Source organism: Emys orbicularis, chromosome 1 (assembly GCF_028017835.1).
Source record: "Emys orbicularis isolate rEmyOrb1 chromosome 1, rEmyOrb1.hap1, whole genome shotgun sequence".
NCBI lineage: Eukaryota > Metazoa > Chordata > Testudines > Emydidae > Emys > Emys orbicularis.
Genome location: NC_088683.1, coordinates 217,200,364 through 217,272,452, shown reverse-complemented (window position 1 = coordinate 217,272,452; position 72,089 = coordinate 217,200,364). Strand labels below are relative to the sequence as shown.

Genomic DNA, 72,089 nt, shown 5'->3' with positions numbered 1-72,089 from the left:
TCCCTTTGTGAATCTAGCCCTCTGTCTCTTCCTCCAGTTCACCAATAGCCAGCACAGAGAGCTCTTTGTCTCTAGAGCCCTAGCCACAGACTTAGAGGACCAACATCCAAAAGGAATGTCAGAAACCAAAGAGTGTTGTGTGAAAAGAAATAGACTAGTAGCAATGGAACATTTCAACTCCCCAGACAGAAACTAGAACACACTACAGTAAATGCAAGAATAAAATCAATGAATCAATAACACACAATATAGAAAATAGAACTAGAAAGGGAGAGATTATATTATTTGCTTTTGGATAATACATGGGGATACAATTCGAGCTGTAGAAGCAGGTATCCATAATTAGGCCAACTTTGTAATTAAGACCACAGTGAGCCTTGCTACTGTAAATACGATACGGATAACTTTTAACACAGCGAGTTTTGAAAGACTTGCTGGGTAAATCAAATAAAATAAATCAATGCAGGCAAAGGGGCCCAGAGGGGAAATCTATATACAACTTATTTTTTATACAGGAGAATTGGGGCACCTCAGTGGAAAGAGAAACATGTCAATTAAGCAATCATCACGATTATCAATGGCTCAGAGGACTAAATGGTGCTGGTACAGCGTATATCCTCTTTTGTTTTATACATTGCTTCAAAAATAAGCTCTGCACAAAGTATCTTAGAAACTATATTAATTTACGATTGATTTGTTTAGTTTTAGAGGCCATAACAGAGCTGAGAAGAAGAATTAAGCACTCAGCAAACAAGGGGGGCCACACAGCAAGAGACATATCCTCTCAAATACCAATTTGCACCTGTGAACTATTTCAACAAGGCTTGTAGACAACACCAGGTGTGCCATTTAAATTAATTTTTCACAAGCTGGTGTGCCAGTTAATCACTGTTTAGGGTCACTGAAATGCATTGCATTAAATATATCCCCTGGTGTGCCATTTATAAGGATCCCAATTAAGTGGATTCTATTGTATAGCAACCTTCAGACAAGACATCACAAATCATTCTGAGACTCCCATACAAGCATTTGTTTGTTGTGTCTGCTAATAAATTCAGTGGGATTTTTAAAATTCAGTGTGAATTTCATGAATTTATTTAGATTTAAATAACAAAAAGATTGCCTGTACAAGATATTTAGGCGCCCTGTCATAATTTAATGGTGCAGCAAGGCCATAACCCCAGCAGCATTAAGAAACGAACGCATAACTGGAACAAATAACTCAATTCAGTGGGCCATCTATAAACAAAAAAACACCCTCATTTTCACTCCCCATCATTCTGGGAACGTATCCTCAACCCCCACGAAAAAAACAATTTAAGTAGATGGGTTTTGCAGCATGGCTGGAAGGTCTCCAAATTCAAGCTATGGGTGAATAAAGCCTGCAAAATATAATAAAATGTCAGGAAAGGAGACTATGGAAGGCTCTCTTTAAAAAATTAGTAAGACAAAAAGGAAGCTGGGCAAGAACCCAGTTTACTGTGAGTGTGTTATACATTGACTGACTGCTGTCTTTCAAGACTGTCTCATCTGTCTTATGGCTGAAAGGAAAAAAGGCAAACAAGTACTTCGCTTGCAAACAACTGATGCACGCTGACTGTTTAGAAACACTGCATCATGTAGCATCTGACTCCTACGGGTGAAAACAAACACCTTAAGAATGAATGTTTCTGAAATGTAATTCCTGCCGCCATGAGAGAAGGGAAGATAACTGGCCATTGAAAAAGAGAAACACAACCCTGAAGGAAAACTCTTTCTAGGGCTCGATCCTGTTCCTTATGAAAACAATGAGAGAGATGTCATTGCTTCAGTGGAAGCAGGAGCAGGCCACTCCTCCAATGGGAGTTGAGTGCACTACATACCTCCCAGGAAACACTCAATACATTGCAGGATTGAGCCCCAAATATAAGATGCAGACTGGTAAAAAGACACAACATATAAACATTGGTTATTACATTGGGGAAGGAGGGTAATGGGGACATATGAAAGGGTACACAAAGGTGCCAAGTAAAGCTGTTCACAGGGCCAATTTACAGCAGCTAGCAAAAATCATACTATATCTATACCTGTTATCTTCCTCTTTAAAAAAAAAAAGTTATATGCAATTTTGTTTATGGTTTTTTTTCAGATTGTCCAGACAACCCAAGTCCATTTAGCTGAATGTATATTGTTGTTTCACTGTTCTGTAAGGAACTGATCCTTTTTAAAAAGTCCAAAATTCACAATAGAAAACATTGCTAAATGGCCTTAATAAGCCGGTAAACAACCGCAAAGAGCTAAAAGTAAAACCTTCTAGTAAGTCAGCAATTCAAACCTTACATGATACAGAAAAAGTCTATATGATTAGTGACCAAATATGTTTGTATTCAGTAGATTAAAGGAGATTTCCCTTTCCACAATACAATTTTGCCTGAATTTCCTCCTATGAATTGTCAAGCATAACCAATACTCTCTGGCTATTAAATCAACAGCTTCCTATCCACACATCTATGCTTCCATAAATCTACCTTACACCAACACCAAGATTTTAAAAAGTAACTGGTCATTTTGGGTGCCTTCATTTTTGGATACCCAACTTGAGAAAGCTTGATGGGTTCAGCACATTCTGAAAATCAGGGCCCCTTACAGTGTTTCAAGCTGGACACCCAAAATTTGAGAAGCCCAGAAACATTAGTCACTTTTGAAAATCATGGTCTGAGACTTTTCAAGAATGGGTGCCTAAATGTAGGCTTCTAAATCCATATTTAGACACTTGGTAAGCGACCCAAATACCAAAAGTGCTGCACACACAGTAACTCCTGTTGACTTCAAGACCAAAGAACTCGGTTTTCACATAGGTCTAGCATGGTCAGTGGAAGAGCAAACATCACCATCTTGGCCAGCTAATGTACCATAATGCTGGCCTGGAAGGATAACTTCTATAGTTGACAGAGAAGCTCATTTTCTCATGGATTTGACTTCTCTGCTGAGGCTGCCAGCTGGGGCGCTATTAGTACCAGCTATGGGAGTGACTTATTACCGTTAACACCTGTCGACTGGAAACCAGACTGCAGACTCCTAATTCCTTTCACATAGGACACTGAACAACTATCTGAAGGTAACGATTCCTTATCATTTCTGACTTCAGTCAGATATGAATGGTTGACCTACAGATGAAAGGCTCCATATTAAATTAACAAACCTCTGAAATATCCAATTGCCTTACACCTGCATTTCCTTTCACTAAGTAATAATCCTTCACTGTGAGCATTTGCATTTACATTGGGACTTATTTATGATAACCAATGTGTCACAGAAGATTAAGGTTTTTCTGTCAGAAGATATTCAGGGGGATGGTAGCAGAGATTTTTTTTCTTGATAGAAATTCTAAAATGTATTAGGAAAAAAAGAAACCCGAAGTTTAAAGAGAGAAAAGCAAAGAGTTAAAATAAGTCGAAAATGATTGCTGCTGTAATTGCACATGCCTTCCTAGTGGAGCAGCAGGAAGCTAGACCACTGCTATTTGCTAGGCAACAATTATATAAACAGAAGTAAAGCCCACAGAATTCTTGGCAAGTATCATTAAAATAGATTAAATATGAACATAATCCATATTATAAATCATGTAGGGGGGAAGGGAATTTATAAAGTATTCTTAACATTTTATGAAGTGCTGTAGGCATCAGACTGCAGAGTCTTAGCCACCTAGAGGAATAGGGGGACAGATTTTTCTCTCAGCTCAGTCTCCTTCAAGCACACTTGCTGAAGAACAAGAGACTAATTAACCCTATAACACTGATATATTTTTTTAAAATATAGTAAATTACAAGCAAGATGGGAAGGCTGCGGTTCACCGCTCCAGGCCAATGGGGGCTGCAGGAAGCGGCGCAGGCCGAGGGATGTGCTGATGGCCCTTCCTGCAGCCCCCATTGTCCTGGAGCGGTGACCCGCGGCCAGTGGGAGCCGCGATCGGCCAAACCTGCGGACGCGGCAGGTAAACAAACTGGCCTGGCTTTCCCTGAACAAGCGGCGACCCAAGTCTGAGAACCACTGATCTAGACGACATTTCCCTACTTTGCTTATGAGAATGCACTAGAGAACTGTGTCAAAAGCCTTACTAAAATCAAGATATATCACACCTATTGCTTCCCTGCATCATATCAAAGAAGGAAATTAAGTTGGTTTGGTATGATTTGTTCTTAACAAATCCATGCTTACTAATCCTTATTATTAAGGCTATGAGTCTGTAATGGAGGTCACAGACTCCATGACTTTCCAGGACCTCTGTGACTTCTGCAGTGGCAGGTACAGCTGGCCTGGGGACCACCTGAGCAGCTCGTGCAGCTCCCAGGCCAGCTGCACCGGCCACTGCTGGAGCAGGCTCAGGCCACCATACCCATCCCCTCCAGCAGCAGCAGGAGTTCAGGTGTGAGAGGGGCCTCAAGGCGAGGCAGGGGGTTGGGATGCGGGAGGTGGGAGGGCTCTGGGTGGCGCTTACCTCAGGGGGGCTCCCTGGAAGCGGCCGGCATGTCTGGCTCCTAGGCAGAGGTGCGGCTAGGCGGCTGCGCGTGCTGCCTCCGCCTGTAGGTACCACCCCGCAGTTCCCACTGGCCACGGTTCCTGGCCATTGGGCACCACGGAGTGGGCACTGGGGGCACGGGCAGCGCATGGAGCCCCCCTGGCCAAGCTTCCGCCTAGGGCCGCAGGAACATGCCAGCTTCTTCCAGGAGCCACGCAGAGCCAGGTAGGGAGCCTGCTAGCCCCACCAGCCTCCCTCTCCCCACCTCCAGCACCAGCGGGGGTCACAGGCCACAGGCTGCTGCCCCTCCACCCCCTGCAGCAACAGCAGCAGGGGTCCCAGGCTGCACACCGCTGCATCCCCTCCCCCCGAACCAGTGGGGGTCCTGGGCCCCCCCATCTCCCCTCCAGAGCACCCAAGTTTTAGTCAGGGGTATATACTGCAAGTTATGGACAGGTCACGGGCCGTGAATTTTTGTTTACTGCCCGTGACTGTCCATGACTTTTACTAAAAATACCCCTGACTAAAACATAGCCTTACTTATTATCCTCCAGGTGCTTACAAAATTGATTGTTTAAGAATTTGCACCAGTATCTTTCAGCTACTGAAGTTAGGCTGACTGGTCTATAATTCCTTGGGTTTTACTTGTTCCCCTTTTTAAAGATAGGTACTCTGTTTGCCTTTCTCCAGTCTTCTGGGACCTCTCCCATCCTCCAGGAGTTCTCAAAGATAATTGCTAATGGCGCTGAGATTGCTTCAGGCCCTGCTGACTTCAATATATTTAATTTATCTAAATATTATTTAACATTTTCTTCCCCTATTTTGGCTTATATTCCTTCCCCCTGGTTGTTAACATTAATTGTGTTGAGTATCTTGTCATCATTAACCTTTTAGTGAAGACAGAAGCAAAATAGGCAGTAAGCACTTCAGGTTTTTTGATGACATCAGTTATTAGCGCTCTTTCCCTGCTAAGTAGAGGGCCTGCACTTTCCTTTGTCTTTCTCTTACTCCTAATGCATTTGGAGAACCTCTTCTTATTGCCTCTTTTGTCCCTTGCCAGGTGTCACTCATTTTGTGCCTTAGCCTTTCTGATTTTGTCCCTACCTACTTGGGCATTTCTTTTTTACTCCTCCTTATCAATTTGATCATGTTTCCACTTTTTGTGGAGTCCTTTTTCATGTTCAGGTCATTAAAGAGCTCCTGATGGAGCCATATTGGCCTCTTACTATTCGTCCTACCTTTCCTTGGCATCGGAATAGTTTACAGTTGTGTCTTTAATATTGTTTCCTGTTATATTATCTCTTGTTATATGCTAGACACTTTTAATAAGGCAATGCAAATAGGAATTCTCTCGAAAGACGCTTACAGGAGATAACATTGTAAACTATTAGGTTCAGGATTGTATTCCTTGCAGCAAACATATATTCTTTGTTAATTAAAAGCAAAGATTCATGCAAGGAATGTAAATCCTTATACATGAATTCAATAAAACAATTAGAAAAATAACTCAGAGTAAGAAGACTCAATTGCAGTTTAGTCACAGAGTTCTAAATTAAATTATTTGTAATCCCTTTATTTTAGAATGCTTCAAGACCTGTCTGGGTATAATAAAATCCTTTGAATTCAAGATATCAGATCCCCAGCTAGGGTAAACTGTTGTAGCATCATTGACTTCAACTGATACTGATTTATATTAGCTGAAGATCTGGCCTGTAGACATACATGTAGATTCCAACTCAGTTTTAAGAAAGTTTGATTCCCTAAAACCAAATCAGGACAAAGCACAATCCATGTCATTCCAATTTCCAGCTTGTTACGAGCTTCCTCAGTTCCCTTAACAGCTGCTATAGTGTCAATCTGCCTGTGTTTAGAAATCTCCAATTCTAAAATCCTTACACAGCCCCAGCCCTGGATTAGCATGATTATTAAAAATTGTTTACATAGCGCTGTAAATTAAAGACAGCCCTTTATAAACAAACACAAATCACGTTCCTTATTCTTTTATTCCTTATGAATGCTAAAAAGGGATATTCAACTGGATGATTCTCACTGGCTATTCAACAGTCTCCTTCATTTCTCTTTCAATGGCCTCTTACAGTTTTACTGAGTTTCTGCTGGATTTCTTGTGATACAAACTTTCAAACAGACCAAGAGTTGAAGAACAAGAATAATTTTCGTAAAAAGGCCAATTCTGCTCTCTGTACGATGCTAGGGCTGATTATGGTGAGCAAGAAAAACCCTACTTGTGGATAGTAATTTCTAAACCTAATCCACATCATGGATGGAAAAATACCAGAACTAGCCTGACGATCTGTTGATGGGAAGAGTTTGAGTGAAATTATAAACTGGGGGAGACACTCACACCACCAGAATATGGAGCATTTTGACATGGCTTCATGTGTACTGGACTCCTTGGTTAAAAGCCTTTTGTCCTAATAAAAGCCACAAAGCAGTCCAAAATGAAAGTGAGGCTATGGTGACAATCTAGGAGACATGCCTGTGTATGTGGGATCCTGTCTTCATGCACCATACCCTACTGTTACCGGGATTTAGGGCCCTTATATTCCTACTGTGAAATGCAAATTGTTTTTTGGTGAGGTTTAGTTGTAGCTGTTTAAGGATAGCTGCTCCTCCCCTGTCTGTGCAGCACACAACTGAGTCTCAGCCCATTACTACTAAGTGACACCTATTCTGCTCCTCATACACACCCTCATTACACTTTGCTTTTATGACGGCAATGGTAGCAGCAAAGATATAACCATATGGAGCCCAATCTTACTTCCACTGGAGCTGATGCCAAAAGCCTTCATTTACTTCAAAGGTTGCAGGACTGGATCCAGTACAAAAAAACAGGTAGCACATGGAGTTTACTTTTTATACCTACTGAGTAAACTTGGGCAATTGCTCTGAGTAAAGCCTGGTTCCTTCTTCAGAGTCTTCAGAGCCAACACAGTGCATAGAGAAAATTAGCTTCTTTCCTCCTTGTGCATCTTCAACAGATTTATTTTCTAAATTCAACTCAGCTATATTGCTGGAGATCTATTCCGTCTATTTATGTGATTATATGGTCCCCATAATTGTAGTATCTGAGCACCTAGCAAACAATGTTTTTAGCCTCACAAAGCCCACATCTTCCCCCTTGAAATAGAAAGGTATAGTCTTATCATCTCTGTTGAACGTATGGAGGAAGCTGAGACACAGAAAGGTTAAGCAACTTACTCACGGACACACAGGAAGTTTCTGGGAGAGGCAGGATTTTCATGCATGTCCCCTAACTTCGAGTCCAGTGCCTTAATCACAAGACCATCTTCTTCTGTCTTTTGAAAGCAGTGGGTGAAATGTTCAAAGCACCTAAGGGAGTTGCAATGGCTGTTGGGAGTTTAACTCTATTAGGCTCTTTTCAAAATCCCACCCAATGGGGGTTCACAAGTGGGTCTAATTTAGCCTTCAGAATCTTCAGAGCCTCTCTTAACTCTCATATCCCAGGGTGAGTGTGCCGGTCTGGCAGTTAGGAAAAAAGTATCATTTTTACTTGTAAACCAGGGGTCAGCAACCTTCGGCACACAGCCCATCAGGGAGCTGCAGCTCCCATTGGCCGGGAATGGTGAACCGCGGCCCCTGGGAGCTGCAAGGGGCCATGCCTCTGGTCGGTCAACGTAAACAAAATGTCTCGTGGCCCGCCAGCAGATTACCCTGATGGGCTGCGTGCTTAAGGTTGCTGACCCCTGTTGTAAACTAAACAAATTTCATCTGAAATCACTAAGACACAGCAAGCATGGAACCTCACAAGGCCACATTTACAGAGTCACCTTTCAGAGCACAGCCACACTTTAAGCATTGCTTTCAAGTCACAAGACCAACCAAGGAGTCATGGGTGCTACCGACTGAATTTCAATGTTACAAAACAACAACAAGGTTTCTTAAATCTGTATTTCAATGGGATGAGTTGGCCAGCAGAGAGGCACATCTCCAAACAAATGTATAAAGCTATATCCCTGCTGCTGTAAAATATATGAGGAAAACTCTTTATGATGTAATAAAAACCAACAACCCCTAGCTGTTGACTGGTAATGATAAATGTTTTGAATGCTTTACTTAGAATAAATTATCTCGACCACCTGATTCCCACAATAAATTAAAAATTGGATCCATTTGAAATATATGCTTGTGGGGGAAGATCGAAATCAGCAAAGTGTGACCACATCTTTAAAAAATGTGTAGGTTGTTCTCATCTTAAAATTATATGGGCTTGCAAAGATTAGATGATGTGCTAGAGTGGTTAGGAGGGGATTGGGAATCCTATCTGCTGTACTTCTTCAACAGGCTCAATTCTCAAGCTGACCTGTTAATAAAGGAAGCCCCTGGACCATGGAGAGAGTTGCTGAGGCATAGCGAGGTATATTGGCCAAGTTCAGCATTAATGCCAATTGTGAATCATCTATTATTCATGACTAGTAGGAAAGGAAAAGGATATTTCTACTGTTAAGTAAATAGGGGATTGTTCATTTGTTGATTGACTTTGTATGACTAAGGGACATTTACTTCTTCCCTTTCAATAATCAGCCAAAGATATAAATTGCTCTTCTAAGCTTACTGATATGAAGCAGCAAACATTTTTCTTAGTAAATATCAAGGAGGCACACTTGAGGAAAAGAAAATTTTTATGTAAGAAAAGGAATTCTTACTGATAAGTTAAGTAAGAGAAAGATCAAGATTCAGAAGAGGAGAGGAAATTGGACCAAACTGAACAAACTTTAGGGCTGTGTTCTCATTTGTGCAGTACCTGTAGCATCCGTAAGCTATGTGTATGGGGTATGTGTGATGCCAAGTCAAATAATCTGTGTGCGAGCCTGTAATTAGTCCCACTTGCATTTCTAAAGGCATTTGGCTTGTCCTGCTTGTGACTGGAGGGAAATGAAATATTATAAACCAAAGCAATTTACAACAGGATATTTCAGTTGTTCACTTTACCCAGGAAACAGAACTCCCCTAAAGAGTATGATCTCTGGGCTACCCAATACTAATAAAGCTACAAGAATCTGGTCACGTACAAAAAGGAATTTGCACCAGAGTTTTATGAAGATTTATATTCAGCTGTAAGCATGCAAGATAGCAGGGAAGCTGTGGGATAAAGATTTGTAATGGAGTGCACAAAACAGGAAATGCTACAAAACCCTGCTTAATATACATAAGATAATAATTAGTATGCATTGAATCCTTGGGAAGAAAGCAGATGCACAAGCATTTTTACTGTAGATAAATGAAGTGTGGCTGCTGCTGAATGTAAACCCTAAAGGGCAACTTTTTCTTCTAACTCTTATTCATGCATGATGATTTTGCAGCAGTTTTGGATGAGAATTAAGTAGATATATTATGGAAATTAATGTGTCACCTAGTCCACTTAATCTCATTTTCAGGATGGGATGAAGTAAATTATCTTTGTTTTCTGAGAGGCAGGGAGAAGATGCAGACCTAATGATTTTTGGCCTTTGACTGTATGAGAAAGTTGTAGAAAAAAATCACACAGAAAATCAGTTACACAACTGGTGATCAAAATAATAATAAATAATAGCCATTCCCCAGCTTCCTCTGCTGCAGGCTAGGAATTTCTTGATCACTGTACTTCTGTGATAAACTGGGAAGAGTAGACATCTAGCATTTTGAGAGAAAGTAGTCTGAAGCACTGTAGTGCCACAAAAATCTACAAAGGAAACACTTCCTTATCTTCATGAAAATGCCCAGAGAAAGAATTTTAGTGCCTAGTTTCCACTACTAAAAGCCAGCTGGAGTTCTGAAGCAAGTTTGGGCAGCTCAAGATCCTGCAGCCAACTTTGATCCATCCCCACCTACTCCCAACTTTAGTAACTGAATTGATGGCCAAACAGTGCCTGGACTGTGGTCCCTCACCATTGAACTGTACAGTTTTCGAACGTGTAGCGATGCCCGGGATAGTCCGAAACATGGTCTTTGCGATTTGGCATGCGCCAAGATTTGGAGTGCCAACAACCCATTGTTTTCTGTGGTGCTCCACAATTCAAAAGATAAGTACTGTGCAGTGCCGTAACAAAGATACAACCTGTGAAACGGTAAAACGGCCAAGAAAGGGGTAAGAGCTACTTGCCTGTCACGTGACCCAGCCAGAGATTGAAAGGAAAGGTGTGTCCGCCTTTAAGGGCTGCAAAAAGGCAACAGAAAGGCCTCCGTAGTTTGGGTTTATCAGGGGAATTGCTTTGGGGTTTTTTTTAATCATGAGTTTTTGTGATTGAACAATAAATTGTGCCCTGGGGCAAGGCCCTGAAAATGGACTTGGGCTTGGCACTGGTTCTTTCCTGGGCTGTGAGACAGCCCACCATCTTCCACAGCCAAAGTTCAACTTTTCATCAAGATAACTGATTGCTGGCTGCAGTGCCTGGGTAAGAAGATACTAGTGAGCAGAGGCACAGCAGCATAGAAGCAGGGGAATGGAGTTGGTAAAATGTAACCCAGTGTCAAGTCTTGCGTTTATAGGACTGTATAAATGTGTATTAATATACATCATGGCAGGAGACATGCCCCACTGACAAGTGCCCCATCCCAGCTCTCAAAACTGTCCTTTGCCTCCCTTGCAAAGCCAACCTGGCCACCTTTCCACTTGCCCAGACAGCATGGAGATAAGAGCAGCATAGGAATCTGAATAGAGAATTGTTCCCTCATTCCCTTCTAAAAAGCCGCCTCGGTTCTTTCTACACTCTCCCGCAACCCCCGTTTCTAAAACCCTCTCATTCAGCCAGTGAACAGCACCCTTACCACAACTCCCTAAAGTTGCCGAAACCTTCCCTCTGCCCAGTGACGATCATCCTTAGCCCACTCCGTGCCTCATGTCATTCCCAGAATCACAGATCTCAGGAAGTGAGTCTAGAAACACAGCGGAACTTAACTGGTATTCAAAAGAAGTACAAGTAGCCACATACCCGTTGAACAGTACTGAGGTGCTTCTGAACACACCCGTACTCTAAAAATAATGCATTTCTTAAACCTCATCAGTCAATTTCCAAAACAAAGAGATGCAGCAGAATGGGGCTGACTGGCACTAAAACCAAATCCAACCCCTCAGCAGGGACACCTCATTTCTCAGCCAAAAGTCAATAGCTCAGTGCTGCAGTGAGGACTCATACTTCTAATAGCTGCTTGTGTGGGGGGTTTTTAAGTATACCCAGGTACATTTACTAGGACATTATAATGTTTTATCATAAATAATTAATCCCAAACTACAGCTCTCAAAAAAGAGAGAACAAAGAACATATTGTTATGTATTAGTCTTGCAATTTAGGGCCAGACTGTACCGGGAAGACACTAGCCTTTGTATGGGCTGTTGCACTTCCCAGTGGCACAGAGTATAGAATGGTGTATAGTATTCTCCTCTCTTAGCCCATCCAGGTAGGCTTGTTGATAAAAAGATGGAGGTTGGGGTAGGGCCATGGTCCTTGATTCCCTACTCTTCCCCAATGTCTATGGGATGCCTAGTGCCCCTTTGGGTGCTTGGACAAAGCAGTCCCTGTGCTACCCCAAGTGCAGGGACTGGGACTGGCACTTCTGAACAATGTGAAATGGGGTTGGAGAGTACAGACTCCAGGCCTCCCCCTCCACACAGCAGGACAAGGCACAATCTAGCCTTTTGTGCATGTGTTCTGAGTTTGGGCAGAATTCTGCTCTCAAATTGCTTCCATACAACCCGTTGAATCAAGACACTGTGTAGACATATCTGGGAACAGAATTTGCCCTATAGTGACTATTCAGTGGGTCTCCCAAACATTAGTGATGTTCTGTTGTATACATTTTCCCTTCAAAAGTCCTATGTTATGTTACAAAAGGGAACAAGAAAGTATACGGTTTTGATACTAAGGAAAAAACCAATGTTCTCCACTAAGGCTCCACACTCCCTTCAGTGGGAACAACTTCTGCAGTGAAGGGGAAACACTGTGACCTACGTCTTCCAAGGCTGGGGGAAGAAGTAGGAAATATGTTTTCTGTCCATGAAAGAAACCAGGGTTCTGTTATTTTTTCCAATGTGCATTACTTTACATGTATCCACATTAAATTTCATTTGCCATTTTGTTGCCCAATCACTTAGTTTTGTGACATCTTTTTGAAGTTCTTCATAGTCTGCTTTGGTCTTAACTATCTTGAGCAGTTTAGTATCATCTGCAAACTTTGCCACAACACTGTTTACCCCTTTCTCCAGATCATTTATGAATAAATTGAATAGGACTGGTCCTAGGACTAACCCTTGGGGAACACCACTAGTTACTGTGTCACAGATCCACAGCAGAGGCTAACAGAGGGAGTTTGCCTGGGGAGAGCGCACTGAGGCTTTCATCTGCTGGTTTCTCTGAGTAGTTTCTGCAACAGCTGAGGAAGCTCTTAAGAGGAAGGTGATATGGAAGGTGAGCAATCAACTGTTGTAACCTGCACAGGTTGTGCCATGTTTGTCTTTCTTCCACAGGACAGAAGCGACTTTGTCTGTACAAAGTGCAAGCTGGTCTCCATATTGGAAGATAAGGTTCGAGGTCTGGAGAAACGAGTATCGACTCTGCATTGCATAAGGGAAAATGAAGATTTCCTGGACAGACGTCAGGAGATGCTTCTACAGCCACAATGTTCTGAAGATTCAGACCAGGCGCAGCAGGGACAGGATGGTGAAGAAGTTTGGCAGCATGTGACCTCCAGAAGGAGAAAGAGGAGCGTCCATGTACCAGCAATGGAGATACAGGTGAGCAATCGTTTCCATGTTCTCTCTACAGGTACTAATGCGGACAGTGGAGTAGATGACCCATCTGAGGGAAGGGAGCAGAAGGAGACTCCACCGATTGCAAGGCAAAAGATGCACTGTCCTAGGGATGGGGGTTCCACAATCACCACTCCCAAGAGGAGGAGGAGGGTGGTGGTGGTCGGGGACTCCCTCCTCATGGGGACTGAGTCATCTATCTGCCGCCCCGACCGGGAAAACCGAGAGGTCTGCTGCTTGCCAGGAGCTAGGATACACGATGTGACGGAGAGACTGCCGAGACTCATCAAGCCGTCAGATCGCTACCCCTTCCTGCTTCTCCACGTGGGAACCAATGATACTGCCAAGAATGACCTTGAGCGGATCACTGCAGACTACGTGGCTCTGGGAAGAAGGATAAAGGAGTTTGAGGCGCAAGTGGTGTTCTCGTCCATCCTCCCTGTGCAAGGAAAAGGCCTGGGTAGAGACCATCGAATCGTGGAAGTCAACGAATGGCTACGCAGGTGGTGTCGGAGAGAAGGCTTTGGATTCTTCGACCATGGGATGGTGTTCCAAGAAGGAGGAGTGCTAGGCAGAGACGTGCTCCACCTAACGAAGAGAGGGAAGAGCATCTTCGCCAGCAGGCTGGCTAACCTAGTGAGGAGGGCTTTAAACTAGGTTCACCGGGGGAAGGAGACCAAAGCCCTGAGGTAAGTGGGGAAATGGGATCCTGGGAGGAAGCACAAGCAGGAGAGCGCAAGAGGGGAGGACTCCTGTCGCATACTAAGAAAGAGGGACGATCGATGAGTTATCTTAAGTGCCTATACACAAATGCAAGAAGCCTGGGAAACAAGCAGGGAGAACTGGAAGTCCTGGCACAATCAGGGAACTATGATGCGATTGGAATAACAGAGACTTGGTGGGATAACTCACATGACTGGAGTACTGTCATGGATGGATATAAACTGTTCAGGAAGGACAGGCAGGGCAGAAAAGGTGGGGGAGTTGCGTTGTATGTAAGAGAGGAGTATGACTGCTCAGAGCTCCGGTATGAAACTGCAGAAAAACCTGAGAGTCTCTGGATAAAGTTGAGAAGTGTGAGCAACAAGGGTGATGTCGTGGTCGGAGTCTGCTATAGACCACCAGACCAGGGGGATGAGGTGGACGAGGCTTTCTTCTGGCAACTAGCAGAAGTTGCTAGATCGCAGGCCCTGGTTCTCATAGGAGACTTCAATCACCCTGATATCTGCTGGGAGAGCAATACAGCGGTGCACAGACAATCCAGGAAGTTTTTGGAAAGTGTAGGGGACAATTTCCTGGTGCAAGTGCTGGAGGAACCAACTAGGGGCAGAGCTTTTCTTGACCTGCTGCTCACAAACCGGGAAGAATTAGTAGGGGAAGCAAAAGTGGATGGGAACCTGGGAGGCAGTGACCATGAGATGGTCGAGTTCAGGATCCTGACACAAGGAAGAAAGGAGAGCAGCAGAATACGGACCCTGGACTTCAGAAAAGCAGACTTTGACTCCCTCAGGGAACAAATGGGCAGGATCCCCTGGGAGAATAACATGAAGGGCAAAGGGGTCCAGGAGAGCTGGCTGTATTTTAAAGAATCCTTATTGCGGTTGCAGGAACAAACCATCCCGATGTGTAGAAAGAATAGTAAATATGGCAGGCGACCAGCTTGGCTAAACAGTGAAATCCTTGCTGATCTTAAACGCAAAAAAGAAGCTTACAAGAAGTGGAAGATTGGACAAATGACCAGGGAGGAGTATAAAAATATTGCTCAGGCATGCAGGAGTGAAATCAGGAAGGCCAAATCACACTTGGAGTTGCAGCTAGCAAGAGATGTTAAGAGTAACAAGAAGGGTTTCTACAGGTATGTTAGCAACAAGAAGAAAGTCAAGGAAAGTGTGGGCCCCTTACTGAATGAGGGAGGCAACCTAGTGACCGAGGATATGGAAAAAGCTAATGTACTCAATGATTTTTTTGCCTCTGTCTTCACGAACAAGGTCAGCTCCCAGACTGCTGCACTGGGCAGCACAGTATGGGGAGAAGGTGACCAGCCCTCTGTGGAGAAAGAAGTGGTTCGGGACTATTTAGAAAAACTGGACGTGCACAAGTCCATGGGGCCGGATGCGCTGCATCCGAGGGTGCTAAAGGAGTTGGCGGATGAGATTGCAGAGCCATTAGCCATTATTTTTGAAAACTCATGGCAATCGGGGGAGGTCCCGGATGACTGGAAAAAGGCTAATGTAGTGCCCATCTTTAAAAAAGGGAAGAAGGAGGATCCGGGGAACTACAGGCCAGTCAGCCTCACCTCAGTCCCTGGAAAAATCATGGAGCAGGTCCTCAAGGAATCAATTATGAAACACTTAGAGGAGAGGAAAGTGATCAGGAACAGTCAGCATGGATTCACCAAGGGGAAGTCGTGTCTGACTAATCTAATTGCCTTCTATGATGAGATAACTGGGTCTGTGGATGAGGGGAAAGCAGTAAATTCCTTGACTTTAGCAAAGCTTTTGATACGGTCTCCCACAGTATTCTTGCCGCCAAGTTAAAGAAGTATGGGCTGGATGAATGGACTGTAAGGTGGATAGAAAGCTGTCTAGATCGTCGGGCTCAATGGGTAGTGATCAATGGCTCCATGTCTAGTTGGCAGCCGGTTTCAAGCGGAGTGCCCCAAGGGTCGGTCCTGGGGCCGGTTTTGTTTAATATCTTTATTAATGATCTGGAGGATGGCGTGGACTGCACTCTCAGCAAGTTTGCAGATGACACTAAACTGGGAGGCATGGTAGATACACTAGAGGGTAGGGCTCAGATACAGAGGGACCTAGACAAATTAGAGGATTGGGCCAAAAAAAACCTGATGAGGCTCAACAAGGACAAGTGCAGAGTCCTGCACTTAGGACGGAAGAATCCCATGCACTGCTACAGACTAGGGACCGAATGGCTAGGTAGCAGTTCTGCAGAAAAGGACCTAGGGGTCACAGTGGACGAGAAGCTGGATATGAGTCAACAGTGTGCTCTTGTTGCCAAGAAGGCTAACGGCATTTTGGGCTGTATAAGTAGGGGCATTGCCAGCAGATCGAGGAACGTGATTGTTCCCCTTTATTCGACATTGGTGAGGCCTCATCTGGAGTACTGTGTCCAGTTTTGGGCCCCACACGACAAGAAGGATGTGGAAAAATTGGAAAGAGTCCAGTGGAGGGCAACAAAAATGATTAGGGGTCTGGAGCAGATGACTTATGAGGAGAGGCTGAGGGAACTGGGATTGTTTAGTCTCCAGAAGAGAAGAATGAGGGGGGATTTGATAGCTGCTTTCAACTACCTGAGGGGGTGTTCCAAAGAGGATGGAGCTCGGCTGTTCTCAGTGGTGGCAGATGACAGAACAAGGAGCAATGGTCTCAAGTTGCAGTGGGGGAGGTCTAGGTTGGATATTAGGAAACATTATTTCACTAGGAGGGTGGTGAAGCACTGGAATGCGTTACCTAGGGAGGTGGTGGAGTCTCCTTCCTTGGAGGTTTTTAAGGCCCGGCTTGACAAAGCCCTGGCTGGGATGATTTAGTTGGGAATTGGTCCTGCTTTGAGCAGGGGGTTGGACTAGATGACCTCCTGAGGTCCCTTCCAACCCTGATATTCTATGATTCTATGATTCTATGATCCCTCCTTGGGAGCTGCCACCTGATATGTCAAGATTACTTCTACCCCTGCTTTCCCTGCCAGCTCGGGACCGCAGCACCCTGTCTTGCTGAGCCACACACTCCCGTCTGCTCCAACACAGACCCAGGGTCTGAATTACTTGCCCCAAAACTTGCCCCAAAGCTGCAGGTTTACCTGAAAGCAGCTAACAGAAGTGTTCCTGTTTTTAACACTCAGATGCCCAACTCCCAATGGGGTCTAAACCCAAATAAATCTGTTTTACCCTGTATAAAGCTTATTTGTTTGCCCTCTATAACACTGATAGAGAAATATGCACAGCTGTTTGCTCCCCCAGGTATTAATACATACTCTGGGTCAATTCATAAGTAAAAAGTGATTTCATTAAATACAGAAAGTAGGATTTAAGTGGTTTCAAGTAGTAACAGACAGAACAAAGTAAGTCACCAAGAAAAATAAAATAAAATACGCAAATCTATGTCTAATCAAACTGGATACAGAGTAAAGCAACTCTGAGGGTGAGATTATAAGTTTTTTCCTCAGACTGGACACCTTCCAGGCCTGGGCACAATTCTTTCCCCTGGTACAGCTCTTGTTCCAGCTCAGGTGGTAGCTAGGGGATTCTTCATGATGGCTTCTCTCCTCCCTTGTTCTCTTTCACCCCTATATATATCTTTTGCATAAGGCGGGAATCCTTTGTCCCTCTCTGGGTTCCCACCCCCTCCTTCTCAGTGGAAAGACATCAGGTTAAAGATGGATTCCAGTTCAGGTGACATGATCAAATGTCACTGCAAGACTTCATTGCCCACTTGCCAGCACACACGTATACAGGAAGACTTACAGGTAAAACACAGCCATCTGCAGACAATTGTCCTGGTTAATGGGAGTTATCAAGATTCCAAACCACCATTAATGGCCCACACTTTGCATAATTACAATAGGCCCTCAGAGTTATATTTCATATTTCTAGTTTCAGATACAAGAGTGGTACATTTATGCAAATAAGATGATCACACTTAGTAGATTATAAGCTTTGTAATGATACCTTACAAGAGACCTTTTGCATGAAGCATGTTCCAGTTATATTATATTCACTCATTAGCATATTTTTATAAAACCATATAGATCACAACGTCACAGTTACCCCTCTCCATTCTGAAAATTTATCATTTATTCCTACCCTCTGTTCCCTGTCTTTTAACCAGTTCTCCATCCATGAAAGGATCTTCTCTCTTATCCCATGACAACTTAATTTACGTAAGAGCTTGTAGGGCAGCATGTGACTCTCAGGCCACATCTATACTATACTTACACTTATATTGGTGTAACTATGTCACTCAGGAGTGTGAAAACTCCACATCCCTGAGTGACACCATTATACTGACCTAAACCCCACTGTGGATAGTGCTATATCGATGGGAGAGCTTCTCCCCTCATCATAGCTACTGCCTCTCACAGAGGTGGATGAACTACACCAACGGAAGAAGCTCTCTTCATTAAAGTGCTACAGTGGTGCAGCTGCAGCATTTTAAGTGTAGACCTGCCCTTCGTTAATATATTTCTCTCAGGGATGGTGCAGTAAGTTGAAGGTCATGGGGAAGGGAAAGGATATCCTTCTTTTTTGCTGTAGATTGTGTAACCATTTTATACTGATCATTATGAGTTTACTCAGTGCAATATGTTGGCTACATGGGAATGCAAGCCTCATTCTTATTATATGTTACATATTTGGCCTGATTCAAAGTCCATTCAAGACCATGGAAGTATTTCCATTGACATTACTGGGCTTTGGGTCAGGCCCATACTTTACAATGAAAGTTACATTTTACTTACAAATCAATATAATGTAAAACAAAATATTCACTATTCAAACCCATTCTGCTCCATAGGTCTAAGGTGCACATGAGAGGCCCCTAACTGAAGCCTCACTGTAGTGGGGTGGTGACCCGTTCCAGCCCGGAAGGGCTTAAAACAGCCCTGGAGAGGGCTGGGGCAGGGGGAAAAGCTGGGCTGATTGGGAAGCAGCCGCAGCTGGGGCCACACCCCAAACAGACCCAGATGGCCCTATAAAGGCCAGGGAAGCCAGGAGCAGACATAATCTCTCTCTAGCCTTTGGAGAGGGAGGGACCAGGTTGCCTGGGGAGCTGAGGAGGGTACCTAGGGTGGAGCAGTGCTGGGGAAGGGCCAGGGAGCTGGGGAGCTCCAGCCTAACAGAGCCCCAGGCTGCAGGCCGAAGGAAGGGCCCACTAGAGGGTACTAGGGCTGCAGAGGGGCAGCTCTGCTATAGGTAGAGGCAGCAGGTCCAAACCTAACCTTGCCTGTGATGAGTGGTATTTACACTGCAGTCTGCCCCAGTGAACGGGGGCTAGGTGATGGCTGGCAGTGGCCATAAACTGAGGCAAGGTGGGGATAGTGTGTAGGGGTTCCCTGGGGAGGGGAGACCCAGAGACTGAGGGGTGTACTGGCAGGGGGCAGCACCCTGGTGTGCAAGGGGCACTGGGTCTGAGGGAGGGACATGGGGGCCAGGAAAAGTGGGACACTGGCCTGCAGAGGGTGCTCTGATTGCTGGAGAGCTAATTCCCAGAAGGTACCAGCAGGAGGCGCCACAGGGGTGCGTCTTCGCATGGTTACACTCACATTGAACGAATGAGACTTTCTGTAATTTGTATATGTTCATCAATGGTCATTACTGATTAATTGATTTCCTAGGGTATGAAATATCCTGCCATCTGCCTTTATTATATGCCCTTATTTTAGTTTCTCAGAATACAGCCAAATATCCTCCAGCTCAGAAGCTAGACAGAAAACACCCTGCTTTTCGATGACTGCCCAATGGAATAGTACTAATTGCAACCTGGATTAAAGAAGAGTAGATGGAGTAAAAAGAAGGTGCACTGCTTTATAAGCCACAGATAGACAAAATGTATAGGTGTTGGTCCCAGGATATGAAAGAGACAAGGTAAATGAAGTAATACCTTTTATTGGACCAACTTCTGTTGGTGGAAGATACAAGCTTTCGGAAGAATTTGGTTCAATAAAAGATATTACTTCACCTATCTTGTCTCTATAGGAACAGATACTGACTTCAGTTACACTGGATAATCTAGGGTTACTAGTCAGTAGAGCTCCTCTGATTTGTCTCTATGCAGCTAACATCAGAAACTCGCCTGTAATAGATACACACTTCCATATACTACTCATAGAAGGAGAAGTTTGGAATTAGGCAGTTAGGCAAGAAAAGATACCTATTGTGATGTTGCACACCATAATGCTTTATGGAAATATGCTTATGAATATATATAGAACATAACTGGAATATGTTTTATGCTACATATACCATGTAACATCTCTGTAAAGTTATGATCTATTGAATATATTTATCCTATTTGTATGCATGTATCATTTTTATATACAAAGTTATGAATATTGGCTGTGTACTTGTTTGATTTTAAGTAGCCTTAGTAAGGCATTTGGTCAGCTTCTTAAGAAAGGAATTTGCAAGTTAAGTGCCCAGTCAAGAAACACTTAATGGACAATGGAACCTTGGAAGACTCCAATCCACATAAGGAGTCTACCTGGGAATGTTTAAGGTAGCATGTGAGCAATGGCTGTCACCTGTGAAAGTTCTGAGTCATGCATGGACATGTGACTTACCCATGTGACTCCAAAACTCCATCTTGTGGCTGGGATTTTACACAGGGGGAGGGAGGGGTCTCCACCCACATGAGAGAGTCTATTTAAGCCCCTGGGAGACCCCTTCATTTTGTCTTCAGCTAGCTCAAGAGATAGCCTCTCCACCCCCAAAGGATACCTGAAAGAAACTGGAACAAAGAACAGTAACCACAGGGATGTGAGTGATTGCTGGACCCAGACTAGAAGAAGGCTAGTCTGTAAAAGAAGCTTACTGGAACATCTCTGCGGGTGAGATTTCATCTGTAATCACTTTCTTACTGTATTAGGTTTATACTTGTGTTTTTTTATTTTGCTTGGTAATTCAATTTGTTCTGTCTGTTATTACTTGGAACCACTTAAATACTACTTTTTGTATTTAATAAAATCACTTTTTACTTATTAATTAACCCAGAGTATGTATTAATAGCGGGGGCAAAATGCCATATTGCATTGCAAACTCCTGACTAAGTTGCTGTCTTTATCACTCCAATGGGTCTCTTAGTTTACTGTTTTCCTGAGATATACTGGCTTGCATGTTTCCAAGATGAATCTCATTTTCTATCCATGTTTCTATTCTGTCTGTAGGTCCCTTCTTATCATTTATATTGCCCTGTTGGACATTGAAACTCCTCCTAATGCAGTAGAATATAAATTAATAGAACATATCTACTTTTTCTACTGTAGTTTATTGATGAAGATGTTTAATAAACCCGCAATCCTGCAAACGCTTCCTACTGAGCCCAGTGCTCTCCACAGTTAGTAGCCCAATCGGATTATAATAGAGCATTTGATGGATTGTCTCATGAAATCTTACTCTCAAAATTAATTAATTTTCTGTTTGGATAGGAACATTGCCACGTAGATTGAAAATAGGCTTACTGGCTGTAAACAAGCAGTAATGCGAAACAGTAGATTAAATGAGTCTGGGGAAGAGATGTCTAGTGGCATGCCACAGGGGTCTGGGCTAGGTCCAGTTGAAAGGTCTGAGCATGAGTAGTCCCACTGAAGGCAATTCAGAAAGAATTAGCTCTACTCCTTTCAATATGTGTTTGCAAAATCAGGATCCTAGTGGATAAGAGAAAAGCAATAAATGTAACAGCTACTCTAAATTTGTAAATCTGCCAGGAAAAGCATCCAATTTTTTCTGGCGAGATCTGCTTTTAATCAACTCTGTTTATTTCTCATATTACCGTCTAGAAGTTTATTTTTTTTATTTTAGAAGATAATTTTCCTCATATTATTTATTAGAAATATGAATTAGACTCAGGGACCAGTCGATGAGTTTACTAATGTGAGTATCTTAAGAAATGGCACATTTCAAATGAATAGTAGAGAATTTTCTTGGAAAACAAATTTTGAACTCAAACATTAGTATTCATACCAAAAACATGATCCCACGGGTTATGCTCCTCTAATAAAGGAACAGAAACAGCAATGCCATGTGACTATGTCTCCAGTCAAAAATGAACCAGCTCTATTTGAATTCCGAATATCCAATATTCACAGTGGATTGCCCACACACAGTCTATAGGCCAAGAATTATTTGTACAAATTATTTGGTGAATAATTTTGAAGGATGAGCTAGTATCCATGCTCTAGTCCTATAGAAGAGTCAGTACAGACCATATGAGGGACAGATGCATGGCACAGCAGTAACTGAATCAGCTCTTACATGTACTTCACCAACTTTTTTCCTGCTCTCTTTACTAGGATATAGCATTTTCCCTTTAATAAATTCATCACTAAGGGATGTCTCTGCCCAAACTGTGTGCTCTGTATACCCGTTGGCTTTCCCTGAACCCTTAGTTTAAAAAATCCTCTACAAACTTTTTAATTTTACATGCCAGCAATCTGGTTCTATTTTGGTTTAGGTGTTACCCATACTCTCTGTATACGCTCTTTCTTTCCCCAAAAGTTCCCCAGTTCCTAATAATCCTAAAACCCTCCTCCCTACACCATTGTCTCATCCATGCATGGAGACCGTACAGTTCTGCCTGTCTTTCTGACCCTGCGTGTGGAACTGGAAGCATTTCATAGAATGCTACCATGGAAGTCTTGGACTTTAATCTCTTATCTAGCAGCCTAAAATTGGCCTCAAGGATGTCTTTCCTACCTTTCCCTATGTCATTGATACCTACATGCACCCATGACCACTGGCTCCTCCCCAGGACTGCATACAAGTGTATCTAGGTGTCTCATGAGATCTGCATACCTGGCAGGCAATTTATCATGCAATTCTCCCAGTCATCACAAACCCAACTATCTATATTTCTAATAATCAAATCCCCCATTACTATAACCTTGCTGTTCCTAGTAACTTGGGTACCCTCCTGAGGAGGGGTATCTTACGTGCAAGAGGATTCCAGGACATCATCTAGAAGAAGGATCCCAACTATGAGATTGTTTTCCCTCTACTCCAGATTGATGTTCTCCTCACCTGAGGCTTTCAGTCTCCTCAACAGCACAGTAAGATCCTCCTGGACTAGAACTTAGGACGTTCGAAACTGCTGACACCACTACCTCACCACTGGAGGCTTAGGCAAGGTTCCTGCAGGAGGACGCTGTGAAGCTAGGCCCAGCAGGAAGTACCACTCAGCTGGACCTGAGCGGCAGCTCCTCTTAGTCCACTGATTGGCTGGCACTGGTACTTAATCCAGGAAGCCATGACAGGGAGTTGGCTGACCAACAGTACGGACTGCTTGCCTGTCTTCCTTCAGACCCTGTGTGGGAGAGAGCCCAGACTCTGGCTTCTGACTCAGCCTGACTCCCGCCCTGACTGCCCACAGCTCAGTCGAGACACAGATGCTGTCACACTGGGACTGGGATCACTCTACTGTGCCCCTGAAAGTCTCCTCTATGTACCTTTCGGTCTTCCTTAACTCCTCCCGTTCAGCCACTCTGGCCTCAAGAGCATGTACCCTGTTTCTGAGAGCCTTTAGTTGCTTGCACCATATGCACATATATGCCACCTGCCAACAAGGCAAGTACTCATACATGCTGTGGTCAGAGCAATAAACTGGATAGCCCCCACTCAGCTGCTGGACTTCTGCCTGCTTTATTTTTACTGTTGCAGGTTGTTGTTTTTTTAACTCTTGCAAGCAGTTATTAGCCTAAGTTTAGGTGATGTTGGTTAGGGGTATTTGCCTCTCACACTCTCTCTTTTAAAGTCCCTTGTAAAACTCCCCAGTTTGCCACACACCAGCCCCCAAACAGACCACACTATAATCTTCAAGCAAGCACACAACAAATAAACTAACAGACAAACTCACCCCATTCTCAAGGATGGCATAGTCTCTCTCCTTCGCTTGCAGAACCCCTCACAAAACTCCCGTCTGCTATGATGGTTTTAGCTATTCTTTTGCCTCCTAAAACTGAAACCAACTAAATTTCCCAGAGTCTCATTTGGAAAGATTTTCAACACTAGTGTGTGGGCTTTCTTTAGTCTTTCTCTGTCTTCATTTTAACTGGCAAATAGCAGTGAATTTACTACCATGTTTGCCAAAGTTAAGGTCACTGCAGCCTTAGTTTTTCAAAAAAATACCATTTTTCTGTTTGTTCTGTTGGCCTGAAAAGACCACACATTACCCTTCTCAGCTGAACAGTTTAGCTTTTGTACCTTCTACTATTAATCTGCTAGGCTGATAGCAAAAATGTGTGAACCTCTACTATGCCAGATGATTGACAGGTAATTAGCAGCTCCTAGAGAACCAAGGCTTTGAATTCTATAGATATGTTTGGGTCTGGACATAATGGCTGCTACTCTGACCTTTTTTTTTTTTTTTTTTGGTATACTTTCATTGCTTTACTAAGAGCAGTGTCTCTACAAGAAGCAACATGCCTGTCCTAGATGATGTCAGCTTCTGGAGTGCCACTGAAGCGAGTCAGTGTAATGCAGAGCTTTGTTTAGGTGGACTTTGCCCTAAACAAATAATTAATCACAGGAAGGATGTCTGAAAAATGCCTTGTATGGTTCTATCCTTGCTGTCTTCTGTCAATGGCTTTCATGACCAGATTTGCTCATTTTACCAATAAAGTTATTCTTGTTTATATTTAACTTCTGTTCCTGCAAACACAATCTGTGATTTGCCAGTCAAGCTGAGTTTTAATGTCTCCCTGGGCAGATTCTGCCCTCACTCACACCTGTGCAATCTGTATTGGCTTCAGTGGGAGAACTGTTTCTGAGGCTCACCAAAACTGATACAGCCACCTTACATTTTCCAACTCAAAGTGAGGCCAGGACCACTCATTAAGACAGCTGCCTGGGAGTGGTGCAGAAGCAAACAGAACACCCAGTATCACTGACCGAGGCAGAACAATTTTGAGAGAGCCCTTAGTAAAACATTGGCAGCACATCTCTAGTTATGGACGCTCTTGGCAATTATGAAATAATGTTAGCATTTGTTCCAGTTCACATATCTTGATTTGAACAGGAAGCAGGAGAGATGAGTTCCTTACTATCTTTTTTTGTATATATACTGCAGACTGTTGCAGGGCTGGTTAACAGAATAGCAAACATCTGTTTACACGGTGATGCCTTTGTAAACACATATTTGCAATAGAAAAAAATAGCTTAACGTGTATAGAATATTCCAGAAGACCATTCAACTTTTTTTTTTTTTTTTGCACAATTTTTGCATGTCAATGTTAGATTGTTCTTAGGATTGTGTCGTGTGTGCATTTCAGTGACCCCATTACAATCTTCCTCATGCAAGTTGTCCTAAGAAGCACTTGATAAGCAGCAGCCCTCTATGGCTATCAGACTAGGCAAACAGAGTGTGCAGTGATCCCATGAAGTTTGTGCGGTTTCATTAGGCTGGACACATCTTAGAAACCTACTGAACATGCTCCAAGTGTTTTTGTCATCATTTATAGAGTACTTTTAGCTCTCCCCATGAGTACCGAGTCTCACGCCAAGTTCCAAACTTCAGGTTCTTGTGTAACTATTCAAGAAAAAGCAGGATTCAGGACTTTTTTACCATACAATGTGAAAAGTTTTTTAATCCCCACTCGCCTGTAAATCAAAAGCAATGGAATGTGTTTTATATTCAAACTTTACTCAAACACACAAAATCACACTGTTGGACAGAGATCAGCATAGAAAATCTTATAGCCGAAGGTGAATGCCTCAGTAACAATTTTGAAAACTTCGCTATAGCAATTACTAACAGAATCCTATAATAGCAGCACTAGTCTTCAGGAACTTCTGGTGTGGCGTGCCTGTGCCAAAGGCACACAGCACAGTATAAAATAACAGGGGAAAGAGAGGGAGGGTTCATAAGACAATGGAGGGAAATAAAAACAAAAACCCCCACAACCCTTTTCTCCCCAAAAGTGCCACACATTCTTTATGCCTGTGCAGAACAGACAGGACCTCAGATTTTAAAGAGTAAACTGCACGGAACTCAAACTTCCTTGCAAGGATGAAGGAATGAGCTATGTTGGGATTTGGAGCATGCTATAAAAACCTATATAGAATAGAACAGAACCTGTGGTTTCAGAGAGCATAGGGTATTTAAAAACCTGAGGCGTAAATCACTATGCTGTCCCCCTTTGCTTGCTTTAAAAACTGCCAGAAAATAAAAAGGTGTACGTGTGTGTTAGAATTATAAGACGTTTGGTGCAGAATATATTTCTGCTGCACTTAAATCAGGTAAAGGCTGTCTGCAAGCAAGTGGAGTGCAATCTGTGCACACACACACACACACACACACACACACCCTTGAAAGGTCTTTCCCCTTTCTTGCAAGTTGTTTTAATTCACTGTGCATGATCCACTTCTCAGAAAACACTTTATGCTTCTACTTTAAACACCAAAATGGCTATTCAATGTGGGATTAAAAAAAAAAAAAAGAAAATTTACTGAATTCAACAGCCACAAAGCTATTGAAACGTTTCATACTTGAAATAAGTTTTTCCATGCAGGACTTCTCGTTCTGTTATATATAACTAGATTTAAGGCCTTTAGGAAGCCCTACTGGCTTCTCCTCAAGCAATCTTTATTGAAACAATAATTTAAGCTGCTTCCAGCTAGGCTTCAGAAATTACACGTGACAAAGGTTTCCTTTAGAAATATGTCAACTTAGTTTTACAAAAATAACAGGAGTACTTGTGGCACCTTAGAGACTAACAAATTTATTAGAGCATAAGCTTTCGTGGGCTACAACCCACTTCTTCGGAAGTTAAATTTCGGAAGTACTCCTGTTAAATTTGTTAGTCTCTAAGGTGCCACAAGTACTCCTGTTATTTTTGCAGATACAGACTAACACGGCTGCTACTCTGAAACCTGCCATTAGTTTTACAAGTGCTTTGTTAGACCTTTTAATAGCCCGCACACTTACACTTTTTTTTAAACAGAAATCCTGTAAGAAATATTCCTAATTTTAGGGCAAGCAGCATATAAATAGAAAGAAAAAGAAAAAAAGGTGAGAGGTGCATATTTCTCTGTTGCTAATCCTTTTACTTATTATCAGATGTTTCTGTAATTAGGTAAACCCTCAACTATGAATTGCACAGAGCTAAAACTTCTCACTGAACCCCATTATACTAAGATAAAGTCAGCATTCCATTTTCTCATTCCGGCTTTCTCATTCTGTTGATTCCCAAGCAGCTCATGCTGGTTTCTCTCTTTCCTGTTGATGAGGAAAATAAATAAGAAGCCGAAGAAAAAAACAAAACCAAAAACAACCAGTACAGCAGCATTAATTTTGAAACAAAGATGGTGTAAAGGAAAAACCCTGAAAAGAGTCTTTTAAATAAGCATTGAGAATAATAGAAATGTAGGGCTGGAACGGGTTTCAAGAGGTCATCAAGCCCAGCTCCCTGTGCAGAGGCAGGACCAAGTAAACCTAGACCATTCCTGACTGGTGTTTGTCCAACCTTAAAAACCTGCAATGATGGGGATTCCACAACCTCCCTTGAAAGCCATTCCAGTACTTAACTGCAGGACGGGGCATGGATCAGCATTCATGTCACACTCCCTGTCACTACCCGGCCCAGGCCAGGGAAGCTAATGATCCAGCCAGTAGACCAAATTTGGTGATGAATCCTGGTCAGGTGTCACCTGAGGCCTGTTGCACATACACTAAGTACTTAACGACCCTTATAGTTAGAAAGCTTTTCCTAACATCTAATCTAAAGTTCCCTTGCTGAAGATTAAGCCCATTTCCTCTTGTCCTACCTTCAGTGGACATGGAGAACAATTGATTACCATCCTCTTTAAAACAGCCCTTGCAGTATTTGAGGTCAATTAACAAGTCTACTATGAGTTGTCTCAAGACTAAACATGTCCAGTTTTTTTAAACTTTCCTCATAAATAAGGTCTTCTAAACCTTTTCTCATTTTTTGTTGCTCTCCTCTAGACTCTTTACAATTTGTCCACATCTTTTTTGAAGTGTGGCACCCAGAACTGGACACAGTGCTCCAGGTGAGGCCTCATCTTTGCCAAGTAGAGAAGGACACTTACTTCTCCGTGTCTTTTACCTACGACACTCCTGATAATACACCCCAGAACACTAGCCTTTTTAGCAACTGCATCACATTGTTGACCCATATTCAATTTGTGAGCCATTATAATCCCAGAGCCTTTTCAGCAGCACTATCATCTAGCCAGTTATTCCCCATTGTGTAGTTATGCATTTGATTTTTGTTTCATAAGTGTAGTACTTTACACTTGTCTTTATTGAATTTCATCTTGTTGAATTCAGACCAATTCTCCAATTAGTCAAGGTCATTTTGAATTCTAATCCTGTCCTCCCAAATGCTTTCATCCCCTCCCATCTTGGTGTCATACACAAATTTTATGAGCATATTTTCCGCTCCATTAGCCAAATCATTAATTAAAATACTTACTAGTACCAGACCCAGGACAGACTCCTGCCAGACCTCACTCGATAAGTCCCTCCAGTGTCACAGTAAAACATTGATAACTACTCTGAGTATAGTGTTTCAACCAGTTGTGCACCCACCTTAAAGTAATTTCATCTAGACTGCATTTCCCTAGCTTGCTTATGAAAATGTCATGTGGGACTTAGTCAAAAGCCTTACTAAAATCAAGATCTAGCACGTACAGATCTTCCCCCTATCCAGTAGGTCAGTAACCCTGTCAAAGGAAATGAGGTTGGTTTAGTATGATTTGTTCTTGAAAAATATATGTTGGCTATTATCTCTAGATGCTTACAAATTGATTATTTAATAATTCACTCCAGTACCTTTCTAGGTATTGAAGTTAGGCTGACTAGTCTATAATTCCACAGGCCCTCTTTATTCCCCTTTTTAAAGATATGTACTACATTTGCCCTTCTCCAGTCATCTGGGACTGCACCCATCCTTCCTGAGTTCTCGAAGATAATCACTAGTGGTTCCGAGATTGCTTCAGCTAGTTCTTTAAGTATCATAGAGCGCATTTCATCAAGCCCTGCCTACTTAAATGTATCTAATTTATCTAATATTCTTTAACCTGATATTTCCCTATTTAATGAACTATTATGAGATAAAACAGAAATTGGCCTCAACTAAAAGAGATGAAGGCAATGGCTCTGATTTTCCCTCCTGCCACAGCTGTACTCAGCACAGGAACTTAGGGTGTTGGGGAAGGTGGGTATTTCATCCCAATGTAAATTACAGCAGTCTCAGGGCTACTCTAATTTTTCTATTATCAAGTATATACTTACATGGGACATACACTGTGGCATTGACAAACTGGTCAACTTATGTATGACCCATAACAACTTAACAAGAAGCACTGAAATGTAATCAAGACAATCTACTGGTATGTGAATTTCAAAGTGATGTCCTAGACCAGCAATCATTAACCCATTTATTTGTAGTAATATATATCAAGGGTAGATGCTAAGTGTATTTGTCTGTGTTAAACTTCTAACAAGATACAGGTAAACAATGTGATCTAATTAGCTTGTAGATGCTAAAATCCTGTTACTGTCTTATAATGCTTCATTACTGTATTCTATTAACTCAAAGATCAAAGATGTAAGATACTACAGGAACTAATCATATTATTTACATTGTCTTCAGCTTAATTATGTATGTTATAATGAACTGCCTTGATTGTTTGAATGACTAATTGCATTGTGTTAATGAATACAACTAGTTTACCTGTGTATGCACGGGAAATAGAAGATTAGCTTCAAAGCAACTCTGCACTGCCAATTCTTCATCGGAGAAAGGTCATGCTGTGACAATTGCTGTCAAGAAGTTTATTAGCTTGTTAGAAGACTATAAAGAAAAGGCCTGATCCTTTTTATCTCAGGTCTGCTTAAACTTTGACAGGGAAGGTCTCAGGCACAAGACTGAGATCTCCAGATTTACTCTGGATTTACCCTGGAATTCTCATGGAAGAATTTGAACAAACTCTACACCTAGACTGCCCAGTGGACTAGAACCTTTTACATTGATTCCAGAAAGACTTTTGCAAATCAGCAGCCTCACCACCTCCGCTATGAAACTGGCCGCAGGACTTTTTACATATCTTTGTATATATATTGAGATCTTAACCACTGCAACGCTCTTCCTTCTTTTTCCTTTTATTATTAAAACCTTCAGTATTAGTTACTAAAGGATTGGCATCTGTGTGATTATTGGGTAAGTTTTGAAACTCATACTGACCTGGGGATCAGTGTCCTGTCCTTTGGGACAGGTGGACCTAACATATGGTGAATCTGGTTTTCAATAACCCCACTATATAAGATTTGGCTCTCTAGGTGGGGGTCAAGAGCTGGCATGCTTAAAGGGGACTGTATTTGGCTTCTTGATAGTCAGCGTGGTACTACAGAAGCTATTTTGTTACTGGCTTGGTGAATCTAATTATTGAATAAACTACCAGGTTTGGGGTTGACTGCCCTATTCTTTGCAGTCTGCCCTGAGTATAGCATCCTCAGTGTGGCCCATCCAGTCACCCAGTCTCACACACACACAAATCATTATAATATCTAAGACCTTGCCCATTGTATGGCTTTTTGTATCCAGTCTAGCTACACCAGTGCAAACCCCCGTGTAGACACATTGCACAGATGTAAAATGAATTTTCACTGCTGTGGCTTATCCCAGTTTCAAATAGTTTAACACTGGTGATGCAAAGACAGAAATTTCTCAGGAGTCAGGCCAAGACTGTAGCATGAACTCCAACAGAAACTGAGACCCATCACAAACTTCACCACTTTCTGTTCTAAGAGCAAAGTTCATTTCTTTGACTTTGCTTTCTCTACCATAAATATATAGCAACATGTAAATAAAAAATCCAGAACAAGACACTCCACCACACTCTCCTCCCTCTGGGGAGAGGATGAGAACAAACATGTGACAGATGTTAGTCCCATCGTTTGCTGCAATACTGAAAGACACTCAGATACTATATACTATCTGAAACCTGTCAGATACTATAGTGACAAGCACGGCATAAGAACCAATAGAGAATGGAATTGAATCTACACTGGGGGGGTTGTACTGGTGTAAACGTACCTGATATAGACAAGTCTTAAGTGCATCGAACAGATTAATGTATTCATCCTCAAAACACTTAGGATGTCAGAAAATGCTACTACCCTCCACTTTGAAGATTGGGAAACTAAGGCACAGAGAGATTAAGTGACTCATCCAAGGTCAACCTGGCAGTCTGCTGCAGAGCCAAAAGGTGAACCCAGGTATGCTGAGTCCCCATTCACTTCCTTAAACACACCATCTCTCCACCTGTCCTAGAATACGTTACAGCAGCCGAGAGCATTAAGAGCATTCTAGCCCCCTCCTTCTGAGCACACACCATCTGCTGGGGCTGGGTGGATGGGTGAAGTAGAGCCAACTATGCCACCTCTCTGCCTTTGAGGGAAGGCCCTATGCTGGGGATTTTCCCTGGTGGTGACATTGTGGCAATTCTGGCCCCTTTCCACTATCAGAGCAGCATAAACTCTGGAGAGAAAAATGAGTGAAAAAAGCAGCACGATATAAAATAGGAGATGGGGAGTGTAATTATTATAACATTTAGCTGGAGGGGAAGGTTCTTTGTATGTTTATATTAATATTTGAGAACTCATTCACTCGTTACAGGAGATTTAGTTCAATAAAGCTTCACAGGTTTGTCATAAAAATCCCTCGCTCTACCCCATGTACCCCCCCCAAGAGTGGTATAATTGCCTCATCTGCCTGATACCACACAATTTGTCAAATGATTGGCACATCTATATCAGAATGCCCCCCTTAGCAGGTCAAAATATTTGTTGGAGCTATTCGTTGAATATGTAGCACTCCTGTGGGAGATAATGCAGGGTCCTGTCAAACCTCAGTGCCCCTTTAATTTCCAGTGGCCATTGTGAAGCCAATTTGTGTTTGGAAAAAAAGTTTCTGACAATTGTATTTCAGCAAATGTGAAGGAAAATGGGAGGAATGAAATAAGAGACACAGAAGAAAACAACACTCTTCTATATACTCAGTTAGAATTTAGTCATTTCCATATCATGAAACATGTGGTGGGGAAGTACTCTCAAACATATAGAAATAAGTTTTTTGAAGTGGCAAATTTTAATTAAAATAATTCTGAAGGGCATTTTTCATCATCCCTTTGGAGCTGGAAGGCCACACTATGGCCAGTATTTCACAACCCATAGGATGGAACTTATGCACATCTTCTCTTTCCATGTTGCCATCTTGCACTCTAGTGGCATATATGTTCTTGTTTCTAGTTTACTATTACTACCTTCCTACTACCCCTTGTTACCTCTCTTCGAAAATTCAAGGTTTCTAAGGAATCCCGGTCCTCCTCCTTTATTGGCCCAGTTTTCTCTTCTGAATTCTTTTCCCACCACTTCATTTCCACACCCTCTCATGTGCCCAGATGGTAGTGCTCATGAATCCATCCATCCTCCATAAACGCAAAAATAGGTCTGTTGCCTTTCAAATTATTGAGGGCCAGATTATCCACCCCTTTCTTGCTTTGGAGAGCAGTTACTCAGGATATGTCTGCACTGCATACTGTACCCTGCTCTGGGCATCCAAGCCCGTGAACCTGCACTTGCCAAGCTCACCTGCTAACGTCCATGCTGCAGCAGTATGAGTGCCTCACCGTCTCAGAGTGAGGTACAGCTCTGGAACAGTTGATGCACCTGATGTGTGCTGCCATAGCTGTGGATTCTCCACACAGATTCTGAAGCAGGGTCACAAGCATAGACTAGTGGGATCTCATTGTCATGGGGTGTGAGATGACTAGCAGTAGGTCCAGAACTTTTGCATTAGGAAACACACCTTTGTGTAGCTGTGTGAGGAGCTTGCATTAAGTTCCCCATGCCAAGAGATACACATGAGGCAGGCCATACCACTCCAGAAGTAGGCTGCTGTGGACATCTGGAAGCTGGCTACCCCAGACTACTACAGACCCCAAGTTAACGGTTAGCGTGGTGGAGCCCTGTGATGCAATTAGGACTGTGGTTTACCCAAAGATGGTGGGCAAAACTAATGTGCCCAAAATACCTGCTGGCTTTGTAAGAATAAGCTTCCCAAAACTGCACCATGGCTACAAATGTGCCCACAGTTCGCCCTCCACAAGGAGCAAGCAACTATGTCAACTCTTTGGTCAGCCAAGGCCTACATAGCAATGGAGTAGTATCCTTTGTAGGATTCTACTCCATTGCTATTAGGGATGTAAAAGGTTAAATGGTTAACTGGTAAGCATTAGGCTTACTGTTAACTGGACCTTAACCGTTAACCCCTGTGGCTGGCTGAATCGGGGTGGCCGGTGTGACCCCGAACGCGGTCGCGTTGGGCCGGGCGGGCTGGAATGGCCCTGGCCACACCGGCGGGACCCCAGCCCAGGCCGGTGGGCTGGAGTGGCCCCAGCCCCACTGGCAGAGCCCCGGCTCTGGCCACACTGTGCCGGCGGGTGGGCTGCAGCGGCCCCGGCTGCGGCGGGCCAGTGGGGCCCTAGTTCTGGTGGGAGCCCTGCTGTCCCACACTGCCCCACTGCTGGAGTGAAATCAGTTAACGGTTAAACGATTAAATGATATAATTTTAATCCTTTCACCGGTTAACTATTTTAACCAATATTTCCATCCCTAATTGCTATGCCAGCCTTGGCCGACCAAAGAGGCAGGTTTGTGGACACCAATGCATGCTGTATTGGCAAGGTGCATGATGCCACGGTGCTAAGATCTGGCGTTTACCGGTTTGGACAAGCAGTGACCTCATTTGCTCCAAAATTACATGATTATCAATAGGGTCTCTGTGCCCACTCATGACAGTGGACTCTGCTTACACTATCCTGCCATGGCTCATGAAACAGTACCCTGAGCTCAAAGAACCTGGCAAAAGAAAGCTCAGTAAAATGCTTGGCAGTTGCAGGCTGGTGGCTGAGTGCACATTTGGCAGATTCAAAGCAAGATGTTGCTGCCTTCAAAACTGTTTGGATGCAAGCGTGGCCAACACTGTCCATCTTATTGTGGCATGCTGCACACTGCACTATGTTTGCAAGGTGAAACGAGCATTTTCACATGGAGTGGACTCAAGTAGATCTCAGCTTACCAGTGAGAGAAAGGGGTTGACAAGCTGTAACCTGAATATTATGGAGATCATAATACATGTTTTCCTTTATTTAAACTGTGCTTTTAAATACACAGTTCAATACTCCCCTCCAGGTTAAAAAGGAAGAATAGTGTAAAAGATTATTCAAAAAGTGGAAAAGTAACCCATACTTCAGGTTCATACAGAAAATAGCACTATATAATCTGGAAATATGGAAAAGAATATTGAATATATCAGATTAATTTACCATTGAAGTAGTTGGAGTGGTACATTCTGAATGCCAATACACTGCTTTTTATTTAACAAGTTAAAGGGCTCTGTCATTCAAACGTTACAATATATTGTGTTAAGGGCATTTTGGGCTGAATAGTGCCGAGATGTATACCACAGTCAACCCTACAGGATACTAACTAGGGCAAAATTTAGCTATATTTTTTTATAACACGCCCTTATTGTGATATCCAAGTGTCAGATAAATTAAAATAAGTAAAAACAGAATTCTGGTTTCTTACTCTCCCTAACAAAAACAGCAGCAAAACTTTTCAGTGTTTAAATATTCTACACAGGGCAAAACAAGTGCATTTTGTTAGTGTAAACTTTTTTTTATTTTAGTTACTTTTTCACATATAACTTCATGTAAGCTACAAAAGTTGTGAAATGCAAAAATGGTAATAAAACAGCAAACTTAAAACAGTTTAGATAAAAAACATGTGTCTTCCCCCTAACATTGACCATTAAAAATGAACCACATTTTGATGGATTCATTCAATAAACATACCATACACTTTTCAAAAATAAACAGAGAACAACATTAGAGAAACTAATACCATCAACAGCATGAAGTATTTAGTTGATTGATTTGTAAAGACAAATGAAATCTCTAGGCACAGTTTTAGGCATTATAGAGGACACAGAGGCAACAGGTTAGTGTGCACTGTTCTGTACAAAAATACAGTCTGAATAAATTACATTGCTAGCCATAAGATTAGACTTCACTTACCAGTTAGTTCATTGCATGTTTAATAATATACAGTTACATGCTAATCCATATTCATATTTCAAACACATAGGTCTCTATATTTATGTCTTTAAAATTTACATGTTGAACTTACAAAAGCTAAATGTAGTTGTGCAAGAAATTCAAAAGAGTGGGTTGGTACTTGTCGCACCGGATAGTATACTTTAAGCTTAAAAAATAAAAATAACTAGCCCTGCTTGCAAGTTCACTATATATATTTGGAAGAGAAATAATGGGTTTGTGGTGTGAAAAATTAGCTTGCTAGTGAGATAAAGCCACATACAACTGAAATGATGAAGGCATGATGTAAGAATAATATATAAAAAATGATGTCTATTGTATATACACTCCAATAAAGAAGTGTTTTATTCTATGGGTAGAAAAAATATTTCAGCTTTACATTGTATTTACTTTTAGTTTGGTGCCAAAACATACAATATTCGGCAATCTTGGCCATGGTAGGGGAAAAAAGCAGCAGCATAGGCTAAAATTAGGTGCCTAATCCCACACTTAGGCTACTAAATAAAAAGGACCCGATTCTCATAAGTTTCCCCACACACAAACCCCACTAGTTTTATTGAGTTTAAGGCCAGAAAGGACCATAAGATCATCTAGACTGACCAATATAATACAGGCCATTAAATTTCACGCAGATGCCTCTGAGTTAGACCAAAACATTTCAGTCCTCAGGAAACTAAACTTTGTCCCACAGACAGAGAACAGAAGAGACCAAGGTGCCACCAATGCCCACAGCCCCTGCAGTGGCAGTGAACTGATTATGTGATTATGTGCTGATCACCTGTAGATCCCATTAACTTCAATGGAAGTTGCAGGTATTCAGAACCTCTGAAAATCAGGCCCCGACTTTTGATGCCTAAGTATGGATATAGGATCCTAACTTTAGGCACTCAAGTTTTAAAATGTTTGCCTAACGGCCTTTTATGTTATGAATTGTGTGTTTTCCAGTATATGTGCAATTTATGTGTATATGCATTAGCCCACTGAATATGTTCTCTCTAGCTATACAGAAAGAGAAAGAGGGAGTTTACTAAGATTAGTAGATATGAGATAGGTCTAGCATTGTACGGCTTCCTCTCCTTGTACTAAACAAAGTGCTGTGTAATTGTCAGCACCAAAGCACAGTTTCCCCTAGAAAGGAACAGAGATCCACTCACAGTAGACTTCTTAAAATTAGCCTAATTCCCATTCCATCACACAATGTTCCTAATGCTGCTAAATAAGAGCAGTGTTACGCTGCAGTCCAGAAAGATTTGCAGTTAAAGCCAAGGCCTGGAATGTGGTTAAATCACGCAGGAAAAAATGCAAAATTCCAAATATTCTCAGCTGCGTGCGAGATAAAGTGAAAGGTGCTCTCCTTCTTTCCCTCATGCCCTTTTACCCTCATCCTTCAGCAGGCCGCACAAAAACATTTAAGTGAAGCTATCATTTTGCTCTGTCATCCTAGTCTAGCTAATCATCACTGATCCAGGGAAGAGTGCTGATGCTGACGATTCTCCTGTGATATTATACACTCTATCCCAGAGAGGCCTAGGTTTGTTAAGAACTGGGTCTTGTTTGACAGAAATACTTTAAAAAACAACAGGCTACAAGCAGGTTTATGCTTCTTCTATACCTATTGCTGAATTGCCTCTCTCTGTAAACTGTGGCGAGAACATTTAATAACATTAGGACCACATCCTTTTGCATACGAATGCATGTTTACAGCTTCAAAGTCCCTGTTCTTACAGAGGCCCAACTAGGATATATTTTAAATTTCTCCATTAACAAAAATAATTATTTCTAAAGTTGTATATTAGAACTGTATAAAAATATGTTCACAATTAATTCAAAGTACCCAAATAAGCAAATATTAAACAAAAATAAAAGTTATGCTGTGTAAGTCAATTTAAAACCCTAGTTTAACTTGGGTCTCATTTCATTTGTATAGCCTCTGGAAGTTTGAAGTGGGAAATATTCAGCAAGTAGTAATTAGACGGATGTCAATCAACCCTTTATACTCAGAGAAAAACAAATATCTGAGCTTACATACTGTACTGATAACATTTTTATACTGTACATAACTAGATCTCAGCTACGTTCTTTCAATTAGAGACAGAAAGTAACTGGATTTTTAGAAAGTGGTAGTCTTTCTCTACTAAACAGCTTTTTTTTAAAATAAATACTTTTAATAAGTACCAAGCAACTAGTTATTTTAGATTTAATCCAATTCCACCTCAAATTTATATGAACTTTTAGGTATTTCCCATCAAAACAGAGCATAAGGGCATACAGAGAGAGCAACCGATTTTAAGATGTTTATTTTGCATTACTGACCCAAAATGGAGATAGCGATCCAAGACTCGTAAGAAGGCATACAAAGTTAGTGCTTTAACCACTGCACCACAGCAAATATTACCATTTTGAGATGTAATGTGTTTCTTCCTCTGCATATTGTTTATATATTTTATATATATATATTCATTTATACTAACAAATGCCTTCTATAAAAATAGTTGGACTTGTTATTTATGCATTTTTACTGCACAGTTTGGAAATTAAAAGGGCATGAAGACAAATGCAGCTCATACATGCATTTTATTTGCCTCAGGGAAATTCGAGGCCCCATTACCCCTCACCCCACCCCACAATACTCAGAGCTGAGACAACTTCCAGCCACATAATTAGAAGCATATGTCTCCAGGTTTTGACTTCCCTTCAGGGATCTGCCACAGTTGGCAGGGAAGATGTGGATTGCCAATGCATAAACTCCCATTGTTGTTTTTTTCAGCAGACTGTCCAATGCAGACATTAGGAAAGTCATTGATCATTTACATTCATTGCCCCCAACACATGGTCATTTGCAACTAATTCCTCAAGAGCTTTTTCTAGCAAGTGACCAGGGCCCAACACCACTTGATGTAAGATGGCACCACCTGCTTATCATGACATCTGAATCCACCATGATATAAGGAAACTTCTAAATGGAGCTTATGCCAGCTGCTCCCCTGCAGGCGATGGCAGAAGCAGGCACTGCATTTTCATTCCAGCAACGTCGCTCACAATGATCGCTGTATCTAGATCCTTTGCTTGTTGTCAAGAAAAATGACATTAACGTATCAGCAGCTTCCAACGTTTGCCTGTGTAAGATTAGCAATCTTAATTTTCGCAGTTCTCTTAAATGGATGTAAAAGCTAGTTATAGTGTTTGCAGCCAAAAGGCAAAGGCTATTAAATCAACAGAGCAGACTGCTTGGTGCTCCACAAGTATTCTAAAAAACAGCGAGTTAGAAAAGATGGAGTAATCCTTTTGTTATTTCTTTTCTTTTTCTCAAACTAAAGTAGTACTAGTAGTAGTCTTCATAGATCTTAGGGTTCAGGCAATAAAGGAGGGCACCCCCAAATGAAAATATAGTTGCACCCCAAGCCAGGCCATAGCCCCAGTTGAACTCATGGTATATTTTCAAGTTGACTGTCTCGATGAACTTGACTGGATAAAGGACTAGGCTGCACGCCTGAAGAACAACTGAAAGAGAAATTAACCAAAAGTCAGACGAGGGTTTTACTCATTTACATAAAACACAACAAACAATGTGGTTTTTGGTTACATGAACCTATTTGAGCTAGCAGCAAAAGAAATAGCAGCTTATCGGTGTAGAGAACAATTAAATGAATTGCAAGAAATTTGGACCCCGCTTCTTGATACATTTGGGTAAAGAATATTGAGATAGCTCAAGTAATGCTAAACTTCCGTTCCATTTGACCTCTCCGCTTTTCCCCTCCCCCTGTCCATCCTCCAATCTCCTCCTTCCCTTTTAAAAAAATTGTTACCCCCCCCCACACACACTCCAACATGTTATTTCTGTGTAATACCATCTGATTTTGTATGGTTTGGTCTTGCAGCTTTAACAAGTTGTAAGGTTTCATAACTGCATAATTTAATTGGCTATCTTGTGAAATGTGAGGTATTTGATAATATACACAAGCAGCAAGTCATTTACCTTTTTGTATTTTTTAAAAAATAATCATAAAAATGCCTTTGGTCCAATTTTTATTTGTATATATTGCTCTATTTGTACGTAAAAATAAACTAACACAAACTATAGAGCGTATAGCAACTCCAATATATTCCCTAGGAGATGAACAAATGTTATTGCTATTGTATAATTATATGATTCTATTTGTTTCCTGGAGATTTAAAGTAGCAGAAATCTCTTCCCAATGTCCTTTTTGCTACCTTTTTTTAGTCTGGAGTTTGGATTCTTTCTGTAATAAAACAAAAATGACTAATCTAATGGATACTACAAATAGAACACATCGAAGATGAGGAGGAATAAAGGAACCTGAAGAAATACAGTCCACACTCAACCAATTTATTCTAAACAAGGAGTAATATGGGATATTAATTAATATGTCTTATGGAATTATATATTATGTAGACATCACCCACTGTAATCAGGATTAGTAATATTATTATATGGATTAACAAAGGAATTCATAAAGCTTTGTCACCTATTGTAAAGTCATAAAACTCTAATACGTGGAAAAATATTTGCTGCATACGGTAAATACAGAGAGGAAAAATATGTCTGACTCCGGCTCAAAACTGATGAAGCAAAGCAAATTCTAGGAAGTGAGATGCTTAAAAATCATTATTTTCTAGGATACTGTTCCTGAGAGAGTGGGAAGATTTCATACAGCAAGAGGTATATGCTCCAAACACATTTGCAATGGAATTCAATAAATGTGATAACTATTGTGTTGTATCCTGACCAGATGTAATATGATTACAATAAGAGTGCATTGTGTGTGCATGCATGGATGAAGAACCTAATTTTCTATTTGGAGAGCTCAGTTTTATAAGGGTCCATTCTTCCCTAATGCAGGTACATAACTACCATTAGCATAATTGGGATAAACAGTTATTGGGTTCAATACAAGGATAAGTGGGTGAAATTTAATAGCCTGTATTATGCAGGAGGGCTGACCAGATGATCTAATGGACCCTTCTGGCCTTAAACTCTATGAACTGTATGTGCACAAGAGGAGAAAAGACACCACAGCAATGTGATTTCCAGCCTTTTTTCATCCTAAATACAGTATGCCCCGATCTCATGAACATTTAAGCAGATGATTAACTTTGTGCACAGGAGCAGCCCCATGATTTCAGTGGGACTATTCATAACCACAATGATAAGCACATGCTTAAGTAATTGCAGAATTGGGGCATATACTGTTAAAAGCACAGAGCTATCTGATATGATAGCACATTTTTTTTTAAACAAAGAAATATATTAAATGTAATAAAAATAAGAAAGCTATTTAGAGATAATTCTCTATGAGCCCCGTGCCAGATTAAAATTACACTAAAAAAATGAGTATTCTGAATTACAGAATTCTGTCTGAAATTACATTGCAAAATTATAACAACATGAAATACATCTTAATTGCATTACCCTGGTGTTTAAACATTTATTGCACAAAAAATCATTTTAATTTTGCTTTTTATATCCTCCCTGTACACTCTTTCCCTCTTTTAAGTAAATGGCTTTAGTGCTACCAAAAGATGCCAATTTGACTGCACTAGAGACTAAAGCCCTCAATTTACTGGCAGAACAGGAACTGCAACAACAATAGTGCAAAACTGTCCTGCCAATGCATCTCAACCCAACATTGTCTCATAGACTTTAAAGCCAGAAGGGACCATCCTGATCATCTAGTCTGACCTCCTGCACATCGCAGGCCACAGAATCTCACCCACCCAGTCCTGTAATAAACCTATAACCTCTGGCTGAGTTACTCAAGCCCTTAAATCATGATTTTAAAGATGTCAAGTTACAAAGAATCTATCATTTACTCTAGTTCAAACTAGCGAATGATGCATGCCCCATGCTGAAGAGGAAGGTGAAAAAATCCCCAGGATCTCTGCCCATCTGATCTGGGAGAAAATTCCTTCCTAACCCCAAATGCAGTGATCCTGCGCATGTCAGCAAGACCCACCAGCCAGACACCTGGGAAAGAATTCTCTATAGTAACACAGAGCCCTCCTCATCTAATGTCCCATCTCCAGCCATTGGAGATATTTGCTACTAGCAGTCAGTTGGGCCACGTGCCATGGTAGGCAATCTCATCATAGCATCCCTTCCATAAACGTATCAAGCTCAGTCTTGAAGCCAGTTAGGATTTTTTGCCCCCATTGCTCTCCTGGGAAGGCTGTTCCAGAACTTCACTCCTCTGATGGTTAGAAACCTTCACCTAATTTCAAGCCTAAAACTTGTTGATGGCCAGTTTATATCCATTTGTTCTTCTGACAACATTGGTGCTTAACTTAAATAACTCCTCTTCCTCCATGGTATTTACAGAGAGCAATCATATCTCCCCTCAGCCTTTGTTAGGTTAGGCTAAACAAGGCAAGTTCCTCAAGCCTTCTCTCATAAGGTAGGTTTTCCATTCCTCTGATCATCCTAGTAACCCATCTCTGCACCTGTTCCAGTTTGAATTAATCTTTCTTAAACATGGGAGATCAGAATTGCACACACTATTCCAGATGAGGTCTCACCAGTGCCTTTTATAATGATACTAACACTTCCCTGTCTACTGGAAATACCTCGCCTGATGCATCCTAGGACTGCATTGCCTTTTTTTTTTTTACAGCCACATCACATTGGTGGCTCATAGTCATTTTGTGATCAACCAATACACCCAGGTCTTTCACCTCCTCTTGTGCCAAGGTCATGAATGAAAATGTTAAATAAGATTGGTCCCAAGACCAATCCCTGAGGACCTCCACTAGTAACCTTCCTTCAGCCTGAGAGTTCACCTTTCAGTCTGACGCCTTGTAGTCTCCCCTTTAACCACTTGCTTATGAACCTTTCAGTTTTCGTATTGATCCCCATCTTCTCCAACTTAACTAATAATTTCCCACGTGGAACAGTATCAAATGCCTTACTGAAATCCAGGTAGATTAAATCTACTGCATGTCCTTTGCCTAAAAAAAAATCAGTTATCTTTTCAAAGAAAGATCAGGTTGGCCTGGCATGATCTACCATTTGTAAAACCATGCTGTATTTTATCCCAGTTACTGTTTACTTCTATGTCCTTAACTACTTTGTCTTTCAAAATTAGCATACATCCTAGGTCAAACTAACAGGCCTGTGGTATCCTGGATCACTTTTTTTCCCCTTTCTAAAAAACAGGAACTATATTTGCAATTCTCCATTTACAGATTCATTAAAAATCCTTGCTATTGGGCTTGCAATTTCATGTGCCAGTTCCTTTAATAATCTTGGATGGAGATTATCTGGGCCCCCCGATTTGGTTTCATGGAGCTGTTTAAGTTTGACTTCCACCTCGTATGTGGAAATTTCTACCTCCATTATCTTCATTTCTATTAGCCACCCTGTCACTACCACTAAGCTCTTCATTACCCATATTAAAAAGTAGGGTAAAGTATTAGTTTAGGTGTTGGGCCATGCCTAGATTATCTTTAATTTCCACCCCATCCTCAGTGCTTAGTGATCCCACTTCTTGTGATCCCACATGTTTCCTTGTTTTCTTTTTATTTACATGGCTAAAGAATCTTTTACTATGGTTTTAATTTCCTTAGCTAGGTCCAAGTCTGCTTGCCTTTGGCAGTTCTCACTTTTTCCCTACATCTTCTGACCTCCAAGAGGGAGCTTTCCTTGCGGAGCCTTCCCACCTTCCATTCCTTGTAGGCTTTCTGCTTTCTCTTAATCACTTGTTTGAGATGCTCTCTCATCCAGTTTGGTCTGCAACCCTTCCCTATGAACTTTCCCCCCCTGATTGGGATGCAGTTTTCAGATAGTTTCTGCAACTTTGACTTAAAGTAATTCCAAGCCTCCTCCACATTCAGTTCCTTGACTTCTTTGGTCCAGTCCACTTCCCTAACTAATTCCCTTATTTTTTTTTTAAAAGTTAGCTCTTTTGAAATCAAGGACCCTTGTTGCAGATCTATTTTTGTTTATCCCTCCATTTAGTTTAAACTGAATTAGCTCATGATCACTCAAACCAAGGCTGTCCTCTACAATCAGTTCTTCTATGAGGCCCTTACTACTCACTAACACCAAATCTAAATTGTCATCACCTCTTGTTGGTTCTGTGACTATTTGGTGAAGAAATCTGTCAGCCATCACATTTCAGGAATATCTGGGACCTAACATTATTAGTAGCACTTGTCCTCCAATCTATATCTGGAAAATTAAAACCTCCCATAATCTTACAATTCCCAGTAATATTTATTTCATTAAATTATTAAAGAGGTCTCTATTCATATCCAAAACGGATCCCGGGGTCTGTAGCAGACCCCAAGTACTAACCCAGTGGAGCCTCTGCTGCCTTTCTTCCTCCTAAGTGATTTTGACCCCAAAAGACTGTTTTATCCATTCTATCACTTTTAATTTCTTTAGAGTCTACCTTGTCATTAATATCCAATGCTACTCCACCACTTTTACCTTTATTTTTGTCTTTCCTGAACAGCACATACCCTTCAATACCTGTATTCCAGTCTTGACTAGTGTTCCACCATGTTTCTGTTATCCCTATAATATCTGGTTCCTCTTCTACACCAGAAGTTCTACTTCCTCCGTTTTGTTACTGAGGCTCCTTGCATTGGCCTACAGATATCTTAGTTGTTTCTGCTTGACTTCACCCAGATTCTTCACCTGATTAGGTATGGTCATTCTACTGCCTACCTGACTGTTAGTGTCATTGGTACTGGCACTTTCTTTTCTCTTGATGTCCATTCTCCTACCCTTTATTTTTCCTTTCTCCACTGCTGTATCCTCTCTTACTTGATTTTCCTCCCACTCAATGTTAGAATCAGGTATGGAGATTGCATGAACATCTCCCAGCCATCTCCCATGAATTCCTAGTTTAAAGCTCTTTTAATCAGTTGTAAGAACCTCCATCCCAGAAATCTGTTTCCCTCCCTACTCATATGGAGTCCATCCCACAAGAATGGTCCTCTGTCCATGAATGCTTCCCAGTGATCGAACATCCCAAAGCCCTTCTTATAGCACCACTGCACGAGCAATCTGTTGATCATCATAATCTTGTTTTGCCTTCATTCTCATCATCTAGGGACAGGCAGAATCCCACTGAACATTACCTGAGTCTCCATTTTTAATGCATCTTCCCCATCCTGGCATAGTCTCTTTTGATGCATTCCAGCGAGAATCCAGTTGTGTCATTTGTTCTCACATGAAGGACAATCAGTGGATTATTTCCTGCTCCCATATCTTAGCTCCCAGCAGACAGCACACCTTTCTGTTCTCCAGATCAGCTCTGGTGACAGGTCCCTCTGTCCTTCTTAGTAGGATGTCCCCAATCACATAGACCTGCCTCTTCTGATGGTTGCAATTCTCTGGCCTTCCTCCTTCCATTCTCTCTGACTGCAAGTCCTCATATCTTTTGTTCTCTCCTGCGAGTCATCCTCTATCCTCTTGGGGCTCTGAACTCTGGCTATCTCCATCGACTTTTCCCTCTTCTTGTAGAGCTAGCTGCTCTTTTCTTCCTTGCCCTCCCACCTTCTGTTACTGCCTGCTGTGCCCCTTCATTTTCCAACTCAGCAAACCTGTTCCTGAGCTCTATTTCTCCTTCAGTAGCCAGTCTTTTCCTCTGTCTGATTCTTGTAATCACATGCTTCCACTGGCCACTTTCCTCATCCAGCAATCTACTCTCACAGTTCTCCAGTCCAGCTTGCATCTGCCAGTCCTGAGTTTTCCCTTCAGCCTCCTCTCGTCTTCCCCTTCCCCTAGTGCGCTAGTCCTTGTTACAAACCGAAATAGTCAAGTCCAGAACACAGTGCAGGGCTTGTTTTTATGAAGTATTCTACTGCACTTCAAAGACTTCTTTCCCGGAAGTTGCATTTGAACCAGCATTTTATATAACACTGTATACGCAAAACAACAACACTTCTGAAAATAGGAAAAAAGTAATCCACTAGCTTTTTTCATCTTGTTAAAAAATTTTATGATAAGAAGATTTTGCTGGATAACAATCAATGCAGCCTTCTATTTGGAAAATGTTTATGAAAATGGAGGTACTTCTATGTAAATACACCTCTACCCCGATATAACGCGACCCGATATAACACGGGTTCGCATACAATGCGTAAAGCTCTGACACGCTGCTCTGAGCAGCGTGTTAAGGGTGCTGGGCCGGGCCGAGGCCGAGGAGTTGGATAAGGGGCAGAGGGTCTCGGGGGCGATCAGGGGCTCCCCCCCCCAGGGTCTAGGAGGCAGGAGCTGTGGGGGGGAGCAATTTTGGGGGCCCCGAAGTCCCAGAGTGGCCCAGGGGATTAGCAGGGGGCCAGGAGCAGCCCACTCCGCTTCCCTCACCCTGCCCCAGCCGTGTCGCTCGGGGGAGAGGGCTTGGGGGAAGGGATCCCCCCACACTCACCGGCAGCGGCAGAAGCGGAGCAGCCCGGTCCCAGCCCGCTCCACTCCGCCAGCTCCCAGCCACAGCGCTCCGCTTCCCGCCGCAGGTGAGTGCGGGACCTTTCCCCAACCCCCCTCCCAGTGACACGGCTGGGGCTGGGGCAAGGAAAGCGAAGCGGGCTGGGGCCGCATCGCTCCGCTTCCCGCCGCCGGTGAGTGCAGAGGGCGTCCTTTCCCCAACCTCCCCGCACTCACCGGCGGCGGGAAGCGGAGCGCCGCGGCTGGGAGGTGGCGGAGTGGAGCGGGCTGGGACTGCGTTGCTCTGCTTCCCGTGCAGGTGAGTGCGGGACTTTTCCCCAACCTCCCCACAGCGACACGGCTGGGGCTGGGGCAAGGAAAGCGGAGCAGGCTGGGGCCGCGTCGCTCCGCTTCCTGCCGCAGGTGAGTGCGGGGGGCTTCCTTTCCCCAACCTCCCCGCAGCAGGAAGCGGAGCAGCCCGGCCCCAGCCCGCTCTACTCCACCAGCTCCCAGCTGCGGCGCTCCACTTTCCAATGCAGGTGAGAACGAGGGGCATCCTTTCCCCAACCTCCCCGCACTCACCGGTGGCGGGACGTGGCGCGCCGCGGCTGGGAGGTGGCGGAGTGGAGCGGGCTGGGGCCACGTTGCTCCGCTTCCTGCCACTGCCGGTGAGTGCCTGTCAGGGGGCAGGGTGTGTGGATAGGGGTCGGAGCAGTCAGGGGACAGGAAGCAGGGGGGTTGGGTAGGGGGTGGGGTCCTGGGGGTGATTAGAGACAGGGGTCTCTGGAGGGGGCGGTCAGGGAACAAGGAACGGGGGGGCCAAAGCAAGTTCGATATAACACAGTCTCACCTATAACGCGGTGAGATTTTTTGTCTCCCGAGGACCGCGTTATATCGGGGTAGAAGTGTATACGGCTTCTCACCTCCCTCCTCCCCCCCCCCCCACACACACACTGAGTAATAACTGCTAGGTGCTATAATTTCAAAGATTAGCACACATGCAAGATATAGATATGAAACAACTAAGAACAAAGTCAACCAAATCCTGTGCATCATGCCCTTATAGTCACTAGATTTGGATTCTAATGAGCTGAGAAGGGAAGTGAATTTCAAAGACATGGGCACTCGGATAGGGAGCGTGTGCCCAGCTCTCTGTCATCAACTGTTGAAATCCAGTCTCTAAAAGCAAGCATTTTCTAACTGATCTCCACTGCCTTGGAATTGTATAAGGCAAGAGAGAAGGGTCTCTCAGCTATAACTGGTCCCAAACAGTCTGAACAGGGCTTTAGGGTACTATTCAGGGTTTTGGTGGTGGCCTTTAAAGAAAATACCTGTCATAGTCCTAAAACTTATCAAAGGAGTGGGATTTCCTGCCAGCTCCCTAGCCAACCATTGTCTGGGAGCAGAAGGCTGACCCTGCTTCTTGCTGCCCAATCTCCTCCAACTGAAAGAAGAGATTATTCAGAGTGCAGGACAAGAATCTGATCTTTGGGCTGGGAGGCTGGTCTCTAGGTATGAAACTGTGACAGTGTGTACCCCTATGTTCACACCTTTTAGAGGATCATGGTAAAACTTGTACAAAGTATGAATTGTGAGGGATCATTTGAAAACGTATGGCTTGCTGATCATTATTGTCTTGGTAAAATATGTGTGGCCACATAGTATGTGAAGTTATAAAATTCCACTGTATGATATTACATGTTCCAACATGTTCCGGAGTGCAGTCACAAACCACTTCTCCAGAGACAAAAGGCTAGCCAATGCCTCAGCCAGGTGTCAACAAGATCAAATGGACCATCACCTGATTAAGTGGCCATTCTTCAGCATGAGAGAGGCTGTGGGCAAAGAATCTGAATTTTGACAAAGAAGCAACTTGAGGTTCCTGTCCACACAGACTTTCTGTCTCCTGCACCTCAGCTGGAGACAATTCTTGCACAAGAGAAATAACTACAAGATGAGAGAGCAAACGCCCCAAATCATCTCTTCCTTTCTCTCTACCAATGGCATCAGCAACACTTGAAGAACAAAGGAGTAGCATTGGACTGGGGAGGGATCCTCACTGAAACATTCAGCCACTAAGACAGGGGGAACTTGTGATGAGCGAGACCTTTGCTTTGAAGTCACTTAACTAATACCTAACTTAACAAGCTGTGTATTACTTTTTGTTTCTTTGTAACCAATTCTTTTATGCCTCATTACTTGTAATCACTTAAAATCTATCTTTCTGCAGTTAATAAATCTGTTTTATCTAAGCCAGTGTGTTTGGACTGAAGTGTTTGGGAAACTTCATTTGGGATAACAGGATTCAAGCATATCATTTTCTATTAATGAAATGACGGACTTTATATGAGCTTGTATTGTCCAGCAGGGCAGGTGCAGAGCAGTATAAGATGCACATTTCTGGGGGAAAGTCTGGGACTGGGAGTTTACTGGTGTTGCCCTGCATTGCAATTCATTAGTGTCTGGCTATAGCACTCAGACAGTATAACTTAGAGTAACTTACATGCTGGAGGCTGTGTGTGAGCAGACCAGCAGTGGTTGCTCTCATGGCAAAGCAATGGAAAAGGTACCCCAGATTGGAGAATTGAGGAGACACAGCTGTCCAGTGGTCCAGATTGTACCCTGGGTTATGTCACAGAAACAGTATGCAAGGATTGGTCAGAACACAAAGATAAGTAGGAGCCCTGACCAATATTCCCTCTAATTTTTTCCATCCAGGTGTGAAATAAATTTTGTTATGTGCACCGAGGTAATGTACGGATGTGCGCCACCAGTAGAAACAAAATACCTAGATATAATATATATTTTTTAAAAGTTACCATAGAGATAATTACTCTAGTCAGGAAAGGTTAGGCATTTTAGAACTCACTACTCAAAGCATTAAATAAAAAATATGAAATGCATAGACCAGTCAAAAAACTAAAATAACACTTTGAAAAACTAAAATTACAGAGAATATATGTTCACTGCAGGAAGTACTAAGAAGTAACAACAAACAACAATAACACAAGTATGTGTTGGGAGATGAGTGTGAAAGACTGTGTGTGTGTGTGTGTGTGTGTGTGTATACAGAGAGACATACAGACTGCGTGTGTGAGAGAGAGAGGACAGAGAGAGACAGACAGAGATTGTGTGCGCTGGGGAAGTCTCTGAGAGACCGTGCGCTGTCTCTTTAAGGTAAAGGCACTCACTCACCGCCTGGAACAGCATTCAGACCTCAGACCCTCGAGGTTGTCCCCTCTCCCCTGCTGGAGTACAGGGGCAGGGGGACATCCTGATATCAGCATCCCCCTCCCCATCCACTCTGCACAGCCAGCAGGAGAGTCCCAGGAGCAGCAGGGGCTCCAAGGCAGAGGGCAGGAGCAACGTGAAGCACTGGGGGTGGGGGAGGCACCTGAATACACGCTGCCAGCTGGATGTGAGCGGCTCTGCTAATCAACTGCGCGGCACTTCAATCAGTCCTGAGCGGATGCCGCAGCACACAGCTTAGAGGAAATACAGGCCCTGACACCATGGCTGAGGGACTGATGTCAAAAGGGCACTTGGACTGTGTGTTTGCTGATAAAGGTGTTGCAGTGATTTCAGGGTGAATTCCTGTCTCTCTAAAGGCTGTAGGATGAGTCTCTGCCCCAAAACAAGCAGTAAGAGTTTGGAACAAGTAGTTACCCAAGACAGGAGCCCCTACCAGAGAGTGTAACTCAAAATACAAATGAAATATACATTATTCTAAAACTAGATCATGCTTAAATACTCACAACTAACTAATGCCCTACTATGGAAATCCCTTTGGGGACACACTTCAAGTTTCAGTGTGTAAAGCTTCTGACACATCCTGCAAACATGGGGCAGCATTTGCCTGCTCACTTTATTAGTAGTTTCTTATATTGCCCAGTGCTCAAAAACAACTATCTGGATGAGAGCTCCATTATTATAGGTGCTGCACGAGGAAGAGACAGCCTCTGCCCTCGAGAGTATACAAACTAAAAGGCCAAGACATACCAAGGGTAGTGGGATATACAAACAAGCAAAGTGATCAGGTGATGATTGACTAGCATCTTGTTTGCTTCACGGTGTTTTGTAGGGGAGGGGCTTGTTTTTGTTCTTATTTTTTTTAAATATAACTTGTCCTCAATTGCTCCTCTACTTACCCATTGTTAATTTCAAATGTGTACTAAAACATAAACTATCCCTATCTGCTGTTCTAGCTAACCTTCTGCCCTGTGTTGGCCCACTCTCAATAATTAGCCAGGGTTGCTTTATTACCTGTTGTGCCTCTGTCTTCCTACTCCCCAAGTATCCTACTACACACACACACACACATACTTACTAGCTAAGGCCTTTTGCTGGGAGAAAAAAAATAAAAGTGGTAGCCAATCACAAAAGCCCTCAACAATTATCCAGAATCTAAAGTCTCTGGAGGCCACTCTCACCATGTGATATGGAGTGGGCTGATTCCCATCCTTACACATTCTCATCTGCCCCCACCACACACAGTCAGTGGCTCTAGGCACTTCTTTTGTTCCACCTGGAGTAGATATCTCCATCTGAAGGGAGGGGGAATAAATTCTTAAGCACAATCATGCAGGTTCCTGGAGCTGGAACCCTACAACCTCTAAAATATTCTGAAATCCACAAAGACAATCTGAATCTAGAGACATCTGCATGGAAGGCAAACGCCTCTGTGCTCCAACCTAGATGTCCCCAATAGCATCACAGGTCTCGCAGGTGATTCCTGGCCCCTGTCCAACTCCAAAGATAGTTGAAAGAGCTGTGACCCTTAGGAACAAATGACAACGTCAGCATTAAATCCCAAAACCATTCCCCACAGATTTGCCAGGCAACGTTGCACAGGCAGCTCTTCTTGGCCTCACCATATCCCTCCCTCCAACACATTTTGGGCCATGGCTCTTAAATACAAACAACCTAGGGTAAAGGAAACAGGTAAATTATCTTCCACATGGTAGAGCATTAATATAGTCATACTGATGTAGGTAAGTGTGAAGACCAGAATTGTTGTAATAAACAAGCAAATTTATTTTAATCCCAGTGGAAAACATTGGGATTCTTTCTCCAGCTCTCTCCGAAAAGAGAAAGCAAGGCTTTTATAAAAAAAAGAAAAAGCTACAAAATTTAATAAGATATTAATTAAGCAATAAGTCATGATAGGCAGTATATTTCTGGGCAATTACTGCACAGTATTATGAGACATGGAGTCAAAGGCCAAATGAGAAACCACCAGAGAAGTACAATAATCCCATTTCCCTAGAAATTAACTGCCTGGAGTGTTTTATAATGTTATGGTTGAAGGTGAGTTTTTAAAAAAAATAAGAGAGAGACTAGTGCATTCATTTAGTGGGCATGAGTCAGTTAATTCACACACAGATCAAAAAGATCCATTTCTACTCAAGATTTCTGAACCCATTTTGCATTTTCTCAGTAAAAGCAAATGAGACAGAAAACAGTAATATTACATGCATAAAAGTGTGTCCCTATCCCTGCTAAATTGCAGCAGGCCAACTGTATTAATACATACAGCAGGGGGCAGCAGGATCCTTCCCCAGAGCTTTGTTTCAGCTCTAAATACCCTTCAAATTCTAAAAGCCTATCTTTTCATATCCTTGAAAATGGCTTTTTTTAAATCCATCTAGCAGACTAGATGTATCTGTCAGTCTCTTCATTATGGGCTATCAGAGAGGCTTAATCTGTTGGCTCCAGCACAGATATGATTGACAGGATGAAGGGAAGCCATGCTTGGTGGATCTCGAGGGGGAGGGGGAATATATCATTTACCGGCCAAGCTGAAAAACACCAGAATGCATAATAGGACAGGATTTGGTATGGCAATTATATACTGTATAGCAGAATTCTTGGGGCCTATTTGTTTTTAAAGGTCTTTCTTGAGGTCTCCCTGTATCTCTGCATAAACTGTTCCACTTTGGTGCTTTGAAAATCAAAGAAGAGCTTTACAGTATACAACAACCATTAAAATTAATAACTAAGAGTTAACCAATTAAATTAATTCCTCTGGTGGTGCAGGAGCAGAAATAAACACCTTTAAAATTTAATCCCATTTATTTTCATCTTTATGGCTTCAAGGGTTCATTCACCATTACGAATTAATTGTTCAATCTCAAAATTTAAAAAAAAACATGAAAACTTATCAGAATGGGCTTCAAGAAGAAAAAAGGGGGACATAAAGCAACACAAAATAACCTACTCAAAAAACTGATACTTTTGAGTTATTCCCTGCAGTCCCTCATGCAGCAGGTACTTCAGACAATAATTATTTGTTTGCATTGGATTTAGAAGCTGCAAGAGTGCAAATGTAAAAATTATTGACCTATTACAAAATTGATATCCCAAAAATGCTTAATACTATTTAGCATAAGACAAACAAAATGTCTCTGAACTATTATGACTACAGTGGACATCTACTGCATGAAAGTGAAGCTGTGCTCATAACATTTTAAACACAGTTCTGGAAGTGATTAGTTTATTTACCTGCTGCAAAGAGCATGACTGCGAGTGGTCTGTAGAACCGCCTCCGAGACCCCACACAGATCGAGATCAAACCAATCAGGAAAGCTATGAGAATGATGGTAGCACCGCCCAGAAGCAAAGCGAGAGTCGCTATCTGCCAGTCTAGAAAGAGAAAGAAATAAAAACAATTGCAGCAAAACAACAAACACTTCCCCTACAGAGGAAAAGGAGAACTATGAAGGGTACCGAGCATATCAAGACCTGAGGAAACTCACAGCCATTTTTTTTTTTAAATGAGTGCAAATCCTTCAGGAGTTTTTAAAATGCTTCATATGATAGATACAAGTTAAAAGGCAAATCCTGCAATCCTTTCTCCAGATTCAACTGGGGGTTTTGCCTGAGAAACAACAGCAGGAGTTGAGTCTTTGGCTTTGTCCAGTTTAGGAAGAGAGGACAAGATTAGATCAGGATTAGTTAACATGTGTTAGTTTAGTCCAATCTAAATTACAGCTTTCCCCTAGTATTAACCTTTATTCTACATGTCCTTTGGAATGGTGGTTGAAGCATGAAGGGACATATGAATCTTTAGCGCATCTAACATGTAAATATCTTGCGACGCTAGCTACAACAGTGCCCTGAGAACACCTGTTCTCACTTTCAGGTGACATTGTGAACAAGGGGGCAGCATTATCTCCTGCAAATGTAAACAAACTTGTTTGTCTGAGCAATTGGCTGAACAAGAAATAGGACTGAGTGGACTTGTGGGCTCTAAAGTTTTACATTGTTTTATTTTTGAATGCAAGGGGTTTTTTTGTACATAATTCTACATTTGTAAGTTCAACTTTCATGATAAAGAGATTGCTCTACAGTACTTGTATTAGGTGAATTGAAAAATACTATTTTGTTTTTACAGTACAAATATTTGTAATAAAAAATAAATATAAAGTGCGCGCTGCACACTTTGTATTCTGTGTTATAATTGAAATCAATATACTTGAAAATGTAGAAAACATCAAAAATATTTAAATGAATGGTATTCTATTATTGTTTAACAGTGCGATTAATCTCAATTAATTTTTTTAATCGCTTGACAGCCCTAGTTAATACCTTGACTTGAGCATGTCAAGGCTGACCCTCATGAGGAACATTGTGGGGTCTGATCACCCATTTATGAGTATGAAATGGGAAGTGAGGTAGCCACAAAAAAAAATTCTTGAAGAAAAAAAGACACATTCAATAACCTGAATCATAAGACTAAGAGGAAGGAGGGAGATATTACAAGCAAGAATTCATTTTGAACTAAAAACAAGGATAAATCCAGAAACTTCCCAGTGCCAAAGTAATGACTGTAATAAGCAGAATGGGCTAAATCCTAAAGTCCTTACTCTAGATGCAAATCCTTATTTTGGCAAGACTCCCAATGAAGTCAATGGGAGTTTCACTTAGGGTATGTCTATACTTACCCGCTGGTTCGGCGGCAAGCAATCGAACTTCTGGGTTCGATTTATCGCGTCTTATCTGGACGCGATAAATCGAACCCAGAAGTGCTCGCCGTCGACTCCAGTACTCCTGCTCGGCGAGAGGAGTACGCGGAGTCGACGGGGGAGCCTGCCTGCCGCGTCTGGACCGCGGTAAGTTCGAACTAAGGTACGTCGACTTCAGCTACGTTATTCACGTAGCTGAAGTTGCGTATCTTAGTTCGAATTGCGGGGTTAGTGTAGATCAGCCCTTAGATATAACTGCAGGAATTGGCCCAGTGATAATTCACAATCATCTTGGCAATCTGGAATCACGCATTTCTGTACACTGTAAAATCCACCCCATGCAGAGGGCCAGGCAATCCTAATTTGAGGGTTTAATCTGAAATTGAGGGGGCCTTGTGCTGACCATGTGCAAAGAAGCGGATTTCAACCTTAGTCCCATTGTAACAATGTGGATCAAGCAAGAGGATCATAGCAACAACTCCAGTCATTCAGAACTAGAAAAGAGATAATCACCAACACAAATCCCTACAATGAGTTAGTGGGGAGAGAAAGAGCTATGACTACTTTGGATCTCTCACTGTCTGGCACATCTAGTGCGGATATTTCACTTGGAATAGAATAGCAAAGTGTATGACTATTAACTTTGTACCAAAGAACTGATTTAGGACCTCATTCTCAGCATGTATTTAGAGATCAAACATTACCAGAATAAGCTCAAATCAAGAAGAATAAATTGCCCAGAACCTTTACATTTATTTTTAAAGGCAAGCAAACAAAATATGTTCAACATTAAGCACATGTTGGTTTCAACAACTAGTTAGAAGGACTCCTCCAGTATGGATGATGGATGAAAGAAATGAAGAGGAAGCTGTGAAAAAGGAAGTTTGTGAAAAAGGAAGTTTCATTTCTAAATGAAAACATAAGAACATAAGAACATAAGAAAGGCCGTACTGGGTCAGACCAAAGGTCCATCTAGCCCAGTATCTGTCTACCGACAGTGGCCAATGCCAGGTGCCCCAGAGGGAGTGAACCTAACAGGCAATGATCAAGTGATCTCTCTCCTGCCATCCATCTCCATCCTCTGATGAACAGAGGCTAGGGACACCATTCTTACCCATCCTGGCTAATAGCCATTTATGGACTTAGCCACCATGAATTTATCCAGTCCCCTTTTAAACATTGTTATAGTCCTAGCCTTCACAACCTCCTCAGGTAAGGAGTTCCACAAGTTGACTGTGCGCTGCGTGAAGAAGAACTTCCTTTTATTTGTTTTAAACCTGCTGCCTATTAATTTCATTTGGTGACCCCTAGTTCTTGTATTATGGGAATAAGTAAATAACTTTTCCTTATCCACTTTCTCAACATCACTCATGATTTTATATACCTCTATCATGTCCCCCCTTAGTCTTCTCTTTTCCAAACTGAAGAGTCCTAGCCTCTTTAATCTTTCCTCATATGGGACCCTCTCTAAACCCTTAATCATTTTAGTTGCTCTTTTCTGAACCTTTTCTAGTGCTAGAATATCTTTTTTGAGGTGAGGAGACCACATCTGTACACAGTATTCGAGATGTGGGCGAACCATGGATTTATATAAGGGCAATAATATATTCTCAGTCTTATTCTCTATCCCCTTTTTAATGATTCCTAACATCCTGTTTGCTTTTTTGACCGCCTCTGCACACTGCGTGGACATCTTTAGAGAACTATCCACGATGACGCCAAGATCTTTTTCCTGACTCGTTGTAGCTAAATTAGCCCCCATCATGTTGTATGTATAGTTGGGGTTATTTTTTCCAATGTGCATTACTTTACATTTATCCACATTAAATTTCATTTGCCATTTTGTTGCCCAATCACTTAGTTTTGTGAGATCTTTTTGAAGTTCTTCACAATCTGCTTTGGTCTTAACTATCTTGAGTAGTTTAGTATCATCTGCAAACTTTGCCACCTCACTGTTTACCCCTTTCTCCAGATCATTTATGAATAAATTGAATAGGATAGGTCCTAGGACTGACCCTTGGGGAACACCACTAGTTACCCCTCTCCATTCTGAGAATTTACCATTAATTCCTACCCTTTGTTCCCTGTCCTTTAACCAGTTCTCAATCCATGAAAGGACCTTCCCTTTTATCCCATGACAGCTTAATTTACGTAAGAGCCTTTGGTGAGGGACCTTGTCAAAGGCTTTCTGGAAATCTAAGTACACTATGTCCACCGGATATTGTTTTTTGAAAAGCCATATTTGTGCATGTTTTATTGTCATGCTACTTAAATGTTTATGCATATATTTTGTCATTTTAATTACTGAAAATCACCCAAAATAATATTTCAAACTATTTATTCTTTGTTTTCTTAGCTAAGCAATCATTAGGAAGACATATGCTCAGGTGATACTGTGAATTTCAGTTTCTCACACATAGAAATGAGCAAGAAGGACATGCCTCTTAGGCCCTGTCTACAATGGTGAAGTTTGAACTGCTGTAACTACACTGATGTATTTATGCCAGTGTAAATACATACTACATTAAAACAATATATACATAGTACACAACTGATTCAAACCCATAAAGTAGACACTCTGCAATAACCTGAAGAGGGGCTTACCACCCGCATGACTAATCCCAGTAAATCACCAGTAAGTCATGTATGAGTGGAACATCTCTTTGCTAATGGGTCTGCGCCAGTGTAACTATATAGATGCAGTTACATTAGAGAAATTTGTAGCAATGAAGACAGGTCCTCGGTGACTGAGGTTCAGATATTGGACTGTCTATGGGCCTGGGAACCAGGAACTGTTCAAGTCTCCTACCCTGACTCAATATATGCAGTTAAAGAAGTCATTTACTCTCTCTGTGTGTTTTTCTATTAGTGAAATGGAAATACTGTCTTATTTACCTACAGGAGTGTTACAAGGACTGATTGATTAATGCTGATATGACAATGAAAATTTTAAATGATTATTATGTTACTGATTTATAAGACAGACACTTTCCTAGTAACAGAATGCTGTGCAAAATGAATATATAAACATAGCAGCACCCACAGATATCAAATGGAGGAGCATCCCACCAACATGGAACCACATCAGAGAAAACCCTACACTTAAAAATTGCACTGGTACAAAGACAAGACAAGTAATTCATCTCACCCAGAAGGTAAAGCCCACCCAAGAGTGCAAGTATAAATCAAACTGCATACACATGGAGACGCTAAGGAATGAAAATTTTCAATGCTTACAAATAACAAGAGATTACATGTTCTTCAGGATGATCAGAAGCCAGAATGTCTCCTTAAATAAAGGTGTGTGACACTGGAGCTACAAGGTGATGAGAAAGTTAAGAATGCTACTGCTTTCCAAAGGGATTGCAAATAGGTAATAGATAAGGCAGGAAGACAAATCAAGTGGTAACAATAGTCCAAGTACAAGATGTGAACTTGGGCTAACATCTTAGCCACCAGCTCAGACACATTATGGATTTTGGAAAGGTTAAAAACAACGATACCACCATGTTTCATTACTGATATGGGCTGTAAGCAGACAAATCAATGTTGACAAACACTTATTTTCCAGACTAAAAGATTTAAATTCAGTGTGATTCAGTGTGATTACTCACATGTATAAAGTGATGGATGTGACTGAAAGTTTGAAAATTGAGGCCTTATTGACCAGTATTAGTTGTATTGGTTCTGAAACATGATCCACTTACATTGTAATAGTACAGTACATCATAGCAGTACATCACATCAACCAACAGAGCAAGACTTTGGTGACTGCAACAAAGTTGTTAGAAACTGTGCTAGTCTTTTCACTATGCCTAAATGGTAGACATCTTATATAATTTGGGATTTAAAAGAATGGTCTCCTCAAATTTGAACCCAAATTTAGATACTTAGATTTTGAAAGAATAGCTTTTTAAAAATCTAAACCCAATTGAAATATTTCCAGGGTATTTTAAAGCTTAAAAGAAAAGTTATTTTCACTCATAAAGTGTTTGCAACACAAACATGGCAACACTGAGAACCTGAAATTGGTCACGAACAAAAGTGAAACTGACTTAATTGATTTTCATTGGACAAGCTGAGAGAAATGCAAAAAGAAAAGTAATAAGTAAATTAGGTTTTAAAATTATTTCAGTTTTGAAATCTAAGCTGTTGTTAGTAACAAGTAAAGAATTACATTAAATGTGTCATAGAATCATAGAATATCTGGGTTGGAAGGGACCTCAGGAGGTCATCTAGTCCAACCCCCTGCTCAAAGCAGGACCAATTCCCAACTAAATCATCCCAGCCAGGGCTTTGTCAAGCCTGACCTTAAAAACCTCTAAGGAAGGAGATTCCACCACCTCCCTAGGTAACCCATTCCAGTGCTTCAACACCCTCCTAGTGAAAAAGTTTTTCCTAATATCCAACCTAAACCTCCCCCACTGCAACTTGAGACCATTACTCCTTGTTCTGTCATCTGCAACCACTGAGAACAGTCTAGATCCATCCTCTTTGGAACCCCCTTTCAGGTAGTTGAAAGCAGCTATCAAATCCCCCCTCATTCTTCTCTTCTGCAGACTAAATAATCCCAGTTCCCTCAGCCTCTCCTCATAACTTATGTGCTCCAGCCCCCTAACCATTTTTGTTGCCCTCCGCTGGACTCTTTCCAATTTTTCCACATCCTTCTTGTAGTGTGGGGCCCAAAACTGGACACAGTACTCCAGATGAGGCCTCACCAATGTCGAATAGAGAGGAATGATCACGTCCCTCGATCTGCTGGCAATGCCCCTATTTGTACAGCCCAAAATGCCGTTAGCCTTCTTGGCAACAAGGGCACACTGTCGACTCATATCCAGCTTCTCATCCACTGTAACCCCAGGTCCTTTTCTGCAGAACTGCTGCCTAGCCATTTGGTCCCTAGTCTGTAGCAGTGCATAGGATTCTTCCGTCTTAAGTGCAGGATTCTGCACTCGTCCTTGTCTTTTGGCCCCATCCTCTAATTTGTTTAGGTTACTCTGGACCCTATCCCTACCCTCCATCATATCTACCACTTCTCCCAGTTTAGTGTCATCTGCAAACTTGCTGAGGGTGCAGTCCACGCCATCCTCCAGATCATTAATGAAGATATTGAACAAAACCAGCCCCAGGACCGACCCTTGGGGCACTCCGCTTGAAACCGGCTGCCAACTAGACATGGAGCCATTGATCACTACCCGTTGAGCCCGATGATCTAGCCTTTAATTCACACCTGCTTGATCACAATTAACATACCTAGTATGTAACTAGACATTCCTCATGAAATGCCTCTGGGATAGATATGCTAAGCAAGGGGACTACAACTCCTATCAGCCCTCTCCCCACTTCAGATCTCCTTTCTCCTGGCCAGGAAAGGGGAACGGTCCTGAACCAGGAAATGGCTGGGCTCTGTTTGGAAGTGGCAGCTATATGGCCACTGAGGTCAGGGAAGTTGAAGCAGAAGTTGCATGGCTAGCCAGAAGCTGCACAGAAGCTAGATGCAGAGAGGAATCCCCAGGGACTGTACACAGAGCCACCTGTGTCCAGGCTGGGATGCTGGACGATAAAGCCAGGTATAGGTCTGCATGGTACTTATGGGGGAGAAGCAGCAGCTGGGCAGAGAACCAGTGCCCCCATATGAGAGAGTAACTGAGCCGGACCTAGAACCCTGCAAGCTCCTATGTGCTCAAATAGAGACTGGACTGGAAAGGACACCTCAGGCACTAGGCATGAAGAGCCCTGACTCGTGATTTATACATGCCATAGGAAACAATCACCCCTACACTGATCCTGGTGGGTGTTTTTATAACAAAGAGATTTATTAATAATGTTATTATTTTAGGGGTATCACAAAATTTGCAAAGTCTATGTGATTTTTAACCAGAAGAATTTCATACATATTTTCATCATCCAGAATGTGCCATACAAAACAGAAAATGAGCCTTTAACATACAAATGCTCTTCTCAATTAAATAGTCCTGGCCCCTTTTACATTAATCACTTTCTTGCAACTCATATTTAAGTCTTTGCCTTTTCCTATCTGAGGATAACTTCAGTTTCATATCTATTTAGAAATTCTGCCAGTTTTTTAGCTATTTATAAGCACAACGTTAATTCGACCTTGAAAAGTATCACTCTCCTCCCTGCTACCCGGTAAAGTGAAGTGAACCTAAGTACTCAGCTATATCTTCATTTTTAATTAAAAATAGCTTTATTTGTTCAATTTATTTGCCAAAATAGTACTTCAGTTTTAGGATAACATCAGCAGAAGTCATAAAAGAAGGATAAAATGTCTCAAACTTCTGAGAATAAAAAATGTATTTCCTTTTAATAAAGAGGTCATTCATGGTAAATATGTGAAAGAGCCATGCAAATGTTTTGTGTTTCAGTACTTCAGTGTTTTGGGGCATTCCTGAAAAAGAAAATATTTTTCTCTCCACAGAATTCTGAATTGAAAGTGGCTGTGAAAATACATATTGTAATATACTGAATATTAACATACAGTAGCGCTTTCATATACTGTAAGTAAACTTAGTTAATCTATTTTTGGAAAACAAGAAAGATAAAAGATAAAGCCAAGGATGTACAAAATTTGATTTGTACAAAAGTTCTCCACTGAGCCCTCTGCTTGTAAGGAATGAAATAAGCGAAATTATTTGTGTCACTGTGACAGTGGTAATGAAACATTAGAAGAATTTCTTTCTTCCAATGCTGAACAAGAAGAAACTTTAGTATTAGAGAAAATACTATTTTCCTTATTCTAATATTCTCTCAGCTTCTCAATAGAGCTTATACCTAGGACACATCGCAGCCTCCTCCTGTTTAGCACCCTGCTACAGATTTAAATAACAGTACACATCCTCAGAGTTTGTAATACAGAATTTAGATCAAAGAATGATGAACCTGAAAGAATGTGCCAAGTGAAATGCAGAAAAATTGACACACCTACACCAGATGCAAAAGAAATTAAGTATAACCCACTGAGTGTCATAGCAATTAACTAATAAAGCAAATAAGATAATGAGAACATTTCTAATTACTTTAAAATGTCAACAAGTGATTTGTGCAGTTATAAATAGCTATATATCTCTCCTTTTGCTACATTTACAAACCTCCAAAAACAAATTAACCATAAAGAAACATAAATCATCATTAAAGCAAAACATAAAGTACAGTATACTTTCTAAAAAGTTCTCTGACCAGCAAACTTGTCATCTCTTTTCTTAACAGTATCCATATGCAAAGACTAGCATGGTAGGCCTGATTCTCTTCTCATACCCAAGTAAATTAGGAGTAACTCCATTGAAGTCAGTGGAGTTATTGGTGTAAAAGGAATATCGTGACCACCATAAAACTCTTGTGGTGAAATTACTCCACCCACATAGAGACCAAGTATGTAGGCTCTACGTGAGTGGAGCACAGAACGCGCAAAGAATTCCTTGGAAAGGTTATTTGGACTCTATGCAGGCAGAGTGCAGAACTGTTAACGACGTGAAATCCACTCCCCACCTTTCCATCCCCACCAAGCCAGGGCCAGGCCATGGGTCTGCTATGCAGTCCATCTCCGCAGCTATGAGCGCAGAGTACTGGGGCCACCAAGATCAAAATAAAGATGGATCTGCAGCCTCTGTCCTTTTGGCTCTCTTCACAGAGATCCTTTGCACATCTTGCAGAGGTGCACAGACACCCCTGTGAAGTCACTCCATCAGCAAACCTCCATAGCAGTCCCTTACACAGGCACTCCATACTATAGATGACTTTTCTGTGCTATTTATGTGCTTATATTGTTCTCATCATCATGCATGACTGGTGCTGCCCCTTTTGATCTTTGCATGTTGTAGCAGATTCTTAGGCACTTGGGAATATTTTACCTAAGGCCAATCTTGTCTACATGAAGCCATTGTCTGTGAACCAGCACTATTGTGGCTGTATAAATAGTTTTCTTAGGGGTGAATACAAATACTTTGTTGAGTCATTGCTCTGTTTGTGACATGAAACTGAATTTTGGCACTCAGTACAGCTATCTAAGTCTACAGATGCACTGAAACCAGCCACTCATGGGAAAATTCAGAAGTATTTTTATAAACCAAACCCACCAAGTTCTGCTGCTATCTTAGAACAAGAAAATGTGGAGACAATAAGTATTTTATTAAATACCAAACTCCAAATAAGGCATATTAAAAGAAACATATTTATTAATTAATTGAACAAAATATTCCAGAATATATTTTCGTACTTAAGACTCATAGCTAAGGGGTGGAGAGTTACCATTTTCATAGAATTGGAAGAGACCTCGAGAGGTCATCTAGTCAAGTCCCCTGCACTCAACTAGGACTAAGTATTTTATACACAAAGATCCAAATATTACTTGTTTTACTCACATAAAATGCCAGTTAAGGCCCCCAATCTACAAACTGCTGTTGTGATAGTTGGGCCTACAAATTTAGCCTAACTGTGAGCTCAACTGTAAAAGATATGTAAAAGTTCATAAAATGTCAACAATAACCTATAATAAATGTTGATGGGAACAGTTGTGGAAGGGAGACAAAAAACTGAATTAATCCAAACAAAAAGATCTAGTGATATAATTCAAGACTTTTTAAATCATAGTAAACAAGAAAACGAGAACTAAAATCTTAGTAAATGAGAAAAGTGTGAAATCAGAAATCAGTGAACTAAAATTGTGTCAGAGACTAGGTCTAATTGGTGGACAAAATATGAGGAGATAGGCTATTCCATCCATCACTCCCTCTCTGGGTCCTTAAACAAAGAGCTTTGGGGGGGAAATATGGAAAAACAGAGGGAGGCTACTGGAGTGATCTTCACTGTCATCCCCACCATTTGCTGTGATCCCAGACCCAGGGCCAGTGCTACCATTTAGGCAAACTAGGTGGTTGCCTAGGCGCCAAGATTTGGGGGCACCAAAAAGCGGTGCCCCCAATTTTTTTTTTTACAGCGTTCCTGGGCTGGGCTGCCGGCAGTGCGCTGACACGTGCGGCTCAGACTCCCTCTCCCAGCGCAGCGGCTGCTCCACTTCTCCCGCTTCCCAGGCTTGCGGCGCCAATCAGCTGTTTGGCGCCGCAAGCCTGGGAGGGGAGAATTAGAGCGGGGGGCAGCGTGCTCGGGGAGGAGGCAGAGCAGAGGTGAGCTGGGGTGGGGAGCTGCCGCACGGCTCCCCGGGGGGGGGGGGGGAGCTGGGGACGGGGAGCTGCCGCAGGGCTGGGGGGGGGGGGGGGGAAGCACAAGGTGGAAGTTTCGCCTAGGGCGCAAAAGTTCCTTGCACCGGCCCTGCCCAGACCTTCTTCATCCTAATTCTGAGAGATGTCCCAACCAGACCAGGCCAGAAAGAGGGACCCAGATGACATTGCCACCTCTACCGGCTCCAGCTTAATCCCAAACACCACCTGGGATGAAATGGGATCGGACTCTAATAGGAGCAGCTTCAGCCCATTTTAACTAACTTCTTCTCTCACAGTGGTTCTCAACCCATTTACCATTGTGGGTTGCATATGCAGCTTTTTGTGTGTTATCTGAGCTGCATCCACACAATATATATACTACAGGTCTGGCCCTGAGGATGTCACATGGGCCGTAGCTGTGTGCTGATTGGGCCGCAAGTGGCCCACGGGCCACAGGTTGAGAACCACTGCAGGAAGACAGTTATTACTATCTTGAACTAGGATTGCCAACTTTGTAATATTTAAAAACCGGACACTCCAGCAGGAGTGGCGGAACCACCCCTGCCCTGTCTCTTCCCCCGAGTCCTCACTCCTGCTCTGCCCCTTCCCCCTGAGGCCCTGGCCCCGTTCGCTCCTCTTTTCCCTTCCCCCTGTCGCTCACTGCTCTTCCCCTCTCTCCCCCACCTCAGCCCGGGTTGGGAAGGACTTGCCTCCCTGCCTCCCCTGCCTGCAGTAAGCTGACTTTTGGTGTCCGGTCAATAGATCTGACCGGACACTATCAGGTCCCCTTTTCGACCAGATTTTCCGGTCAAAAACTGGGCACCAGGCCACCCTAGCTTTAACACCGTCAGAGAGACTGTCAAACTAGAGGTTTTTTCCTTGTAAGATTCTCTCCAGCTAAAGGGAAAGAGAATAAGGAATGTTGTTAAAATAAAAGTCTTATGTTACATTCCAAATGCTTTAACTGGTTTTCCTTATTTTCTGTATCTTTAATAAAGCTTTTAAAAAGAATTTTAATGGTTTGTTTGCCATAGTGCTAAGGTCTCTGCATGCCAAACCCTGGACCTTATTTAACATGTTTTTAATGTTTGACAGTGACTGGGTTACGTTAACACCTTTTGTCCATTTATTCCATCTAAATTAATACAACACTTGCTCCATGCAGGCAGCACCCAGTGTTTATCCGAAATGGCACTGTAATCAATGGGGGTCTGTGCAAAGATCCATTTGCACAAAGCAGCATGCAGGATCAGGGCCTTAGTCAATAGGAGTTTTGCAGAACACAAACAGGATTTGCAGTACAATTTTCAAAAGCACCTAGATGACTTAGGAGCCTAAGTCCCACTATTTTCAATTAGACTTAGGATATGTCTACACTGCAGTCATGGGGTGTGACTGCTGCTTGTGTGTATATATCCAGCTAGCTCTAATCATTTACCCTTAGTCTTTATAGAAGAAAGTCAAATCTATCCCAAAGATATTAACATCTAGTAGTCGGTAAATAATACAGGTTTGCATGTAAAAAAAAAAAAAAAAAAAAAAAAATGGTGCCAGGATGCATAAGTTTACAGATGTATGAACAACTTGAGATGTACCATGCACTTGATCATTTGGCCATTGATGTATTGCTCCCGAGGAAAGTAAAACAATTTTTATTTAATAAAAAAATCCCCCAAAACAATTGGATACAACTTTTCCTTTTTAAGCCAGCTGCTCTCGCTTTTCCAACCTCACGGAACACAAGCTTCTAAGACCTTGTGGGACTATTCTTTAAGTAATGAGGAAAAAAGTGTTTTCATCAGATGAAAGAAGATATACTTGATGTGAAATGCTTAACACTTTTTTTGAAAGGTGCTATACATCAGACATCACTTCAGCCAACCAATCTTCAGACTACAAGACAAGCACAGTATTACAGGAAATCATGGAATCTATAATTTATTCACCGTGTAATGTATGCCTAGGAATTTTCTGCCCCAGATACACGACCTTGCTCTGAGATTCATATAGAATGTTTATTGTGTTGAAACTAATTTCTGGGCATTCATTCCAATAGTTACAGAAACCTAGAAACCTTAGAATTACATGTAGCTAATGCAGAGAAAGGGAGGGAGACAAAGAGTGAAGACATACTTTTCAAGGTAAAAAGAATCTAATCTCTCCTTTTCTGAGCTCCTATATACACACCTATGCATTTGGCTTGTAATATTTCAACAACTAGAAATGGGAGCGGGGGAGATGAGAGAAATACACTTCACATTGCAATATGAATGTCATTATTTCCCAGAAGTATCATTATTTACCAGAATTAGCAGAGTGCTTAAAGCTAACGGGCAATTTTTTCCTAACATTTGTAAAACTCATTTCACTGTACCCTGTGAAAAACTATCAGCACTTCAAAATCACTCAAAGAGCATTTTCCATCAAAATGATGGTCTTAATATTACTAATCTGGAGCAAGCAAAAAATGAATGAAGCAATACAACCTGACGGACCCTACCCCCTCTTACTTGTTAGATTGGATCCTATGTGATCACCTTTGGCCAAGGTTACAGTCCACTTGGTTCTAAATATACGTCTCATCAAATATTTAATCACTTCTATTATCACTAGCTTTACGAGCATCAAATTTCTGAAACCACTTTTTTTTTTTCAAATAAGCACCCTTTAATAGAAAAGTAAGCATTATAATTTAAAAAGTGATAATGCACAAAAGCAGTTGTTAGGAGACACTTTACTGAAAATATCTTTCTTGCTTTGAAAAAAAACTGTTGGGTGTCTTTCTTTATTTGAATACATGCACACACACACCCCTTATGTGTTTGCTTAGCGGGAGTATTGCTGGGTTCCATGTATATGCTTCCAACTTGGGTGACTGGAGAACATGTTTGCCTTTGGCTTTTCACTCCAAAAGGCCTGAAACAGTGTGTTTCATGGTATGCTGTAGTGGGAACATGTGTGGCCTAGAAGAATGAGCATAGGATTTGCTGTGAAAAGACCCTGAGCTCTAATCCTGGCTCTGTTAGCCAGAGCATGGTCTTGGACAAGTCACTTTGTCAGTTTTCCTACCCATAAAACAGGGAACATACTTACACTATGTGGCTGATGGGATGATTAATTAGTTAGTGATTTTAAGGCACTTCAAATATATTTCAAGCACTATATAAACACTAATTATTATTAACAGAACTTCATTGGTGGCAGGTTTGAAGTAAGCTTTTTACTTTTATACTGAGTCCATGTAAACTGCCAATTTAAAAGAGGTGAGCTTGTTGAAGGATGGATTAAATAACCCAACAGGCACCTTAGCTCCAACCTGATATTTTGAATTACTATATGAGGATTAATGTTTCTTTACCACTGACAGAAAAGAATGCTGAAAATGTGTGTATCCTTATAGGTCAGTATTACTCCTTTTGGGGGGGGGGGGAGAATGTGTATGTTCTGGAATTATGGAAATCTGTTAAGAAAAAACACTAAAAATCAATTTTCTGTCAAGGCAGAAGAGAGAAATAAGCTGCACTTGCATTTTATTTAGTTTGGCATATAACTTTTTTGGATACATCAGTAAAGTACAGAAGTTTTCATGTTAGCTATGGGACTGAGTATTAATTTTCCATTCCTGTTTAACTACCTTTTTTTAGACTTAATAAAATTACATTTGTTCTGCTTATGCTACTTTATAGCAAGCCAGAAGAGGGTACTGTAGTGACTACCTATCTTGCTGAGCTTTTTGCAAATATGTGTCAATACCTACTCACTTAGAGCAAAGATCCATAGCTTCCAAGGACAAAGTCACTTTCGAGCTAGCAACTTTGCTTTGACGCAATTGCTCAGAATCAAAATAAGCATGTATGTGTCATCCAAGACTATTGACCATGTTACTTTAGAAATTTTCACCTAGTGTATAATTTAGGTTAAAGTCATGCAAGTGATCTGACACCAAACAAGGACAGTCAGTTTTACTTCATTTTTTTAAGAACAGCTTATTACATTAGAATAGGATTTTAAGCACAAAACTACAGTTAAATAATTTTTAATATGCACTATGTTCCAAGTTAAGGATGGATTATCAGCTTACCTTCAATGAATTCTGAGTACTAAATTTAAACATCTATAAAGACCTTGTTGTATTTATTCCCTTGGGTTTGTTTTGTCTTTTAAACCTTCATGAAAGGTTGTAAAGAGTATAATTTTCTTAAAAGGAATTAAATGTTGCAAATATGTGTATTTAGGTGGTTTACTAAAAAGAATTAATATTTGCCCTATAAACCAGAAAGGCTTTACACTTGTTAACTATATTCATTTATATTCATAAATATTTTTATGTGTATTATTGATGCAATAAGCCATAATGCTCCCCGAGGAGCCATTTTGGTCTATAAAATACAGATGTATATATTTAAACCAAAATACACATTTACCTGATATAAATGGTTCCTTCAGAACTGATCTGTTTACCAGTTCATATTTATATGTATTTTTGATTTGACAGCATATGTTGGCTAAGGTCTATTGTAAAAAAAGAACCCAAGCTATATAGACGTGTCATACCATTTTTTATAAGATGCATTTCATTATATAGAAATGTCATGAGAAATTAAGTGTGCATGCTCAATAACCCCTATTTAAACATGAACTTCTTTTGCCTTAAACACATTATAATTTAAGAAGAGCCTAACCCACATCAGAATAATAATCTGCAAGATTCTGTTTAAAAACAAAGCCAAAGAAAGCATCCGAATCCTGTAAATCCTTGGTTTTAGTCCCACATATTTAAAAATCAGAAGGATGACGTTTTAAAAAATTTACAGCCAGATTTGCACATAGGCAAAACTCTGCATGTTAAGTTTTTGCCCCAGACAAAATTTGTATTGCAGCACAACTCCTAAAATACTTAATTGGCGTAACCAACTCTTGCAATTGTATTGGAAGTCTTGTGATACTTTGTGACTTTTCCTTAAAGCCCTAGCTTCTGGAGATGTGTGATTAGGTAAGAATATCAGCTTTCATTTGAAAACTAAATTAAGGTTCTAGCCCCCTCAGGGTTGCTGAGAAAAAAATCGAAAACATGACCCAAGTGAACCCTAATGACTCAAAAGCCAGGAGGCAAATACAAAGAACCCTAAAATGTATTTACATTTTTAAAAAATCTCATGCTTTTTAAGCCAATCTCGTGATTTTGTTGGCCTGACTCATGATTTTTGAACACATAGGGCTGGCAATACTAGGAAGTATTCACACAGCTCTAAGTATAACAATGCTAAGAAAGACATGGGGTGCTTAGAATCCTCAAGAATAGATGTATACTGTATGCCAAGTGATGGAAGTATTGACATGGATGAAAACAGGCAAAAGAAATTATTTTGGGTTACTGCCCATGCAATCACTCTCTGTAAATTCCTTGATACAAACACAACAAAGTAGCTCTTTTGACAGCAGTTGGGGACCCTACGCCTAGTTATGACAAAAGTTTCCAAAATTTACTGCTTACTATATTCTTCATGTAGTAAGAAATTGCACTTCAAATATTAAGCAAGAACTCATGATGTCATGGAATATGGGTCTGATCTAACTCTCACTGAATTCAGCAGGAGCCTTTCCATTGACTTTAATGGGTTGTATCTGGCTCTGAAGAGAAGTGGGGCAGAAAGAACAACACAGTTTCTCATATTTCAGGTTCCCTTTGAGAGCAGGATCATGTGCCAAACATGAGGAAAGTAAAGGTCTTGTTCTAGTCACCTCAAATAAAACAATCATTCATTTCTTCCCCAGTAGCTTGTGAAACCTGGCTCTCCTTAAAGGAAAATGAGCAAAGCTGTTTCAAAGAACTGGAATAGAATCGAACAGTCAAGAATTTCTGCAAGGGGTAGAGAAAGGGTCAGGCGAGGGCAGCAGATCTGCTTTGATTTTTAACATGCACTGTCCAGCAAGGCTGCATTGACATCTTAACCCATCCCCCTTTCTCCACCCACCTGCCTCCCTCTGTCTTCCATAAAAATAGAAAAGGTAGATGACTGACAAAGCAATTAGAGACAGATTAACAACCCTCAAATGCTGCTTTGCACTGTCCAGCTTCTTTTAATTCTCCACATTCTTTTGTGGGGAAGGGGCAAACACACAGTGAAAAAAAGGGGGGGAGGAGATGAAGCCATCTGAAAAGTCTTTATGCAATCAAGGGGATATTATTTCAGGACACTGAGAAGGGGCAAAGGATTCGTTGCTAAGGAGACACTTCGAAGCTGACATTCCTACATAAATTTACATTTATCCTGAAGAAGGAAAAGAAAGCTGTCCTCCAAAGTTTGTTTAAATTCCCTGGTAACTGAACCAAGATGACATTTTTAAGAGTAATTTTTGCATTACACAGTCTAAAACAAATAACACTAAACCCCACCATACGTTACCCCAGACACTGACAATGAATAAAATAATTTAAGACAACCAACGAAGGGAATTCTGTAATATTGTTTTCAAGAAGAGCTTAGATTGGTTCTGAGAACTACAAAAAGATTTCAGAGAAGCCAGGAAAAGAAGAAATTCATGCATTAAAAACATACAGTACAAAACCAGGCTAACAGCTAATGATCTCTTCCCTTGCACGGTTACCAAAAATCTGAGGGCAAAGACTGACACCAATAGATGCTTTAGCAGTTTTTTCTGTGCGGGTTTTGATTTAACTTGTAAATGTTTCCATTGGGACTCCAGAAGTTTTTGCAACGAAGCCTAGAAAAACCCGTAAAAAAGCAGATTTTTTAAACGAATGGAATCCAAGAGACAGCTTGTTTGTTTCATTCACAGACCGTTTCCGAGTATCCCAAGCAGTTTTTAAATAGGAAAGGTGCCCCCTCTCCCCCATCCATTAACAAAAGAGGCAAAAAACTGAAGAAACACCAATAGACCCAAACGAGAGACGTGATTATAGGGCGAAAGGAATATGAAAGGAGAGGAAAGGCAGGGGTGAAAGTAAGATAAAAGACTTGCCGGTATGGGGGGCCGGCTCCGGGCGGAAGGGGCGGGGCTGGGGGTCAGCCTCCCCAGCCAGTCCTTCCACGCTGCCGGGGCTCCAGCCGGGACGGAACCCCGGGTCCTTTTAGATGGCCGGGCCCCGGGGCAGCTGCCCCTTTTGCCCTCTCCCCCCCGCCGCCCCCATCGGCGGCCCTGCAGGTAGTGTAGCTTTCCTGGAAAGGACATACACTTGCTAAGAAGGGAAACACATAACCAGGGGGGCAGAGAGGAGCAAAGGGATGACAGAATCCAGAGGGTGTCTGCTCAGGACAAAGTAAAAAAACAAAACAAAAAACAAAACAAAACAAAAACCGATTTCTTATCTAGGCTGATCTGCAGATCACTGGGCTGGAAGCCCCAACTTTACAGGCAGATCCTGCTGGTTACTTTGGAGGCGATATAAAAATTGCTCCTTCTTTGGTGAACAACCACCAGCGGTCAAAAACCAGAACTAACCAAAACTCAGGACCTTTTGGCACAGCAAAGACAAATGCAGCCACCTAGCTGATTTACAGAAACTACCCATTCTTAACCCGCTCCTGCCTCCCTGACCACAAAATAGAAAGGGATAGATATCCTATCTCCTAGAACTGGAAGGGACCTTGAAAGGTCATCGAGTCCAGCCCCCTGCCTTCACAAGCAGGACAAAGTACTGATTTTACCCCACATCCCTAAGTGGCCCCCCTCAAGGATTGAACTCACAACCCTGGGTTTAGCAGGCCAATGCTCAAACCACTGAGCTATCTCTCCCCCCGTGGGAGAAAATAGAGAAAGGGCTTGGTGGTACGTGGAATTGTGGCGCTCTCGGCACATATGCATTATTTAGACAATCACTTATCTATCCATTTGGAACTAGCGAGATGGATGAGTAGGAGCAGAGGTGCAGGACTGGGATGCAGTATGGCAGAGTGGAACCTGGAAGGCAGCGCTAAAGGAGACAAGGGAGACTGAACTGCATTACTAGATAGGAGAGGACTGGGATTGGGATGCAGCACTGAGGAGGAGAGGCAGCAGAGAGGGAGACTGGGATGCAGGCTGGCTACGGAGGGGGAATGGGATTTGGAGACAATGCTGGCGGATAGGCAGGCAAATGAGGATACAGTGCAGGGTGGAAGGTTAGGGGACTGGGGTAGACTGGGTGGAGTAGTGCTAGGTAGGAGTGGTGGAGTGGAATGGCTAGGGTATCATGGGTGGGAAAGCTGGGTATGGTTGGATATTATGGACGGCTGAAGGGTGGGGGATGGATAAGGGTGGCGTGGCTAGGTCGGAGTGACTTGGGGTAGAAGGGCTGGCTGGGTAAGGGTAGACATGGGCAGCTGAAGGGTGGCGTGCTGGGTAGGGGTGGATGAAGGGTGGGATGGCTCGGTAGGAGTGACTTGGGGTAGAGGTGCTGCCGGCGGCTTAAGGGTGGGATCGCAATGGGTGGCTGGGGGTTGCATGGCTGGGGGAGATGCTGGGGAGGGGTGGCTACAGGCAGCATTGCTGGGGAGAGGGTGGCAGGGAAGGGAGGAGGATGCTGTAGCTCACCGCTGTGCAGGGTGGACTCGCAGAGCCAGCTGTCCAAGTTGCCGGGCTTGCGGCAGGACTCCCACAGGGACAGGTAATACTGGTGGTCGGCCGTGACCCAGGCCGGGCTCAGCACGGCTCCCAGATCCAGGCACAGCGACAGGAAGATGCACATCAGCCCCACCAGCTTGAGCGGGGTCAGCACAGACACGCGCACCTCCTCCATCCCGCTGCCGGCTGAAGCCATGGGGGCCGGGGCAGAGCCGCCGCCGCTGCCACCCACCGGCCCGGCAAGCGCAGGAAGGAGAGAGGGGCAGCCGCGCTGGTGAACTGCAGCCAACCCAGAGCCCCGCGGCGGGGAGCGGTGCCGGGCTGGAGGCTGGACCCCTGCTCCGAGCCCTGCCCTGTCACAACGCACCAGGTGCGGCAGCAGCAGCTCCCGCCAGTCCCCCGGCTCTCTGAGCGCGCACAGCCCCGCTCCCCGGCTCTGCCCAGATCACTCCTCCCCTCTTCCCTCCCCCTGTCTGGGGAAGGGGGGGAGCTTGCACCGGGGCCCCCCTCCGAGCCACGCACGTCACGCCCAGGGCTTCCTCCAGGGAGCGGGGGAAGAAAAGGCAGCCAGCCGCCTGCCTGGCCCTCCCCTCCGACACACGCTGATCTCCCCAGCCTGTTGCCTGGCTCCTGCGAGTGCCGTGGTGGTGGGAAAAGGGGCGGCAGTGCCGGGATGTTAACGCAGATTAACTCCCCCTGGCGGCTCCACCCCCCGGTTCGCCGCGATCCCCTCCTCTGCCTCCCCCCGATAAAGTTTTGAGGAAGTTTTAGCTCTTCTCCACTTCTCCAGCCAGGGCAGCCTCTCAGCTCACCTCTCGCTCCCACTCTGCGTCATCTTCTCCCCCTCCTCCCTTTCTTCTCGGTTGT

General features: G+C 42.3%; 1 protein-coding gene across 1 annotated transcript; it reads right to left on the bottom strand.

Moving 5' to 3' along the window:
• Positions 1-38,449: 38,449 nt before the first annotated feature.
• On the bottom strand, positions 38,450-71,418 carry TMEM47 (transmembrane protein 47). Its single transcript, XM_065397407.1, has 3 exons — positions 71,193-71,418; positions 52,019-52,159; positions 38,450-38,628 (listed from the first exon to the last, which is right to left on the bottom strand). The coding sequence occupies exons 1-3, from the start codon at positions 71,416-71,418 to the stop codon at positions 38,450-38,452; spliced, it is 546 nt and encodes a 181-aa protein (XP_065253479.1).
• Positions 71,419-72,089: the final 671 nt, after the last annotated feature.

Coding starts and splice junctions, on each gene's coding strand:
- TMEM47 (XM_065397407.1), bottom strand. CDS start 71,418: ATGGCTTCAGCCGGCAGCGGGATGGAGGAGGTGCGCGTGTCTGTGCTG. Junction 52,160..71,192: donor CGAGTCCACCCTGCACAGCG/GTGAGCTACAGC, acceptor TTCTCTTTCTAG/ACTGGCAGATAGCGACTCTC. Junction 38,629..52,018: donor AGTCATGCTCTTTGCAGCAG/GTAAATAAACTA, acceptor TTTCTCTTTCAG/TTGTTCTTCAGGCGTGCAGC.